This window comes from Bombina bombina, chromosome 3, assembly GCF_027579735.1.
Source record: "Bombina bombina isolate aBomBom1 chromosome 3, aBomBom1.pri, whole genome shotgun sequence".
Taxonomy (NCBI): Eukaryota; Metazoa; Chordata; class Amphibia; order Anura; family Bombinatoridae; genus Bombina; species Bombina bombina.
The window spans coordinates 480,249,021-480,321,109 of record NC_069501.1 but is presented as its reverse complement, the minus strand read 5'-3'; positions in this window follow the sequence as shown (position 1 = coordinate 480,321,109).

The window sequence follows — 72,089 nt, the reverse complement described above, 5'->3', positions numbered from 1 at the left end:
ATGTACAATCATAAATCAGCCCCCTCCTCTTTTGAACCCCCCTTAAGTAGATTTTGGGGAAATGGTAAAACATTTGTTTCTTTATTTTTCAAGGAGAATCTACATACCAATTTTCACATCTATAACATCAATGGTTTTTGAGATATAGGTTTCCTCATAAATCAGCTCCCCCTTTTGACCCCCCCCCCTAAGTAGATTCTGGGGAAATGGTAAAACAAGTGTTTTTTTTATTTTCCGTGGAGGATCTAAATACCAATTTTCACGTCTGTAACATTGCCGGTTTTTGAGATATAGGTATCCTCATAAATCAGCCCCCCCTCTTTTGACCCCTCATTAAGTGGATTTTTGAGAAATGGTAAAACATGTGTTCCTTTATTTTTCAAGGAGAATCTAAATAACAATTTTCATGTCTGTAACATTGTCGGTTTTTGAGATATATGTACAATCATAAATAAGCCCCCTCCTCTTTTGACCCCCCCTAAGTAGATTTTGGGGAAATGGTAAAACATTTGTTTCTTTATTTTTCAAGGAGAATCTAAATACCAATTTTCATATCTATAACATCAATGGTTTTTGAGATATAGGTTTCCTCATAAATCAGCCCCCCCTTTTGACCCCCCCCTTAAGTAGATTCTGGGGAAATGGTAAAACAAGTGTTTTTTTTATTTTCCATGGAGGATCTAAATACCAATTTTCACGTCTGTAACATTGCCGGTTTTTGAGATATAGGTATCCCCATAAATCAGCCCCCCTCTTTTGAACCCCCCCCTTAAGTGGATTTTGGAGAAATGATAAAACAGGTTTTTCTTTATTTTTCAATTAGAATCTAAATACCAATTTTCACATCTGTGACATCTTTGGTGTTTGAGATAAAGTTATCCTCATCAATCAGTCCCCACTTTTGACCCCCTTAAGTGGATTTCAGGAAATGGTAAAACACATGTTCCTTTAAATCTAAAGGAGAATCTAAATATGAATTTTCACATCTGTAACATTGTCGGTTTTTGAGATATATGTATTCTCATAAATCAGCCCCCCTTCTTTTGACCCCCCTCCTTAAGTGGGTTTTGGAGAAATGGTAAAACAAGTGTTTCTTTATTTTTCAAGGAGAATCTAAATACCAATTTTCACGTCTGTAACATCATCGGTTTTTGAGATATAGGTATCCTCATAAATCAGCCCCCCTTCTTTTGACCCCCTCCTTAAGTGGAATATGGAGAAATGGTAAAACAAGTGTTTCTTTATTTTTCAAGGAGAATCTAAATACCAATTTTCACGTCTGTAACATTGTCGGTTTTTGAGATATAGGTATCCTCATAAATCAGCCCCCCCTCTTTTTACCCCCCTTAAGTGGATTTCGGGCAGGGCAAATGGTAAACCGCTTGTTTCTTTATTTTTCAATGAGAATACCAATTTTGACGTCTGTAACATCATTGTTTTTGAGATATAGGTATTTTCATAAAAAAAGTTCACCCCCTTTTTCACCCCCTTAGGTAAAAAAAATTCCAAAAATCCGTCCTTAGCGGGGGCCTACGTCATAAAAACAACGTACTTTCCAAATTTTATGTTCCTAGGTTAAACGGTTTGAGCTGTGCATTGATGAGTCAATCAGTCAGTCAGTCAGTCAGGACTTCTTTTATATATATAGATAATAATCCTGACAATAACAATAGGTTGTCATGCAACTTCATAGTTTTGTCACCTAATATTAATAATAATAATCCTAATAACAATAGGTTGTCCAGCAACTTCATAGCTTTATCACCTAATAATAATCCTTACAATAACAATAAATTGTCCAGCAACTTCATAGCTTTGTCACCTGATAATAATAATCCTGACAGTAACAATAGGTTGTTCAGCAACTTTATAGCTTTTCCACTTTATAATAATAATAATAATGCTGTCAATAATAATAAGTTGTCCAGAAACTTTGTAGCTTTGTCACCTAATAATAAAAATAATAATAATAATAATAATCCTGACAATAAATAATAATTCGTATATTTCTTAGCCACCTAAAAAAAAGAAAAACATCTGGGATTAGCTGTAAAAATTCTTTGTTCAGATGAACCTGCATCCTGGGTTGGCACCATCACAAAGGGTGGGCTATTAAGCATTTCATTGAAGGGTTGGCCCCTCAGCTGAGCCATAGCTCCAGTAGGTTGGGAAGGATCTCTGGGTGGCTCCCCTGAAAGCTCAGTGCCCTCTGCAAGGGCTGGATCATCATGTTTCCTTCCCATATGCTGCCTTCACCCAGGACAAGTTCATGCTCACTGACTTCCAGGACTTGAGAGTGAGGGATGGTGCATGGCCCCTGGGGCTGAGCCAGAGTTCCACAAGCCAAGCATACTTAGCAATCAACTCCCTGGAGAAGGGGGGGGGCCCAGCCCCCTTCAAGACATCCTTGAGGGACCCTTGAGGAGATTTTCAGCGACAGGGATTTCAGAACTGTAGAGCATTCTCTGATGGCTGTGAGAGACTTCCATGTCGAGTCAGTGTGCCTCCCCAGTCTCCCCTCTGTATTGAAGGGTTATTATTCTTGGGCTCTCCTGGTTCCCTTCGTTGGTAAATAAGTCCATTACCATTGCAACGTCAGAAGGGTTCCCTCCTGAGATTCAGCAAAAGTTTTGTCTTCTTTGTATGCTTCCCTCGTCTCTGTGACTATCCTCCCTTCAATGCAAATGACTGTCCTCCAGATTGCAGGGCCCTGAGACCACCTTAACCTCTTCTGGTGAGAAACAGCTGGAGTGGAGGCCCTCCTGGGGGAGGTGGTGCGGTCCACTGCTGCCTTCCCTGTGGCCCTCTGCTAACCACGGTGGGGTAGCTACCCTGTTGATCCTTCCAGTAGCATATGCTTGTCTCAAAGATTAAGCCATACATGTGTAAGTATGCATGGCCGTTCCCAGTTCAGCACTTCTCTTTGAATTTCAGTCTTTCTAAGGGTAATGGGGTAAGCATATGTGGACCCCTTGCTCACTGTACCTAGAAGAATATAACTACACCTCCATTAAAGATGCCTAAATAGGCGGAAACGTATGTCTGGGGTTTGCTGTACTAATCCTTTGTTGAGATGAGAATTGCCTGGTATTTTGGGCTGAACTGTCCTTTGGGATGGGTCAGACTGATTTACTATAGGAAAGATCTCTTCTGCTAAAAGCACAGATTAAGCAGAAAGAGGATTACACACTGGGTGGGTACCATCCCAAAGTGTGGGCTATAAAGTTTCATCCATTCCCAGTTAAGCATTTATTTTGTATGTTAGTTGCCCCTAAGGGTAATAAGTCCAACCAGACGGGGACCTCTTGCTCACTGTGCTTAGTATATGGCTGCACCTCCACTGATGAGGCCCACATAGGCCGAAACGTACGTTTGGGGTTTGCTGTACAAATCCTTGGTTCAGATTAAAATATCTTGGTATTCTAGAGTTGGACAGTTTTTTTAGATGAGTTCAGACTGATATACTACAAGAAAGTTCTATTTTGTAAAGAGGACCGAATGGGCAGAAAGAAATAACACCCCGGGTGGGTAACCATACTCAGTTCAGCACTTTTTTTTAATTTCAGTCTCTCTAAGGGTAATAGGGTAAGCATATGTGGACCCCTGGCTCACTGTGCCTTGAAGAATATAGCTGCACCTCCATTAATGAGGTCCAAATAGGAAGAAACGTACGTCTGGGGTTTGCTGTACAACTCCTTTGTTGAAATGAGAATTGCCTGGTATTTTGGGCTGAACTGTCCCTTGGGATGGGTCAGACTGATTTACAATAGGAAATATCTCTTCTGTTAAAAGCATAGATTAGGCCGAAAGAGGATTCACAATGGGTGGGTACCATCCCAAAGGGTGGGCTATAAAGCTTCATCCATTCCCAGTTGAGCATTTATATTTGTTTTTTAGTTTACCCTAAGGGTAATGAGTCCAACCAGACGTGGTCCTCTTGCTCACTGTGCTTAGTACATGGCTGCACCTCCACTGATGAGGCCCACATAGGCCGAAACGTACGTTTGGGGTTTGCTGTACAAATCCTTTGTTCAGATGAAAATTTCTTGGTATTCTTAGGCTGGACTGTCTTTTTGGATGGGATCAGACTGATATACTACAGGAAAGTTCTCTTCTGTGAATAGCACCGAATAGACAGATGGGGTAAGCATATGTGGACCCCTTGCTCGCTGTGCCTAGAAGAATATAGCTGCACCTCAATTAACGAGGCCCAAATAGGCGGAAACGTACGTCTGGGGTTTGCTGTACAAATCCTTTGTTGAGATGAGAATTGCCTGGTATTTTGGGCTGAACTGTCCTTTGGGATGGGTCAGACTGATTTACCATAGGAAAGATCTCTTCTGTTAAAAGCACAGATTAAGCAGAAAGAGGATTACACACTGGGTGGGTACCATTCCAAAGGGTGGGCTATAAAGTTTCATCCATTCCCAGTTAAGCATTTATCTTGTATGTTAGTTTCCCCTAGGGGTAATAAGTCCAACCAGATGGGGACCTCTTGCTCACTGTGCTTAGTATATGGCTGCACCTCCACTGATGAGGCCCACATAGGCCGAAACGTACGTTTGGGGTTTGCTGTACAAATCCTTTGTTCAGATTAAAATATCTTGGTATTCTAAAGTTGGACAGTTTTTTTTAGATGAGTTCAGACTGATATACTACAAGAAAGTTCTATTTTGTAAAGAGGACCGAATGGGCAGAAGGAAATAACACCCCGGGTGGGTAACCATACCCATTTCAGCACTTTTTTTTAATTTCAGTCTCTCTAAGGGTAATAGGGTAAGCATATGTGGACCCCTGGCTCACTGTGCCTTGAAGAATATAGCTGCACCTCCATTAATGAGGCCCAAATAGGAAGAAACGTACGTCTGGGGTTTGCTATACAACTCCTTTGTTGAGATGAGAATTGCCTGGTATTTTGGGCTGAACTGTCCCTTGGGATGGGTCAGACTGATTTACAATAGGACATATCTCTTCTGTTAAAAGCATAGATTAGGCAGAAAGAGGATTCACAATGGGTGGGTACCATCCCAAAGGGTGGGCTATAAAGCTTCATCCATTCCCAGTTGAGCATTTATATTTGTATTATAGTTTCCCCTAAGGGTAATGAGTCCAAACAGACGTGGACCTCTTGCTCACTGTGCTTAGTACATGGCTGCACCTCCACTGATGAGGCCCACATAGGCCGAAACGTACGTTTGGGGTTTGCTGTACAAATCCTTTGTTGAGATGAGAATTGCCTGGTATTTTGGGCTGAACTGTCCCTTGGGATGGGTCAGACTGATTTACAATAGGAAATATCTCTTCTGTTAAAAGCATAGATTAGGCAGAAAGAGGATTCACAATGGGTTGGTACCATCCCAAAGGGTGGGCTATAAAGTTTCATCCATTCCCAGTTAAGCATTTATTTTGTATGTTAGTTGCCCCTAAGGGTAATAAGTCCAACCAGACGGGGACCTCTTGCTCACTGTGCTTAGTATATGGCTGCACCTCCACTGATGAGGCCCACATAGGCCGAAACATACGTTTGGGGTTTGCTGTACAAATCCTTGGTTCAGATTAAAATTTCTTGGTATTCTAAAGTTAGACTGTCTTTTTAGATGAGTTCAGACTGATATACTACAAGAAAGTTCTATTTTGTAAAGAGGACCGAATGGGCAGAAAGAAATAACACCCCGGGTGGGTAACCATCCCCAGTTCAGCACTTTTTTTTTATTTCAGTCTCTCTAAGGGTAATAGGGTAAGCATATGTGGACCCCTGGCTCACTGTGCCTTGAAGAATATAGCTGCACCTCCATTAATGAGGCCCAAATAGGAAGAAACGTATGTCTGGGGTTTGCTGTACAACTCCTTTGTTGAGATGAGAATTGCCTGGTATTTTGGGCTGAACTGTCCCTTGGGATGGGTCAGACTGATTTACAATAGGAAATATCTCTTCTGTTAAAAGCATAGATTAGGCCAAAAGAGGATTCACAATGGGTGGGTACCATCCCAAAGGGTGGGCTATAAAGCTTCATCCATTCCCAGTTGAGCATTTATATTTGTATTTTAGTTTCCCCTAAGGGTAACGAGTCCAACCAGACGTGGTCCTCTTGCTCACTGTGCTTAGTACATGGCTGCACCTCCACTGATGAGGCCCACATAGGCCGAAACGTACGTTTGGGGTTTGCTGTACAAATCCTTTGTTCAGATGAAAATTTCTTGGTATTCTTAGGCTGGACTGTCTTTTTGGATGGGATCAGACTGATATACTACAGGAAAGTTCTCTTCTGGGAATAGCACCGAATAGACAGATGGGGTAAGCATATGTGGACCCCTTGCTCACTGTGCCTAGAAGAATATAGCTGCACCTCAATTAACGAGGCCCAAATAGGCGGAAACGTACGTCTGGGGTTTGCTGTACAAATCCTTTGTTGAGATGAGAATTGCCTGGTATTTTGGGCTGAACTGTCCTTTGGGATGGGTCAGACTGATTTACCATAGGAAAGATCTCTTCTGTTAAAAGCACAGATTAAGCAGAAAGAGGATTACACACTGTGTGGGTACCATCCCAAAGGGTGGGCTATAAAGTTTCATCCATTCCCAGTTAAGCATTTATCTTGTATGTTAGTTTCCCCTAAGGGTAATAAGTCCAACCAGACGGGAACCTCTTGCTCACTGTGCTTAGAATATGGCTGCACCTCCACTGATGAGGCCCACATAAGCCGAAACGTACGTTTGGGGTTTGCTGTACAAATCCTTTGTTCAGATTAAAATATCTTGGCATTCTAAAGTTGGACTGTCTTTTTAGATGAGTTCAGACTGATATACTACAAGAAAGTTCTATTTTGTAAAGAGGACCGAATGGGCAGAAAGAAATAACACTCCGGGTGGGTAACCATCCCTAGTTCAGCACTTTTTTTTAATTTCAGTCTCTCTAAGGGTAATAGGTTAAGCATATGTGGACCCCTGGCTCACTGTGCCTTGAAGAATATAGCTGCACCTCCATTAATGAGGCCCAAATAGGAAGAAACGTACGTCTGGGGTTTGCTGTACAACTCCTTTGTTGAGATGAGAATTGCCTGGTATTTTGGGCTGAACTGTCCCTTGGGGTGGGTCAGACTGATTTACAATAGGAAATATCTCTTCTGTTAAAAGCATAGATTAGGCAGAAAGAGGATTCACAATGGGTGGGTACCATCCCAAAGGGTGGGCTATAAAGTTTCATCCATTCCCAGTTAAGCATTTATCTTGTATGTTAGTTTCCCCTAAGGGTAATAAGTCCAACCAGACGGGGACCTCTTGCTCACTTTGCTTAGAATATGGCTGCACCTCCACTGATGAGGCCCACATAGGCCGAAACGTACGTTTGGGGTTTGCTGTACAAATCCTTTGTTCAGATTAAAATATCTTGGTATTCTAAAGTTGGACAGTTTTTTTAGATGAGTTCAGACTGATATACTACAAGAAAGTTCTATTTTGTAAAGAGGACTGAATGGGCAGAAAGAAATAACACCCCGGGTGGGTAACCATCCCCAGTTCAGCACTTTTTTTTAATTTCAGTCTCTCTAAGGGTAATAGGGTAAGCATATGTGGACCCCTGGCTCACTGTGCCTTGAAGAATATAGCTGCACCTCCATTAATGAGGCCCAAATAGGAAGAAACGTACGTCTGGGGTTTGCTGTACAACTCCTTTGTTGAGATGAGAATTGCCTGTTATTTTGGGCTGAACTGTCCTTTGGGATGGGTCAGACTGATTTAGCATAGGAAATATCTCTTCTGTTAAAATCACAGATTAAGCAGAAAGAGGATTACACACTGGGTGGGTACCATCCCAAAGGGATGGGCTATGAAGTTTCATCCATTCCCAGTTAAGCATTTATCTTGTATGTTAGTTGCCCCTAAGGGTAATATGTCCAACCAGACGGGGACCTCTTGCTCACTGTGCTTAGAATATGGCTGCACCTCCACTGATGAGGCCCACATAGGCCGAAACGTACGTTTGGGGTTTGCTGTACAAATCCTTTGTTCAGATTAAAATATCTTGAGGTTGACTGTCTTTTTAGATGAGTTCAGACTGATATACTACAAGAAAGTTCTATTTTGTAAAGAGGACCGAATGGGCAGAAAGAAATAACACCCTGGGTGGGTAACCATCCCCAGTTCAGCACTTTTTTTTAATTTCAGTCTCTCTAAGGGTAATAGGGTAAGCATATGTGGACCCCTGGCTCACTGTGCCTTGAAGAATATAGCTGCACCTCCATTAATGAGGCCCAAATAGGAAGAAACGTACGTCTGGGGTTTGCTGTACAACTCCTTTGTTGAGATGAGAATTGCCTGGTATTTTGGGCTGAACTGTCCCTTGGGATGGGTCAGACTGATTTACAATAGGAAATACCTCTTCTGTTAAAAGCATAGATTAGGCCGAAAGAGGATTCACAATGGGTGGGTACCATCCCAAAGGGTGGGCTATAAAGCTTCATCCATTCCCAGTTGAGCATTTATATTTGTATTTTAGTTTCCCCTAAGGGTAATGAGTCCAACCAGACGTGGTCCTCTTTCTCACTGTGCTTAGTACATGGCTGCACCTCCACTGATGAGGCCCACATAGGCCGAAACGTACGTTTGGGGTTTGCTGTACAAATCCTTTGTTCAGATCAAAATTTATTGGTATTCTTCGGCTGGACTGTCTTTTTGGATGGGATCAGACTGATATACTACAGGAAAGTTCTCTTCTGTGAATAGTACCGAATAGACAGATGGGGTAAGCATATGTGGACCCCTTGCTCACTGTGCCTAGAAGAATATAGCTGCACCTCAATTAACGAGGCCCAAATAGGCGGAAACGTACGTCTGGGGTTTGCTGTACAAATCCTTTGTTGAGATGAGAATTGCCTGGTATTTTGGGCTGAACTGTCCTTTGGGATGGGTCAGACTGATTTACCATAGGAAAGATCTCTTCTGTTAAAAGCACAGATTAAGCAGAAAGAGGATTACACACTGGGTGGGTACCATCCCAAAGGGTGGGCTATAAAGTTTCATCCATTCCCAGTTAAGCATTTATCTTGTATGTTAGTTTCCCCTAAGGGTAATAAGTCCAACCAGACGGGAACCTCTTGCTCATTGTGCTTAGAATATGGCTGCACCTCCACTGATGAGGCCCACATAGGCCGAAACGTACGTTTGGGGTTTGCTGTACAAATCCTTTGTTCAGTTTAAAATATCTTGGTATTCTAAAGTTGGACTGTCTTTTTAGATGAGTTCAGACTGATATACTACAAGAAAGTTCTATTTTGTAAAGAGGACCGAATGGGCAGAAAGAAATAACACCCCGGGTGGGTAACCATCCCCAGTTCAGCACTTTTTTTTAATTTCAGTCTCTCTAAGGGTAATAGGGTAAGCATATGTGGACCCCTGGCTCACTGTGCCTTGAAGAATATAGCTGCACCTCCATTAATGAGGCCCAAATAGGAAGAAACGTACGTCTGGGGTTTGCTGTACAACTCCTTTGTTGAGATGAGAATTGCCTGGTATTTTGGGCTGAACTGTCCCTTGGGGTTGGTCAGACTGATTTACAATAGGAAATATCTCTTCTGTTAAAAGCATAGATTAGGCCGAAAGAGGATTCACAATGGGTGGGTACCATCCCAAAGGGTGGGCTATAAAGCTTCATCCATTCCCAGTTGAGCATTTATATTTGTATTTTAGTTTCCCCTAAGGGTAATGAGTCCAACCAGACGTGGTCCTCTTGCTCACTGTGCTTAGTACATGGCTGCACCTCCACTGATGAGGCCCACATAGGCCGAAACGTACGTTTGGGGTTTGCTGTACAAATCCTTTGTTCAGTTGAAAATTTCTTGGTATTCTTAGGCTGGACTGTCTTTTTGGATGGGATCAGACTGATATACTACAGGAAAGTTCTCTTCTGTGAATAGCACCGAATAGACAGATGGGGTAAGCATATGTGGACCCCTTGCTCACTGTGCCTAGAAGAATATAGCTGCACCTCAATTAACGAGGCCCAAATAGGCGGAAACGTACGTCTGGGGTTTGCTGTACAAATCCTTTGTTGAGATGAGTATTGCCTGGTATTTTGGGCTGAACTGTCCTTTGGGATGGGTCAGACTGATTTACCATAGGAAAGATCTCTTCTGTTAAAAGCACAGATTAAGCAGAAAGAGGATTACACACTGGGTGGGTACCATCCCAAAGGGTGGGCTATAAAGTTTCATCCATTCCCAGTTAAGCATTTATCTTGTATGTTAGTTTCCCCTAAGGGTAATAAGTCCAACCAGACGGGAACCTCTTGCTCACTGTGCTTAGAATATGGCTGCACCTCCACTGATGAGGCCCACATAGGCCGAAATGTACGTTTGGGGTTTGCTGTACAAATCCTTTGTTCAGATTAAAATATCTTGGTATTCTAAAGTTGGACTGTCTTTTTAGATGAGTTCAGACTGATATACTACAAGAAAGTTCTATTTTGTAAAGAGGACCGAATGGGCAGAAAGAAATAACACCCCGGGTGGGTAACCATCCCCAGTTCAGCACTTTTTTTTAATTTCAGTCTCTCTAAGGGTAATAGGGTAAGCATATGTGGACCCCTGGCTCACTGTGCCTTGAAGAATATAGCTGCACCTCCATTAATGAGGCCCAAATAGGAAGAAACGTACGTCTGGGGTTTGCTGTACAACTCCTTTGTTGAGATGAGAATTGCCTGGTATTTTGGGCTGAACTGTCCCTTGGGGTGGGTCAGACTGATTTACAATAGGAAATACCTCTTCTGTTAAAAGCATAGATTAGGCCGAAAGAGGATTCACAATGGGTGGGTACCATCCCAAAGGGTGGGCTATAAAGCTTCATCCATTCCCAGTTGAGCATTTATATTTGTATTTTAGTTTCCCCTAAGGGTAACGAGTCCAACCAGACGTGGTCCTCTTGCTCACTGTGCTTAGTACATGGCTGCACCTCCACTGATGAGGCCCACATAGGCCGAAACGTACGTTTGGGGTTTGCTGTACAAATCCTTTGTTCAGATGAAAATTTCTTGGTATTCTTAGGCTGGACTGTCTTTTTGGATGGGATCAGACTGATATACTACAGGAAAGTTCTCTTCTGGGAATAGCACCGAATAGACAGATGGGGTAAGCATATGTGGACCCCTTGCTCACTGTGCCTAGAAGAATATAGCTGCACCTCAATTAACGAGGCCCAAATAGGCGGAAACGTACGTCTGGGGTTTGCTGTACAAATCCTTTGTTGAGATGAGAATTGCCTGGTATTTTGGGCTGAACTGTCCTTTGGGATGGGTCAGACTGATTTACCATAGGAAAGATCTCTTCTGTTAAAAGCACAGATTAAGCAGAAAGAGGATTACACACTGTGTGGGTACCATCCCAAAGGGTGGGCTATAAAGTTTCATCCATTCCCAGTTAAGCATTTATCTTGTATGTTAGTTTCCCCTAAGGGTAATAAGTCCAACCAGACGGGAACCTCTTGCTCACTGTGCTTAGAATATGGCTGCACCTCCACTGATGAGGCCCACATAAGCCGAAACGTACGTTTGGGGTTTGCTGTACAAATCCTTTGTTCAGATTAAAATATCTTGGCATTCTAAAGTTGGACTGTCTTTTTAGATGAGTTCAGACTGATATACTACAAGAAAGTTCTATTTTGTAAAGAGGACCGAATGGGCAGAAAGAAATAACACTCCGGGTGGGTAACCATCCCTAGTTCAGCACTTTTTTTTAATTTCAGTCTCTCTAAGGGTAATAGGTTAAGCATATGTGGACCCCTGGCTCACTGTGCCTTGAAGAATATAGCTGCACCTCCATTAATGAGGCCCAAATAGGAAGAAACGTACGTCTGGGGTTTGCTGTACAACTCCTTTGTTGAGATGAGAATTGCCTGGTATTTTGGGCTGAACTGTCCCTTGGGGTGGGTCAGACTGATTTACAATAGGAAATATCTCTTCTGTTAAAAGCATAGATTAGGCAGAAAGAGGATTCACAATGGGTGGGTACCATCCCAAAGGGTGGGCTATAAAGTTTCATCCATTCCCAGTTAAGCATTTATCTTGTATGTTAGTTTCCCCTAAGGGTAATAAGTCCAACCAGACGGGGACCTCTTGCTCACTTTGCTTAGAATATGGCTGCACCTCCACTGATGAGGCCCACATAGGCCGAAACGTACGTTTGGGGTTTGCTGTACAAATCCTTTGTTCAGATTAAAATATCTTGGTATTCTAAAGTTGGACAGTTTTTTTAGATGAGTTCAGACTGATATACTACAAGAAAGTTCTATTTTGTAAAGAGGACTGAATGGGCAGAAAGAAATAACACCCCGGGTGGGTAACCATCCCCAGTTCAGCACTTTTTTTTAATTTCAGTCTCTCTAAGGGTAATAGGGTAAGCATATGTGGACCCCTGGCTCACTGTGCCTTGAAGAATATAGCTGCACCTCCATTAATGAGGCCCAAATAGGAAGAAACGTACGTCTGGGGTTTGCTGTACAACTCCTTTGTTGAGATGAGAATTGCCTGTTATTTTGGGCTGAACTGTCCTTTGGGATGGGTCAGACTGATTTAGCATAGGAAATATCTCTTCTGTTAAAATCACAGATTAAGCAGAAAGAGGATTACACACTGGGTGGGTACCATCCCAAAGGGATGGGCTATGAAGTTTCATCCATTCCCAGTTAAGCATTTATCTTGTATGTTAGTTGCCCCTAAGGGTAATATGTCCAACCAGACGGGGACCTCTTGCTCACTGTGCTTAGAATATGGCTGCACCTCCACTGATGAGGCCCACATAGGCCGAAACGTACGTTTGGGGTTTGCTGTACAAATCCTTTGTTCAGATTAAAATATCTTGAGGTTGACTGTCTTTTTAGATGAGTTCAGACTGATATACTACAAGAAAGTTCTATTTTGTAAAGAGGACCGAATGGGCAGAAAGAAATAACACCCTGGGTGGGTAACCATCCCCAGTTCAGCACTTTTTTTTAATTTCAGTCTCTCTAAGGGTAATAGGGTAAGCATATGTGGACCCCTGGCTCACTGTGCCTTGAAGAATATAGCTGCACCTCCATTAATGAGGCCCAAATAGGAAGAAACGTACGTCTGGGGTTTGCTGTACAACTCCTTTGTTGAGATGAGAATTGCCTGGTATTTTGGGCTGAACTGTCCCTTGGGATGGGTCAGACTGATTTACAATAGGAAATACCTCTTCTGTTAAAAGCATAGATTAGGCCGAAAGAGGATTCACAATGGGTGGGTACCATCCCAAAGGGTGGGCTATAAAGCTTCATCCATTCCCAGTTGAGCATTTATATTTGTATTTTAGTTTCCCCTAAGGGTAATGAGTCCAACCAGACGTGGTCCTCTTTCTCACTGTGCTTAGTACATGGCTGCACCTCCACTGATGAGGCCCACATAGGCCGAAACGTACGTTTGGGGTTTGCTGTACAAATCCTTTGTTCAGATCAAAATTTATTGGTATTCTTCGGCTGGACTGTCTTTTTGGATGGGATCAGACTGATATACTACAGGAAAGTTCTCTTCTGTGAATAGTACCGAATAGACAGATGGGGTAAGCATATGTGGACCCCTTGCTCACTGTGCCTAGAAGAATATAGCTGCACCTCAATTAACGAGGCCCAAATAGGCGGAAACGTACGTCTGGGGTTTGCTGTACAAATCCTTTGTTGAGATGAGAATTGCCTGGTATTTTGGGCTGAACTGTCCTTTGGGATGGGTCAGACTGATTTACCATAGGAAAGATCTCTTCTGTTAAAAGCACAGATTAAGCAGAAAGAGGATTACACACTGGGTGGGTACCATCCCAAAGGGTGGGCTATAAAGTTTCATCCATTCCCAGTTAAGCATTTATCTTGTATGTTAGTTTCCCCTAAGGGTAATAAGTCCAACCAGACGGGAACCTCTTGCTCATTGTGCTTAGAATATGGCTGCACCTCCACTGATGAGGCCCACATAGGCCGAAACGTACGTTTGGGGTTTGCTGTACAAATCCTTTGTTCAGTTTAAAATATCTTGGTATTCTAAAGTTGGACTGTCTTTTTAGATGAGTTCAGACTGATATACTACAAGAAAGTTCTATTTTGTAAAGAGGACCGAATGGGCAGAAAGAAATAACACCCCGGGTGGGTAACCATCCCCAGTTCAGCACTTTTTTTTAATTTCAGTCTCTCTAAGGGTAATAGGGTAAGCATATGTGGACCCCTGGCTCACTGTGCCTTGAAGAATATAGCTGCACCTCCATTAATGAGGCCCAAATAGGAAGAAACGTACGTCTGGGGTTTGCTGTACAACTCCTTTGTTGAGATGAGAATTGCCTGGTATTTTGGGCTGAACTGTCCCTTGGGGTTGGTCAGACTGATTTACAATAGGAAATATCTCTTCTGTTAAAAGCATAGATTAGGCCGAAAGAGGATTCACAATGGGTGGGTACCATCCCAAAGGGTGGGCTATAAAGCTTCATCCATTCCCAGTTGAGCATTTATATTTGTATTTTAGTTTCCCCTAAGGGTAATGAGTCCAACCAGACGTGGTCCTCTTGCTCACTGTGCTTAGTACATGGCTGCACCTCCACTGATGAGGCCCACATAGGCCGAAACGTACGTTTGGGGTTTGCTGTACAAATCCTTTGTTCAGTTGAAAATTTCTTGGTATTCTTAGGCTGGACTGTCTTTTTGGATGGGATCAGACTGATATACTACAGGAAAGTTCTCTTCTGTGAATAGCACCGAATAGACAGATGGGGTAAGCATATGTGGACCCCTTGCTCACTGTGCCTAGAAGAATATAGCTGCACCTCAATTAACGAGGCCCAAATAGGCGGAAACGTACGTCTGGGGTTTGCTGTACAAATCCTTTGTTGAGATGAGTATTGCCTGGTATTTTGGGCTGAACTGTCCTTTGGGATGGGTCAGACTGATTTACCATAGGAAAGATCTCTTCTGTTAAAAGCACAGATTAAGCAGAAAGAGGATTACACACTGGGTGGGTACCATCCCAAAGGGTGGGCTATAAAGTTTCATCCATTCCCAGTTAAGCATTTATCTTGTATGTTAGTTTCCCCTAAGGGTAATAAGTCCAACCAGACGGGAACCTCTTGCTCACTGTGCTTAGAATATGGCTGCACCTCCACTGATGAGGCCCACATAGGCCGAAATGTACGTTTGGGGTTTGCTGTACAAATCCTTTGTTCAGATTAAAATATCTTGGTATTCTAAAGTTGGACTGTCTTTTTAGATGAGTTCAGACTGATATACTACAAGAAAGTTCTATTTTGTAAAGAGGACCGAATGGGCAGAAAGAAATAACACCCCGGGTGGGTAACCATCCCCAGTTCAGCACTTTTTTTTAATTTCAGTCTCTCTAAGGGTAATAGGGTAAGCATATGTGGACCCCTGGCTCACTGTGCCTTGAAGAATATAGCTGCACCTCCATTAATGAGGCCCAAATAGGAAGAAACGTACGTCTGGGGTTTGCTGTACAACTCCTTTGTTGAGATGAGAATTGCCTGGTATTTTGGGCTGAACTGTCCCTTGGGGTGGGTCAGACTGATTTACAATAGGAAATACCTCTTCTGTTAAAAGCATAGATTAGGCCGAAAGAGGATTCACAATGGGTGGGTACCATCCCAAAGGGTGGGCTATAAAGCTTCATCCATTCCCAGTTGAGCATTTATATTTGTATTTTAGTTTCCCCTAAGGGTAATGAGTCCAACCAGACGTGGTCCTCTTGCTCACTGTGCTTAGTACATGGCTGCACCTCCACTGATGAGGCCCACATAGGCCGAAACGTACGTTTGGGGTTTGCTGTACAAATCCTTTGTTCAGATGAAAATTTCTTGGTATTCTTAGGCTGGACTGTCTTTTTGGATGGGATCAGACTGATATACTACAGGAAAGTTCTCTTCTGTGAATAGCACCGAATAGACAGATGGGGTAAGCATATGTGGACCCCTTGCTCACTGTGCCTAGAAGAATATAGCTGCACCTCAATTAACGAGGCCCAAATAGGCGGAAACGTACGTCTGGGGTTTGCTGTACAAATCCTTTGTTGAGATGAGAATTGCCTGGTATTTTGGGCTGAACTGTCCTTTGGCATGGGTCAGACTGATTTACCATAGGAAAGATCTCTTCTGTTAAAAGCACAGATTAAGCAGAAAGAGGATTACACACTGGGTGGGTACCATCCCAAAGGGTGGGCTATAAAGTTTCATCCATTCCCAGTTAAGCATTTATCTTGTATGTTAGTTTCCCCTAAGGGTAATAAGTCCAACCAGACGGGAACCTCTTGCTCACTGTGCTTAGAATATGGCTGCACCTCCACTGATGAGGCCCACATAGGCCGAAACGTACGTTTGGGGTTTGCTGTACAAATCCTTTGTTCAGATTAAAATATCTTGGTATTCTAAAGTTGGACTGTCTTTTTAGATGAGTTTAGACTGATATACTACAAGAAAGTTCTATTTTGTAAAGAGGACCAAATGGGCAGAAAGAAATAACACCCCGGGTGGGTAACCATCCCCAGTTCAGCACTTTTTTTTAATTTCAGTCTCTCTAAGGGTAATAGGGTAAGCATATGTGGACCCCTGGCTCACTGTGCCTTGAAGAATATAGCTGCACCTCCATTAATGAGGCCCAAATAGGAAGAAACGTACGTCTGGGGTTTGCTGTACAACTCCTTTGTTGAGATGAGAATTGCCTGGTATTTTGGGCTGAACTGTCCCTTGGGGTGGGTCAGACTGATTTACAATAGGAAATATCTCTTCTGTTAAAAGCATAGATTAGGCAGAAAGAGGATTCACAATGGGTGGGTACCATCCCAAAGGGTGGGCTATAAAGTTTCATCCATTCCCAGTTAAGCATTTATCTTGTATGTTAGTTTCCCCTAAGGGTAATAAGTCCAACCAGACGGGGACCTCTTGCTCACTTTGCTTAGAATATGGCTGCACCTCCACTGATGAGGCCCACATAGGCCGAAATGTACGTTTGGGGTTTGCTGTACAAATCCTTTGTTCAGATTAAAATATCTTGGTATTCTAAAGTTGGACTGTCTTTTTAGATGAGTTCAGACTGATATACTACAAGAAAGTTCTATTTTGTAAAGAGGACTGAATGGGCAGAAAGAAATAACACCCCGGGTGGGTAACCATCCCCAGTTCAGCACTTTTTTTTAATTTCAATCTCTCTAAGGGTAATAGGGTAAGCATATGTGGACCCCTGGCTCACTGTGCCTTGAATAATATAGCTGCACCTCCATTAATGAGGCCCAAATAGGAAGAAACGTACGTCTGGGGTTTGCTGTACAACTCCTTTGTTGAGATGAGAATTGCCTGTTATTTTGGGCTGAACTGTCCTTTGAGATGGGTCAGACTGATTTAGCATAGGAAATATCTCTTCTGTTAAAATCACAGATTAAGCAGAAAGAGGATTACACACTGGGTGGGTACCATCCCAAAGCGTGGGCTATAAAGTTTCATCCATTCCCAGTTAAGCATTTATCTTGTATGTTAGTTTCCCCTAAGGGTAATAAGTCCAACCAGACGGGGACCTCTTGCTCACTGTGCTTAGAATATGGCTGCACCTCCACTGATGAGGCCCACATAGGCCGAAACGTACGTTTGGGGTTTGCTGTACAAATCCTTTGTTCAGATTAAAATATCTTGAGTTTGACTGTCTTTTTAGATGAGTTCAGACTGATATACTACAAGAAAGTTCTATTTTGTAAAGAGGACCGAATGGGCAGAAAGAAATAACACCCTGGGTGGGTAACCATCCCCAGTTCAGCACTTTTTTTAAATTTCAGTCTCTCTAAGGGTAATAGGGTAAGCATATGTGGACCCCTGGCTCACTGTGCCTTGAAGAATATAGCTGCACCTCCATTAATGAGGCCCAAATAGGAAGAAACGTACGTCTGGGGTTTGCTGTACAACTCCTTTGTTGAGATGAGAATTGCCTGGTATTTTGGGCTGAACTGTCCCTTGGGATGGGTCAGACTGATTTACAATAGGAAATACCTCTTCTGTTAAAAGCATAGATTAGGCCGAAAAAGGATTCACAATGGGTGGGTACCATCCCAAAGGGTGGGCTATAAAGCTTCATCCATTCCCAGTTGAGCATTTATATTTGTATTTTAGTTTCCCCTAAGGGTAATGAGTCCAACCAGATGTGGTCCTCTTGCTCACTGTGCTTAGTACATGGCTGCACCTCCACTGATGAGGCCCACATAGGCCGAAACGTACGTTTGGGGTTTGCTGTACAAATCCTTTGTTCAGATGAAAATTTCTTGGTATTCTTAGGCTAGACTGTCTTTTTGGATGGGATCAGACTGATATACTACAGGAAAGTTCTCTTCTGTGAATAGCACAGAATAGACAGATGGGGTAAGCATATGTGGACCCCTTGCTCACTGTGCCTAGAAGAATATAGCTGCACCTAATTTAACGAGGCCCAAATAGGCGGAAACGTACGTCTGGGGTTTGCTGTACAAATCCTTTGTTGAGATGAGAATTGCCTGGTATTTTGGGCTGAACTGTCCCTTGGGATGGGTCGGACTGATTTACAATAGGAAATACCTCTTCTGTTAAAAGCATAGATTAGGCCGAAAAAGGATTCACAATGGGTGGGTACCATCCCAAAGGGTGGGCTATAAAGCTTCATCCATTCCCAGTTGAGCATTTATATTTGTATTTTAGTTTCCCCTAAGGGTAATGAGTCCAACCAGACGTGGTCCTCTTGCTCACTGTGCTTAGTACATGGCTGCACCTCCACTGATGAGGCCCACATAGGCCGAAACGTACGTTTGGGGTTTGCTGTACAAATCCTTTGTTCAGATGAAAATTTCTTGGTATTCTTAGGCTAGACTGTCTTTTTGGATGGGATCAGACTGATATACTACAGGAAAGTTCTCTTCTGTGAATAGCACAGAATAGACAGATGGGGTAAGCATATGTGGACCCCTTGCTCACTGTGCCTAGAAGAATATAGCTGCACCTAATTTAACGAGGCCCAAATAGGCGGAAACGTACGTCTGGGGTTTGCTGTACAAATCCTTTGTTGAGATGAGAATTGCCTGGTATTTTGGGCTGAACTGTCCCTTGGGATGGGTCAGACTGATTTACAATAGGAAATACCTCTTCTGTTAAAAGCATAGATTAGGCCGAAAAAGGATTCACAATGGGTGGGTACCATCCCAAAGGGTGGGCTATAAAGCTTCATCCATTCCCAGTTGAGCATTTATATTTGTATTTTAGTTTCCCCTAAGGGTAATGAGTCCAACCAGACGTGGTCCTCTTGCTCACTGTGCTTAGTACATGGCTGCACCTCCACTGATGAGGCCCACATAGGCCGAAACGTACGTTTGGGGTTTGCTGTACAAATCCTTTGTTCAGATGAAAATTTCTTGGTATTCTTAGGCTAGACTGTCTTTTTGGATGGGATCAGACTGATATACTACAGGAAAGTTCTCTTCTGTGAATAGCACAGAATAGACAGATGGGGTAAGCATATGTGGACCCCTTGCTCACTGTGCCTAGAAGAATATAGCTGCACCTAATTTAACGAGGCCCAAATAGGCGGAAACGTACGTCTGGGGTTTGCTGTACAAATCCTTTGTTGAGATGAGAATTGCCTGGTATTTTGGGCTGAACTGTCCCTTGGGATGGGTCGGACTGATTTACAATAGGAAATACCTCTTCTGTTAAAAGCATAGATTAGGCCGAAAAAGGATTCACAATGGGTGGGTACCATCCCAAAGGGTGGGCTATAAAGCTTCATCCATTCCCAGTTGAGCATTTATATTTGTATTTTAGTTTCCCCTAAGGGTAATGAGTCCAACCAGACGTGGTCCTCTTGCTCACTGTGCTTAGTACATGGCTGCACCTCCACTGATGAGGCCCACATAGGCCGAAACGTACGTTTGGGGTTTGCTGTACAAATCCTTTGTTCAGATGAAAATTTCTTGGTATTCTTAGGCTAGACTGTCTTTTTGGATGGGATCAGACTGATATACTACAGGAAAGTTCTCTTCTGTGAATAGCACAGAATAGACAGATGGGGTAAGCATATGTGGACCCCTTGCTCACTGTGCCTAGAAGAATATAGCTGCACCTAATTTAACGAGGCCCAAATAGGCGGAAACGTACGTCTGGGGTTTGCTGTACAAATCCTTTGTTGAGATGAGAATTGCCTGGTATTTTGGGCTGAACTGTCCCTTGGGATGGGTCAGACTGATTTACAATAGGAAATACCTCTTCTGTTAAAAGCATAGATTAGGCCGAAAAAGGATTCACAATGGGTGGGTACCATCCCAAAGGGTGGGCTATAAAGCTTCATCCATTCCCAGTTGAGCATTTATATTTGTATTTTAGTTTCCCCTAAGGGTAATGAGTCCAACCAGACGTGGTCCTCTTGCTCACTGTGCTTAGTACATGGCTGCACCTCCACTGATGAGGCCCACATAGGCCGAAACGTACGTTTGGGGTTTGCTGTACAAATCCTTTGTTCAGATGAAAATTTCTTGGTATTCTTAGGCTAGACTGTCTTTTTGGATGGGATCAGACTGATATACTACAGGAAAGTTCTCTTCTGTGAATAGCACAGAATAGACAGATGGGGTAAGCATATGTGGACCCCTTGCTCACTGTGCCTAGAAGAATATAGCTGCACCTAATTTAACGAGGCCCAAATAGGCGGAAACGTACGTCTGGGGTTTGCTGTACAAATCCTTTGTTGAGATGAGAATTGCCTGGTATTTTGGGCTGAACTGTCCCTTGAGTTGGGTCAGAATGATTTACAATAGGAAATATCTCTTCTGTTAAAAGCACAGATTAGGTAGAAAGAGAATACACACTGGGTGGGTACCATCCCAAACGGTGGGCTATAAAGCTTCATCCATTCCCAGTTGAGCATTTATCTTTGTATTTTAGTCTCCCCAAAGGGTAATGAGGCCTACAAGACATGGACCTCTTGCTTACTGTGCTTAGTATATGGCTGCACCTCCACTGATGAGGCCCACATAGGCTGAAATGTACGTTTGGGGGTTTGCTGTACAAATCCTTTTTTTAGATGAAAATGTCTTGGTATTCTGAGGTTGGACTGTCTTTTTAGATATGTTTAGACTGATATACTTCACAGCAAGTTTCACATCTGTTTTAATAAAGCAAGTTTCACATCTGTATTAACACAGCAAGTTTCACATCTGTATTAGCACACCAAGTTTCACATCTGTAATGTAAGCGGCTCCAAAGAAGATTTTCAAACGTTTGTCAAAATTAGTTACAAAAAGGAATATGGTGACCAGGGCATGTGACCTATGAGTTCAATGTTACATGAGAAGTAGAATAGGCATAATATTTTACTTCGTATGATCCGTGGAAGGTTATATTTTTCTCTTGATATGAAGAGTTTGAGAATATTTGGGGTATATGGAATACAGTGATGTAAATAATTTTGTATATAGTTAGTTTTTTTCTTGTGATTTGGGGATTGTTCAGTGTTAAGCACTTTTTGATTTTACTAAGCGCTAAATTTTTCAAGCTAGGGTGGAGAGGGGCTTACATATGCACCCCTGTCCATTCCAGTTCGCCTCTCGCAGGCAGAAATTTCCTGCCGGAATTCAGCATTGCACAATAGCGCTATTTTGCGCTCTTGTGTGCTCTTGTGCAACACCACCCCCTGCCTGTGCACAGCCAATCACAACAAGACCAGGGAGATTGAAATTCTCCACCTAAGAAGTGTAGAAGAGGTGGAGAAGAGGCTAGGAAGCAGTGAGAACCTGCAGTCGTATGTGGGCGAACGGCTTAATAATTCGAGCCCTAAATGTGTTTTTTAATATAGGGTATGTAAGGGTTCATAGGGATAGCTAAAGGGACGATATTTAGGTTTTTGGTAAGTGTTATGGTTGTGAGCTCGGTGAAGGTTAGTGTTAGGTTAATTTTGAGGAACAGTATGAAAGGATAGTAATAGGGTTTTCTTTAGTCTCTAAGTGTCAGGGTTTTTTTCTCTGAAGGAAGTTATTTTTGTCTTGTGAAATGTTATGCTTTGTTTTTTGTTTTGCCTTTATTGTGGTGATATTTTACTTTTTTTATTGTAAATATTATAAATTTTCTTAATTAAAAAAAAAAGATTTGCGCAAGCAGTTCAAGTGTTATGTTCACTGTCACACAGATCACTGTGACACTACATAAAATTCACTGTCACATTATACATAGATGACTTGCATACAATATACAGATTAAAAGGATCCTTTGCAATAGAACACTAACATCACGATAAAAAAACCCCCACTAAGAGTACAAAAAATAAATAAATGAAATTATCAAAAATAAAAGCAATTACACCTAATCTAATTACCGTATAAAAATAAAAAAAGCCCCCTAAAATAAAAACACCCCCTAGCCTACAATAAACTACCCATAGCCATTAAAAAGGCCTTTTGTAGGGCATTACCTTAAAGAAATCAGCTCTTTTACCTGTAAAAAAATACAAAGTCCCCCCAACAGTAAAACCCACCACCCAACCAACCCCCCCAAAATAAAAAACCTAACTCTAAAAAATACCTAAGCTACCCATTAAAAGGGCATTTAGCTCTTTTAAATTGCCCTTTAAAGGGCATTCAGCTCTTTTTAAAAAGCCTAAACCCTAATCTAAAACAAATCCCATCCCCAAAAAAATTAAAAAAACCTAACACTAACCCCAGAATATCTACTCATGGTTTATTGAAATCCAGACATCCAGGTGGCGAGAAGTCTTCATCCAGGCGGAAAGGTCTTCATCCAGGCAGGGAGGTCTTCATCCATCCCAGGGGCATCTTCTATCTTCATACCGGTTGCACGGAGCGGAGCTATCCTGGATTGCATCCTACGTGGAGCATTCTCTTCATACGGTCACCGATGTACACTGAAGTTGAATGCAAGGTAGCCATTTCAAAATGGCGTCCCTTGCATTCCTATTGGCTGATTTGATTCTTCAAATTCAAATCAGCCAATAGGATGAGAGCTTCTAAAAAATCCTATTGGCTGTTCAAAACATTAGATTGGATTGGCCACAATAGTTGCAAAAACAGACTAAGGAGTCTCAGACAACGTGAGACGTACTGGATCCATAAACTCCAGACTCTAAATACTGCAAGCAATTACGGTCTCAACATTGATCTAGATTTACAAGCTTTCATGTAAAAGATTTTTAGAATTTTAAAATCCAAATGAATTTGCTACTTGAACCATCCGTGTGTGTCCTCATCTGGGAAATATACATCCCATAATATAGAGTGCTCCCTGTTTACTTAACAATTGTTCCTATTTTTGGTTTTACCTTCCCAGATTTTAACATGTTCTTAACATCAGACTACTTTCTATGAGCTTTTTTAATAGAGATTTTTTTAGCTTTTCCCCTTCTAAAATAGTCAGCAATTTTTTAGTTGCTCCACTCTCCAATTGAAGTTAGATGAGAATTTCATATTAATTCTCAATATGTTTTTTTTAATTGCATTTTAATCACGTGTTTTTTAAGCATGATAAACTTCCTTTATAATATGTTATGTTATACATAAAAGAGTCTCATATGTATCTTATCTATGTGTATTTTATTTAGAATCTTTCATGTAAAGGACGCTTTTGATACAAAGTATACGCTAGTCTTGCCATAGCGTCATTGATGACTCACAGCCAATCATGTTGCTTCTTTGAGAGGCGCGTCTTACCCGGGCTGTTTAAAAGACTACAGTGACTCAATCCAACATATCCTCTTGAAAAAGTCAGGTCATAGCCTGTGGAAACGCGTCGAGGTGGTATTAGCACCTTCTCCCAGACATTAAATCACCGGTGCTTCACACGGAGTATCCCTCAGCAGTGGCGAATTCATCTGCGGCTTTCCGGAAGCTGGTCGGAGGATTGCGCCTACGAGGTGACGGGTAACATACCCCCTGCATTCGGCGAGACAAACTGGGATTTGGTGAATTGTGCTTTATATTCTTTGTCACATTGTACGTGCGATTCATGTTTTAATTATATGACTTTAATAAATGGTGTTACACTTAGAGTGGGTTGTGCTCTGTGTTCTATTTTGTCTTCAAACCAGCGTTGAAGCAGAGGAAGTGGGGCTGCTTTAACCGACACCGGAAGTGATGTTGCAGTTTGTTAAGGTGGACATCTAAGATATTAACACTTAGCCTCCTTAAGGTGGAAATGGACATGACACTATACACTACATTTATAGCATAGTTTTAGATATGGAATACTTATCTTATTCTCAACCAACCCCCCACTTTTAGGCCCCCCTCCTCCTCTTTATGCCATGGTTGTTTGGGGGATCAAAAATTCAGTTTGCCTGTGTTGACTGTAGATGATGTAATAAATGCAACCCCTTATATCTCATCTCATTACATTCTGGTTATATACATATTAAAAAATTGGGTGCTTGACCCCATGGTATAAAGTATCTGTATATCACGATAGATATTAGATCCCATGGTATAAAGTATCTGTATAAAATATAGACCCTGGAGATACCAAAGTTTAGGTATAAAACAGGTTCCTTCTCCCCCCCACAACCCTGCCCTATACCCTGTTATTTGCACAGCTTTAGCTGTGCGAGTGATCCATCACCTTCTTAGAAATATGAGTCATAATTTATGACACTGACCCTGGTGTACTACTGACAGCCTTTGCGCGCCCAGAGAGAAACACTAACAGAGAATATGCCAGTCAAGGTGCCTGTGAGTAAAGTTTGTGACTCAGTTAGCTAATGTAACACAGATGCTGTATTTGAGACAGGAGAATGTAGGAGTGATTGAGGTAAGATGAGGCTGTAAATAATGTGTTCTGCCATGCAGGACAGGACATAAAGGCTCCCAGTCCCAGTTCACAGCAGAACTCACGCTTTTTTAACCTGTTTGCTCTTTTTAGAAATGTTGTTATTTGTTATGCTTTGTGCATTGCTTAGCATGGTGTTGTATACTTTTCCTCCTCTTTTTCTCCTTAATTTTTTTTTTACTTATCTGTTTCATGGGTCAGCATCCCATGATAAATATATATATATAAATATAATATTATAATTTGTACTTGAATTAATTTACCTACAAATTTATACTGCAGTGCCTCGCCATTAACCATTTCATTTAAGTTTCCGAATTGTAAAAATCTCACTCACCCCTCACATTTCCTTCTATGGCTGTATCTATATCTATTGTTGTTTTGGTAGAATGCAAAAGTGAACAGGGATTATCTGCTGGAGCATGCCTAGAAGCTGTGAACTCAGTTGAAATACAATGCCTGTGTCTAAACACTGATGGGGGGGAGCACAGTGCTCCAGAGAGCATAGCTATATAAGTATTTTTGCATATTTTTGAAAATTATTTTAAAATACTTGCTAACAATTTTAAACAATTTATTTATGCACACTATTTTTTTAATTAATTAGCCCTTTTAGGACATGCACAGATCTCAACCTGTTTTATGGCACTTTAAGTAATGTAAAACAGCAGACAGTCTCGCCTTCTCAGGGGTAATACCCTTCCTCTCTTATATAAAACCACAAGATTTAAAGGAGTATAATCAAGCTCAAGCTTATAGCTAAAACTGGTTTAGTATTGTAAAGGAGATTCTCCAGGTTTCCTATTAGTGGTTTACTCAGTCTTATGTGCCGAGGGAGAAGGGTCATCAGCCACGGAAATCCTCAACACAGACCTGCCCAATGGTTTCTAAATAGAAAAACATTTCATAATGAAAGGTCTTGGTGCTGGCAACTAATACGCTTTTGGCTATAGAGATGAAGTGAGTCAAAAAAAATTAGTAAACCCCAATTCATGCAGATGGGTAGTTTCTCAGCATGATAGCATTAGCTAGTATATCCATCACTAAGAAACTAGGTCCTGTAGGGACAGTTGGGGTGCCTTTTTAGAAAAACCACCTTGGCACATCAAGTAGAAAGGTCTAGTAGTGAGTAGGGCGGTCAATGCCCTTATGGGGTAGCCTGATATAGAGATAACATAGGTGAAGGAAACCTCTTTCTGCAACAGAAGCTTGTTTCTACTATATATTGAGGGTACCCTCAATGTATTAAAGGATTGTTGAAAACTACTTTGGAGTGTAAGTGATGCCCACTTTAAACTGCTGCATCAATCACTAGCTGGAAAATGTAAAATATACTTGAGGGGCAGAGCCTAGCAGCCCAGGATAATTTCCGCACACTAAAATGGCTCCAAAGTCCTAAGTGTTGCAGAGACAACATTAATGGCCATAGAAATGTCCTAAAGCCAACAAGCAATGGGGATAGCTCTACTGGACTAAACAGCTGTGGACATTAACTTCCAACCCTCTCTATGTTGAGAAAATTAAGCTGCAATGTACCTGACACAGAGGTGCACCTACATCACCAGCAGAGCACACAAGGTTGGACTGCTGCCTTGTCTGTTAATGAATCGATAAAGGGTAAACATGGATTGCACACACAGCACCTAGCACAGGTGAACAGACCTCCTGAAATACCGAAACAGGATTGATAACTATCCGGGCGGGAGCGGAACAACTACCGGAACTGGGTGGAATCACTGTACTCAGGAGATGTTGTTGAACACATATTGAGGTGTTCTTTGGCAGTAACTCTTAAAGTTCTCAGTACATGTATTCTTAAATTGTTTTTTTGTGTCAAAAAATCAAACTTTGGCATAGATTGGTGGTAAAATGGTTGCATGAAAGAGTCAAAATACCCCAAGATTAATACCTTAGGTTGTCTTCTTTTAAAAAATATATACATGTGAAGGGCTATTCAGGGATTCCTGACAGATATCAGTGTTACAATGTAACTTTCACTAATTTTGAAAAAAATGGTTTGGAAATAGCAAAGTGCTACTTGTACTTATTGCCCTATAACTTGCAAAAAAAGCAAAGAACATGTAAACATTGGATATTTCTAAACTCAGGACAAAATTTATAAACTATTTAGCATGGGTTGGGGGTTGAAGATGTGCAACAGATTTTGGAGGTGAAATTTAGAAAATAATAGTTTTTTTTAAATTTTTCATCATATTTTATATATTTTTTATAGTAAATATATGATATGATGAAAATAATGTTATCTTTAAAAAGTCTTTTTAATGGCGAGAACAATTGTATATAATATGTGTGGGTACAGTAAATGAGTAAGAGGAAATTTACAGCTAAACACAAACACCGCCAAAATGTAAAAACAGGCCTGGTCCTTAACGGTAAGAAAATTGAAAAATGGTCTGGTCTCTAAGGAGTTAGAATTGCATGCTCTGGCCCCAAGTTATCAAAGTCTGGCGGACCTGATCCGACAGTGTTCGCCGTATTTAGCATTGCACCAGCAGCTCACAAGAGCTGCTGGTGCAACACCGCCCCCTGCAGACTCGCGGCCAATAGGATGGTGTGTCTGCCTGCTTAGAGCAGGCGGACAGGTTATGGAGCAGTGGTCTTTGTGACCGCTGCTTCATAACTGCTGTTTCTGGTGAGCCTGCAGGTTCGCCATAAACACGGGACATCAATCTCCATTCGGAGCTTGATAAATATGCCCCAGTATCTGAATCATGAAAGTTTAATTTTGACTAGACTATCCCTTTAAATATTGAATATTTATGTGTAGGGTCTTTACTTCTACAGTTAGTTTTAGCTTATGACAGTTTAGGGGTCAATGTTTAAATGATATAATGATATACATAGTCATGTACTATGCAAATTGTTTAAAGCATTGTATATATCTATAGACTAAAAGGTATTTCTATTATTGTAAACATAAACATGTATTTTAAAATATATATTTATGTTTAAAATAATATCATGCAACCATTAAATCCCTTTTAAGATATCTACAATACTTTAAATAATCTACATTGTACATTGCAAAATATATTTTGTCAAGGAGATGTGGTAAATGTAGGAGGGCCGGAAAAACCTCGCCAGGCTCCTGGAACTCAGCGCCAGATCGGAATTGAGCCCCTGTCTGCCGCTTCTTAAAAGAGGTGCCGATCGAGTAGGGTGCAGGTGATTAAGTCACACTTTTAGTCTGCTGTCCGCAAATTGATTAGGCACCTAGGGATATCAGTTCTTTGGGGGTTCTACATTCTGGGAGGAATGGGGGACCATAATTGAAGGGTCCTCCATTCCTCCCAGAGGGTAGCACCCCCAAACAAGGGGTGTCCCTTTTCAGTAGAATTCTTAGGATTAGGACACAAACAAGGTACAATAATTTCCTTATTAATGTTATTAGAATTAACAACCTTAGATAAAAAATTAAATTGCATTTTTTCAACCTTAATTCCGATTGGCTGATAGAATTCTATCAGCCAATTGGAATCTAAGAGACGCCATTTTGGATGATGTCACTTAAAGAAACATTCATTCCAGAAGAAGCCATCAATTGAAGAGGATGCTCTGCACCGGATGTCTTGAAGATGGAGCCACTCCGCGTCAGAAGGATGAAGATAGAAGATGCCATCTGGATGAAGACTTCTGCCCGTCTGGAGGACCAGTTCTGCCGGTTTCGTTGAGGACATCTTGCCGCTTGGATGAAGACTTATCCCGGTAAGTGGATCTTTGGGGGTTAGTGTTAGGATTTTTTAAGGGTGTATTGGGTGGGTTTTATTTTTAGGTTAGGGCTTTGGGCTGCAATGGAGCTAAATGCCCTTTTAAGGGCAATGCCCATCCAAATGCCCTTTTCAGGGCAATGGGGAGCTTAGGTTTTTTCAGTTAGGGTTTTATTTGGGGGGTTGGTTGTGTGGGTGGTGGGTTTTAATGTTAGTGAGGTTGTTTGTATTTTTTTTTACAGGTAAAAGAGCTGATTTATTTGGGGCAATGCCCCGCAAAAGGCCCTTTTAAGGGCTATTGGTAGTTTAGTTTAGGCTAGGGTTTTTTTTTATTATGGGTGTTTTTTTTTATTTTTATAGGGCTATTAGATTAAAAAGTGAGAAGAAAAAACAGAAGCGCCACATGGCCCAATATTGTTTGTTCAGAGATGAATAAATCTTAAGGTGATGAGTAAACTCACATTTAGTAGAGCACCTCAATTAGTGCTAGATATACGGTCTGGGATCTATAGGGTCACCCAGAAGACCAACCTCCTGCACAGGAATTGATGTCTATATAGGCGAGAGGAAGACACAGGTGCCAATATGGCCTAGTATTGCTGATGCAAAGGTTACAATACAAGCAAAGAGAGGAATAATACTCACAAAGTGTGAAGCACCTCTTGTGGTGCTATAGAGGCATGAAGGGGTCAATTCAGTCACCCAACAGACTTCTAGCCAGAGATACAAATGGATCCAAAGGTACAAAGGATCCCACAGCTGGTCCAGATAAGCGAATATTCCTCCAGAGAGGGATAAAAGATATATGTCCCAAAGAAAAATGCAGCAAGTGTTCAAAATATTAAAAGTTGATTTTAATAAAAATTAAAAATAATAACAGGCAACGCGTTTCTCAGCAGATAGCTGTTTCATCAGGCTTCATAAAATGTTTACTGAACACTTGCTAGATATACCCTAAACCTAAACTGGTTGATATTAAACAGGTGATGGTGGGAGGGATCCACTTAATTAGTAATCTGGTCTTAACCAATCGGTTGTTGCCATATAGGTCCCACATTAAAAACATCAACATAAACATAGACAGTTTATAATATAATATACACTGCATAAAACAGATTTCATATATTCCTAATTGTCCTACAGTTTGTTTGATCAAACATATTTGGAAGTACTTCAAGACAACTTTTAGAAATTATTAAACCTTATTTTTGAGAGTGATAATAATGAGGCACACATTAAAGTATAAACCTTAAATCAACTTATAACCAGTGGGGGAGGCAGTGATTAGTAGTAATTTTAATGTATATATTTTTCTTATTAGTGTCACATTTAATATTGATCTAAACTTATGATAGTCATACCTTGTTATGATTGGGATGTTGTCTGATGACAAATTAGTTTCAGATAATATGCATGATGAGAGCGGACAGAGCGCAGCAACTCCAATACTACTGAATGTTAAGTTATTTTAAAGACATAAATAATTGTCTCAGTCAGCTGTTAAGTGGTAGTTTCTAGTTTGGTTGTAATTTGAATACGCCGCTGACTAAGTCGGCGTCTACAGGCGCTCAATGCGCATGACGAGCCAAAGTCGGATATGGCCCAATCACTGCGTGCGCTCGATCATAGGCGTTAACAGTAACCACATACCTCCTCTGTGCTGAGTGCGCATGCCCGGCCCCAATGCGCTAAATGCGCATGCCCGGCTACAGTGAGTGTGTCCAATGAGGATCATATGATAGCGATCCTAATACAAATATGTGGCACTGACTGATAGGTGTATGATGATAAGGGGCGTGAGGTATATTATAACCACGGTGCATCTTTTTAATCTGTAATAAATAAAAACATCATTGTACTCGTGAGGGGTCGAAATGTGGGGATTGACTAGAGTGACCACTAGAAATATCTAGTGTAAAGAGAACTTGTGTTGCGCCAATGAAGGGCCAATAAAGAGAGAACGTTCTCTAGGCGAACACTAAATTTATCTGATAGAAAAATAAGCATTACTGTCATATAGATTACAACGTTGAGGCATAGATCTACAGTGAATACTACAGCTACAGTGGTTACTGACACTAATAGGAGATATATCAGATAAAAAACAGTGTTTATGACTGGTGAGCACTCCCATAGGATAGTCAGTGTGGTTTCAAGAGGGCCACTCATGTCCCGGATATATCTAGAGACATAAAATATTTGGATCCGGTAAAGTACATAGGGTAATATATTGTTTTTCAATATACATACCAATGATAACTAAAACGTGTGTAATGTGCATAATAGTCATATAGAACTACCATTAGATCTAATCCCAAATATATATTTATTGAGTACATATAAATGGAAAACATGCAATATACCACTTCAAGATAAGAAATATTAAGAGATATCCATAAATGGTCAAAACTGTATATCAGAAATTCAAGTGACAGACATGATAGCAATCTCTATATCATCAAATCCAATCAAAATAGTACACTAATCTATAATAGGTTGAATAATATTGCCTCTAATATCTAATTGTGATGGATTGCTATAATTGTTCAATCTATGAACAACTTATGTAAGATTGGGGAATATCTCTCCAATCTATAAAGGACATCTCTAGTGTGACATAATCTTCACAACACAGGCCACACATCAGAGGCCACTATACTAACTAGATAGTGGTATTATTCTATCAGATGAGTGATCAGAGTGAAAAACCCAATGACGATCTCTCAAGGGATTATCTAGTAAGACTAAGTGTCCACAAAATATGTGGACACATGATGATAAGTGGCTAGTTATATAAATCAAACAGGGCCTATAGCAACAAATATCTGGTGGATTCATAGGATTTGTGGATTTATTACGTCCACAAATGTGTGCACCTATAATATATGCACACACACCTACCCGCATAACCATATATGCGCAAGAAGGTTAGAGATGTATATATGGTCGGAGGACAAATATGTCAATTTCAAAGAGTGTAGCCAGTTCTTATATCTAGAAAGATGGACTTTTATTCATAAATCAAATGCTGCCAAATCCACACATTCATTAAGGCCTTCAGGGGCCAATGTGTGTAATTTGTGGATCCAGTAAGTTTCTCTACGTCGTAGAGTGAGCATAGCATTATGGCTGTTTCTGGAAATTTGTTCTATAGGGAGTATGGAAAGTGTTTTAGCACTACCTTTGTGTGCATAAGCACAATGCCTGGAGAGGCTATGTTTCAAAAATTTCCTTTTGATGTTGTAAGTGTGTTCGCCCCATCGTTTTTTGATGGTGCGTCCGGTACGTCCTACGTATTGGACCCCACACATACAACTGACCAGATAGACAACGTAGGTGGACTCACATGACATCCTCTTTGTGATTTTGAATTGTTCTCCTGTTTGATTGGAAGAAAAAGTGTTTGTTCCACTTCGCACGACTTTACACATGTTACACCTCGATTTAAGGCATTTGAATATTCCATGTCTTGGTAAAAAATTGCCCAAAAAGGTCCTATTGGTTCCTATGTTGTGGTTGTGAACGCCCACCTTATCCCTCACCACTTTGCTGGGGGCTAGTTTGTTCTTGAGTGTGGGAGCCCTTCTAAATACTACCCTCGGTTTTCTGGAAATATATTCCTTAAGATATGGGTCGTTACAAATAATGGGCCAATGTTTGTGGATTATTTGCTTGATTTGTCTAAATTGGTTACTATACCCGGTAATGAATAATGGTGTTTCTAGCATCTCTTTAGACTGTTGTGTGGTGACAGATTTTTTGTTATTTGTCTTTTGGTTTCCTGCTAAATATTTGTCTCTATCATCTTCTAAAGCTCTAAGATAGCCCTTAAGTATCAGATCCAAGGGATAACCCTTCTCTAGGAACCTATCCTTTAATACTTGAGATTGTATTATATAGCTTTCAATTGTACTGCAGTTCCGCCTGATGCGTCGGAACTGTCCGTATGGTACATTCTTTTTCCAACTATGGTAATGGTTGCTATTATAATTCAGAAAGCTATTACAATCTACCTTTTTAAAAAAGGTTTCAGATATAATGGTTCCAGCTTCTGAGAAAGATAGTAAGAGGTCCAGATACTCTATCTTGGAGGGCTGGATGTTACTAGTAAAAGTTAGACCAAAATCGTTTTCATTCAAAGATGATGAATATACTAGAGCCTCTTCGTATGAGCCCTTGAAAATGAAAATCAAATCGTCAATGTACCGGCCATAGAACACCAGACCCGCACCCATAGGAGACCCATAGACATGAGTCTCCTCAAATTTGCCCATATATAGATTGGCAAAACTGGGTGCGAATCTGGTGCCCATGGCCGTACCCTTGACTTGAAGATGGTATTTACCTTGATAGATAAAATAATTGTGGTACAATATAAAACGGATAATTTCTAGAATAAACAGCTGTTGTTTTGGGGGCATATAGATGTCAGTTTTCAAATATGCTTCAACAGCTGACAATCCTTTGTCGTGAGGAATGTTGGAGTACAAAGAACTCACGTCACTTGTAATCCACCAGATATTGGATTCAGTTGTTACATTATCCAGACTTATCAATTTGTTAAGTAGGTCGGTAGAGTCTCTAATGAAAGAGGGGAGCGCTACTACGTATTTTTGTAGAAATGAATCTACGTACGCAGATAAGTGATCGGTGAGGCTGTCGATGCCAGCCACTATAGGGCGTCCGGGAGGATTAGACGCATCTTTGTGTATTTTCGGAAGATGGTAGTAGAAAGCTACACTCGGATTTTTGGGGTACAAATAGTCTCTCTCTTTTTTGGTCAAGATTCCTTCTTCAAAACCCTCCAATAGGAGGGAGAATAGCTGTTTCTGAAAAACAGAGGTAGGGTCTCCCGGTAAGACCCTATAGTAGGTTACATCAGTAAGAATCTTATCAGCCTCTTGGAGATAATCTCCAATATTCTGGATCACGGTCCCCCCCCCCTTTGTCCGCTTGGCGGATCACCAGTTGTTTATTGGTGCTAAGAGAATCGAGGGCCTTGCGTTCCCCAGGACTGAGGTTGTTTTTATATCTCAATTTTTTGGGGAGTTTTTCTAGATCTTTAAGAACCATAGACTGATAGATGCTGATATGTGAGTTTTTAGTCCTAGGAGGATTAAAATTCGATCTAGGTCTAAAATCAGTATGTATATACTTCTCAGTCAATTGTTCCAGAAGAGTGTCTGGTTCGTATGTTATCATGCCGTCTGTAAGACGTTCATTCATACTATCAGTAATAATAGGCATATTTGATGTGCTTTTTAATCGTTTCTCGGCAAAATATTTCTGAAGAGAGAGTTTTCTAGTGAAGTTGTTAACATCTACGAATAGCTGAAACATGTTGGAATTGTTCGAGGGACAAAAAGATAGCCCCTTACCTAGAACTCTAATCTCATCATTTGTTAGGTGATGATCTGATAAATTAAAGATACCCTTCTTATATTTCAATAGCTTCTCTTTTTTAGAGTTTGAGGATCTTCCTCTGCTTCCCCGTTTGCGTAAGCTCTTTTTTGTCTTGGTGGTCTCGGAGGCAATGACCATTGGTCTTGGGGATGGTTGGGGCCTATCTCTAAAAAAGGAGTACGACAATGATTTTCCTCATATGAAGTAGAGGCTAAATTGTTGGATTGTGGTTCCTCTATATGAAGTGGTAAATATCTATTGGTAGACTCAAAGGATATATGATTGCTCCTAGTTTGATCTTGAGGTCTGCACTGGTTAGATCTCTCTTGATTACTTGGTCTCTCCATGGAGCCAGAGATCATTGTATGTTTGTTCTGGTTGGCTAACCTTTGGGTATGATGGTTATTAGAGTATGTGTTATGTTGGTTAGGAGTGTGCTGGTTAGATCTATTTGTATGATTCTGTTCTCCCAATCCGTTCCCCTTATTAGTATGTTCCCAGTCATAATATCCATTCCTATTGTTATATGGTCTATCACAATCAGATTGTATATATTGATTGGATTGTTGTCGTCTATTGTTGTGATAATCCTTCATGTGAGGAGAGTTGTAATAGTTGGGTCTGTTAGGTGAGTTGTAATAATTGGGTCTATTATAGGAATGGGGTCTGTTATTCCTATGTGTGTGATAAACTGGCTGGGAGTATCCAGGTAGGTATGTATTGGCAGTATGATGATTAGCAAACTTGCGATCATTCATATATCTATTATTAGAGTTGCTGTCGATCCGTCTCTCATGCATAAATTCCGTTGGTTTATTTCTGGTGTTATCATATGTGTAATGAATATTTGACCTCCTATTGTTGTTACGGTTAAAGGTATATACCTCGCCCCTGGAGTAATCACCCTCGTCCCTAGTCAATTTTTTATTTTTATTTTTAATGATTTCGTTTTGATAGTCTTCTGCACGATCATATGCTAGCTTCCTATCTTTTTCAAAGTCATGATGGGTAGTAAATTTCTCAAGTTCTTTTTGAGTCTTATCTATCTCAATGCCAGCTTCATTGTACAATTTCTGTCTGTGTTTCATTAATATATCTATGAAGGTAAGACCACAGACATTAAGGGCCTCTTCCCATTCTTTTTGTACTACAGGGTCTTCCTTGAATGAGCAGTTTTTCAATACTCTAAGCCCTCTGGGGATTTGGTTTTTAGTTTTATATTTAGAGAGTGTCTCATAGTCCCACCAATGTCTGTGTTCTATCTTCAATAAATTTTCAAGTCTATTAAACAATGTTTGCATGGAAGGGTCTGAGTCATTAGCTTCTATACTAGGCCCAGTTAGTTCTAGACCACTGTTGGTTTTTCTCCTATTTGAAATCTCTATAGCAGATAACATATCTAATATAAGGTCGACTACCCCTAGTGGCCAAAACAGAAACACTACCAGTGATTCTTGTGATCCAAAAAAAGAGATAGATAGGGGGCGCCCTAAGTGTAAAAGAGGGAATGTAACCAAATAAATCTATACTTATATGTCTATATATTAAGTACCTGTGTTATAAATATAGTGCTAACAAATCTAAGTATACTAATGGGATATCAATATAATATACTGTGTGTACCAATATCAATGCGAATAAGGAGTGGTAAATAATAAAAAATGTGCAATATTATGCATAAAAAATTAGTGACAATGTAATACAAAGTGAAACAAATGTTATACAATCATACAAACACAATGGTAATAAAGTGAAAAGTCTCTATTGGGATGGGAGGCAGCTATCTGTGATGATCCAGGCCAGGATCCAGGAGCGGCAATCTATGAGAAGAAAAAACAGAAGCGCCACGTGGCCCAATATTGTTTGTTCAGAGATGAATAAATCTTAAGGTGATGAGTAAACTCACATTTAGTAGAGCACCTCAATTAGTGCTAGATATACGGTCTGGGATCTATAGGGTCACCCAGAAGACCAACCTCCTGCACAGGAATTGATGTCTATATAGGCGAGAGGAAGACACAGGTGCCAATATGGCCTAGTATTGCTGATGCAAAGGTTACAATACAAGCAAAGAGAGGAATAATACTCACAAAGTGTGAAGCACCTCTTGTGGTGCTATAGAGGCATGAAGGGGTCAATTCAGTCACCCAACAGAATTCTAGCCAGAGATACAAATGGATCCAAAGGTACAAAGGATCCCACAGCTGGTCCAGATAAGCGAATATTCCTCCAGAGAGGGATAAAAGATATATGTCCCAAAGAAAAATGCAGCAAGTGTTCAAAATATTAAAAGTTGATTTTAATAAAAATTAAAAATAATAACAGGCAACGCGTTTCTCAGCAGATAGCTGTTTCATCAGGCTTCATAAAATGTTTACTGAACACTTGCTAGATATACCCTAAACCTAAACTGGTTGATATTAAACAGGTGATGGTGGGAGGGATCCACTTAATTAGTAATCTGGTCTTAACCAATCGGTTGTTGCCATATAGGTCCCACATTAAAAACATCAACATAAACATAGACAGTTTATAATATAATATACACTGCATAAAACAGATTTCATATATTCCTAATTGTCCTACAGTTTGTTTGATCAAACATATTTGGAAGTACTTCAAGACAACTTTTAGAAATTATTAAACCTTATTTTTGAGAGTGATAATAATGAGGCACACATTAAAGTATAAACCTTAAATCAACTTATAACCAGTGGGGGAGGCAGTGATTAGTAGTAATTTTAATGTATATATTTTTCTTATTAGTGTCACATTTAATATTGATCTAAACTTATGATAGTCATACCTTGTTATGATTGGGATGTTGTCTGATGACAAATTAGTTTCAGATAATATGCATGATGAGAGCGGACAGAGCGCAGCAACTCCAATACTACTGAATGTTAAGTTATTTTAAAGACATAAATAATTGTCTCAGTCAGCTGTTAAGTGGTAGTTTCTAGTTTGGTTGTAATTTGAATACGCCGCTGACTAAGTCGGCGTCTACAGGCGCTCAATGCGCATGACGAGCCAAAGTCGGATATGGCCCAATCACTGCGTGCGCTCGATCATAGGCGTTAACAGTAACCACATACCTCCTCTGTGCTGAGTGCGCATGCCCGGCCCCAATGCGCTAAATGCGCATGCCCGGCTACAGTGAGTGTGTCCAATGAGGATCATATGATAGCGATCCTAATACAAATATGTGGCACTGACTGATAGGTGTATGATGATAAGGGGCGTGAGGTATATTCAAAATCACAAAGAGGATGTCATGTGAGTCCACCTACGTTGTCTATCTGGTCAGTTGTATGTGTGGGGTCCAATACGTAGGACGTACCGGACGCACCATCAAAAAACGATGGGGCGAACACACTTACAACATCAAAAGGAAATTTTTGAAACATAGCCTCTCCAGGCATTGTGCTTATGCACACAAAGGTAGTGCTAAAACACTTTCCATACTCCCTATAGAACAAATTTCCAGAAACAGCCATAATGCTATGCTTACTCTACGACGTAGAGAAACTTACTGGATCCACAAATTACACACATTGGCCCCTGAAGGCCTTAATGAATGTGTGGATTTGGCAGCATTTGATTTATGAATAAAAGTCCATCTTTCTAGATATAAGAACTGGCTACACTCTTTGAAATTGACATATTTGTCCTCCGACCATATATACATCTCTAACCTTCTTGCGCATATATGGTTATGCGGGTAGGTGTGTGTGCATATATTATAGGTGCACACATTTGTGGACGTAATAAATCCACAAATCCTATGAATCCACCAGATATTTGTTGCTATAGGCCCTGTTTGATTTATATAACTAGCCACTTATCATCATGTGTCCACATATTTTGTGGACACTTAGTCTTACTAGATAATCCCTTGAGAGATCGTCATTGGGTTTTTCACTCTGATCACTCATCTGATAGAATAATACCACTATCTAGTTAGTATAGTGGCCTCTGATGTGTGGCCTGTGTTGTGAAGATTATGTCACACTAGAGATGTCCTTTATAGATTGGAGAGATATTCCCCAATCTTACATAAGTTGTTCATAGATTGAACAATTATAGCAATCCATCACAATTAGATATTAGAGGCAATATTATTCAACCTATTATAGATTAGTGTACTATTTTGATTGGATTTGATGATATAGAGATTGCTATCATGTCTGTCACTTGAATTTCTGATATACAGTTTTGACCATTTATGGATATCTCTTAATATTTCTTATCTTGAAGTGGTATATTGCATGTTTTCCATTTATATGTACTCAATAAATATATATTTGGGATTAGATCTAATGGTAGTTCTATATGACTATTATGCACATTACACACGTTTTAGTTATCATTGGTATGTATATTGAAAAACAATATATTACCCTATGTACTTTACCGGATCCAAATATTTTATGTCTCTAGATATATCCGGGACATGAGTGGCCCTCTTGAAACCACACTGACTATCCTATGGGAGTGCTCACCAGTCATAAACACTGTTTTTTATCTGATATATCTCCTATTAGTGTCAGTAACCACTGTAGCTGTAGTATTCACTGTAGATCTATGCCTCAACGTTGTAATCTATATGACAGTAATGCTTATTTTTCTATCAGATAAATTTAGTGTTCGCCTAGAGAACGTTCTCTCTTTATTGGCCCTTCATTGGCGCAACACAAGTTCTCTTTACACTAGATATTTCTAGTGGTCACTCTAGTCAATCCCCACATTTCGACCCCTCACGAGTACAATGATGTTTTTATTTATTACAGATTAAAAAGATGCACCGTGGTTATAATATACCTCACGCCCCTTATCATCATACACCTATCAGTCAGTGCCACATATTTGTATTAGGATCGCTATCATATGATCCTCATTGGACACACTCACTGTAGCCGGGCATGCGCATTTAGCGCATTGGGGCCGGGCATGCGCACTCAGCACAGAGGAGGTATGTGGTTACTGTTAACGCCTATGATCGAGCGCACGCAGTGATTGGGCCATATCCGACTTTGGCTCGTCATGCGCATTGAGCGCCTGTAGACGCCGACTTAGTCAGCGGCGTATTCAAATTACAACCAAACTAGAAACTACCACTTAACAGCTGACTGAGACAATTATTTATGTCTTTAAAATAACTTAACATTCAGTAGTATTGGAGTTGCTGCGCTCTGTCCGCTCTCATCATGCATATTATCTGAAACTAATTTGTCATCAGACAACATCCCAATCATAACAAGGTATGACTATCATAAGTTTAGATCAATATTAAATGTGACACTAATAAGAAAAATATATACATTAAAATTACTACTAATCACTGCCTCCCCCACTGGTTATAAGTTGATTTAAGGTTTATACTTTAATGTGTGCCTCATTATTATCACTCTCAAAAATAAGGTTTAATAATTTCTAAAAGTTGTCTTGAAGTACTTCCAAATATGTTTGATCAAACAAACTGTAGGACAATTAGGAATATATGAAATCTGTTTTATGCAGTGTATATTATATTATAAACTGTCTATGTTTATGTTGATGTTTTTAATGTGGGACCTATATGGCAACAACCGATTGGTTAAGACCAGATTACTAATTAAGTGGATCCCTCCCACCATCACCTGTTTAATATCAACCAGTTTAGGTTTAGGGTATATCTAGCAAGTGTTCAGTAAACATTTTATGAAGCCTGATGAAACAGCTATCTGCTGAGAAACGCGTTGCCTGTTATTATTTTTAATTTTTATTAAAATCAACTTTTAATATTTTGAACACTTGCTGCATTTTTCTTTGGGACATATATCTTTTATCCCTCTCTGGAGGAATATTCGCTTATCTGGACCAGCTGTGGGATCCTTTGTACCTTTGGATCCATTTGTATCTCTGGCTAGAAGTCTGTTGGGTGACTGAATTGACCCCTTCATGCCTCTATAGCACCACAAGAGGTGCTTCACACTTTGTGAGTATTATTCCTCTCTTTGCTTGTATTGTAACCTTTGCATCAGCAATACTAGGCCATATTGGCACCTGTGTCTTCCTCTCGCCTATATAGACATCAATTCCTGTGCAGGAGGTTGGTCTTCTGGGTGACCCTATAGATCCCAGACCGTATATCTAGCACTAATTGAGGTGCTCTACTAAATGTGAGTTTACTCATCACCTTAAGATTTATTCATCTCTGAACAAACAATATTGGGCCATGTGGCGCTTCTGTTTTTTCTTCTCATAGATTGCCGCTCCTGGATCCTGGCCTGGATCATCACAGATAGCTGCCTCCCATCCCAATAGAGACTTTTCACTTTATTACCATTGTGTTTGTATGATTGTATAACATTTGTTTCACTTTGTATTACATTGTCACTAATTTTTTATGCATAATATTGCACATTTTTTATTATTTACCACTCCTTATTCGCATTGATATTGGTACACACAGTATATTATATCCCATTAGTATACTTAGATTTGTTAGCACTATATTTATAACACAGGTACTTAATATATAGACATATAAGTATAGATTTATTTGGTTACATTCCCTCTTTTACACTTAGGGCGCCCCCTATCTATCTCTTTTTTTGGATCACAAGAATCACTGGTAGTGTTTCTGTTTTGGCCACTAGGGGTAGTCGACCTTATATTAGATATGTTATCTGCTATAGAGAGATCAAATAGGAGAAAAACCAACAGTGGTCTAGAACTAACTGGGCCTAGTATAGAAGCTAATGACTCAGACCCTTCCATGCAAACATTGTTTAATAGACTTGAAAATTTATTGAAGATAGAACACAGACATTGGTGGGACTATGAGACACTCTCTAAATATAAAACTAAAAACCAAATCCCCAGAGGGCTTAGAGTATTGAAAAACTGCTCATTCAAGGAAGACCCTGTAGTACAAAAAGAATGGGAAGAGGCCCTTAATGTCTGTGGTCTTACCTTCATAGATATATTAATGAAACACAGACAGAAATTGTACAATGAAGCTGGCATTGAGATAGATAAGACTCAAAAAGAACTTGAGAAATTTACTACCCATCATGACTTTGAAAAAGATAGGAAGCTAGCATATGATCGTGCAGAAGACTATCAAAACGAAATCATTAAAAATAAAAATAAAAAATTGACTAGGGACGAGGGTGATTACTCCAGGGGCGAGGTATATACCTTTAACCGTAACAACAATAGGAGGTCAAATATTCATTACACATATGATAACACCAGAAATAAACCAACGGAATTTATGCATGAGAGACGGATCGACAGCAACTCTAATAATAGATATATGAATGATCGCAAGTTTGCTAATCATCATACTGCCAATACATACCTACCTGGATACTCCCAGCCAGTTTATCACACACATAGGAATAACAGACCCCATTCCTATAATAGACCCAATTATTACAACTCACCTAACAGACCCAACTATTACAACTCTCCTCACATGAAGGATTATCACAACAATAGACGACAACAATCCAATCAATATATACAATCTGATTGTGATAGACCATATAACAATAGGAATGGATATTATGACTGGGAACATACTAATAAGGGGAACGGATTGGGAGAACAGAATCATACAAATAGATCTAACAAGCACACTCCTAACCAACATAACACATACTCTAATAACCATCATACCCAAAGGTTAGCCAACCAGAACAAACATACAATGATCTCTGGCTCCATGGAGAGACCAAGTAATCAAGAGAGATCTAACCAGTGCAGACCTCAAGATCAAACTAGGAGCAATCATATATCCTTTGAGTCTACCAATAGATATTTACCACTTCATATAGAGGAACCACAATCCAACAATTTAGCCTCTACTTCATATGAGGAAAATCATTGTCGTACTCCTTTTTTAGAGATAGGCCCCAACCATCCCCAAGACCAATGGTCATTGCCTCCGAGACCACCAAGACAAAAAAGAGCTTACGCAAACGGGGAAGCAGAGGAAGATCCTCAAACTCTAAAAAAGAGAAGCTATTGAAATATAAGAAGGGTATCTTTAATTTATCAGATCATCACCTAACAAATGATGAGATTAGAGTTCTAGGTAAGGGGCTATCTTTTTGTCCCTCGAACAATTCCAACATGTTTCAGCTATTCGTAGATGTTAACAACTTCACTAGAAAACTCTCTCTTCAGAAATATTTTGCCGAGAAACGATTAAAAAGCACATCAAATATGCCTATTATTACTGATAGTATGAATGAACGTCTTACAGACGGCATGATAACATACGAACCAGACACTCTTCTGGAACAATTGACTGAGAAGTATATACATACTGATTTTAGACCTAGATCGAATTTTAATCCTCCTAGGACTAAAAACTCACATATCAGCATCTATCAGTCTATGGTTCTTAAAGATCTAGAAAAACTCCCCAAAAAATTGAGATATAAAAACAACCTCAGTCCTGGGGAACGCAAGGCCCTCGATTCTCTTAGCACCAATAAACAACTGGTGATCCGCCAAGCGGACAAAGGGGGGGGGACCGTGATCCAGAATATTGGAGATTATCTCCAAGAGGCTGATAAGATTCTTACTGATGTAACCTACTATAGGGTCTTACCGGGAGACCCTACCTCTGTTTTTCAGAAACAGCTATTCTCCCTCCTATTGGAGGGTTTTGAAGAAGGAATCTTGACCAAAAAAGAGAGAGACTATTTGTACCCCAAAAATCCGAGTGTAGCTTTCTACTACCATCTTCCGAAAATACACAAAGATGCGTCTAATCCTCCCGGACGCCCTATAGTGGCTGGCATCGACAGCCTCACCGATCACTTATCTGCGTACGTAGATTCATTTCTACAAAAATACGTAGTAGCGCTCCCCTCTTTCATTAGAGACTCTACCGACCTACTTAACAAATTGATAAGTCTGGATAATGTAACAACTGAATCCAATATCTGGTGGATTACAAGTGACGTGAGTTCTTTGTACTCCAACATTCCTCACGACAAAGGATTGTCAGCTGTTGAAGCATATTTGAAAACTGACATCTATATGCCCCCAAAACAACAGCTGTTTATTCTAGAAATTATCCGTTTTATATTGTACCACAATTATTTTATCTATCAAGGTAAATACCATCTTCAAGTCAAGGGTACGGCCATGGGCACCAGATTCGCACCCAGTTTTGCCAATCTATATATGGGCAAATTTGAGGAGACTCATGTCTATGGGTCTCCTATGGGTGCGGGTCTGGTGTTCTATGGCCGGTACATTGACGATTTGATTTTCATTTTCAAGGGCTCATACGAAGAGGCTCTAGTATATTCATCATCTTTGAATGAAAACGATTTTGGTCTAACTTTTACTAGTAACATCCAGCCCTCCAAGATAGAGTATCTGGACCTCTTACTATCTTTCTCAGAAGCTGGAACCATTATATCTGAAACCTTTTTTAAAAAGGTAGATTGTAATAGCTTTCTGAATTATAATAGCAACCATTACCATAGTTGGAAAAAGAATGTACCATACGGACAGTTCCGACGCATCAGGCGGAACTGCAGTACAATTGAAAGCTATATAATACAATCTCAAGTATTAAAGGATAGGTTCCTAGAGAAGGGTTATCCCTTGGATCTGATACTTAAGGGCTATCTTAGAGCTTTAGAAGATGATAGAGACAAATATTTAGCAGGAAACCAAAAGACAAATAACAAAAAATCTGTCACCACACAACAGTCTAAAGAGATGCTAGAAACACCATTATTCATTATATATTATAGTAACCAATTTAGACAAATCAAGCAAATAATCCACAAACATTGGCCCATTATTTGTAACGACCCATATCTTAAGGAATATATTTCCAGAAAACCGAGGGTAGTATTTAGAAGGGCTCCCACACTCAAGAACAAACTAGCCCCCAGCAAAGTGGTGAGGGATAAGGTGGGCGTTCACAACCACAACATAGGAACCAATAGGACCTTTTTGGGCAATTTTTTACCAAGACATGGAATATTCAAATGCCTTAAATCGAGGTGTAACATGTGTAAAGTCGTGCGAAGTGGAACAAACACTTTTTCTTCCAATCAAACAGGAGAACAATTCAAAATCACAAAGAGGATGTCATGTGAGTCCACCTACGTTGTCTATCTGGTCAGTTGTATGTGTGGGGTCCAATACGTAGGACGTACCGGACGCACCATCAAAAAACGATGGGGCGAACACACTTACAACATCAAAAGGAAATTTTTGAAACATAGCCTCTCCAGGCATTGTGCTTATGCACACAAAGGTAGTGCTAAAACACTTTCCATACTCCCTATAGAACAAATTTCCAGAAACAGCCATAATGCTATGCTCACTCTACGACGTAGAGAAACTTACTGGATCCACAAATTACACACATTGGCCCCTGAAGGCCTTAATGAATGTGTGGATTTGGCAGCATTTGATTTATGAATAAAAGTCCATCTTTCTAGATATAAGAACTGGCTACACTCTTTGAAATTGACATATTTGTCCTCCGACCATATATACATCTCTAACCTTCTTGCGCATATATGGTTATGCGGGTAGGTGTGTGTGCATATATTATAGGTGCACACATTTGTGGACGTAATAAATCCACAAATCCTATGAATCCACCAGATATTTGTTGCTATAGGCCCTGTTTGATTTATATAACTAGCCACTTATCATCATGTGTCCACATATTTTGTGGACACTTAGTCTTACTAGATAATCCCTTGAGAGATCGTCATTGGGTTTTTCACTCTGATCACTCATCTGATAGAATAATACCACTATCTAGTTAGTATAGTGGCCTCTGATGTGTGGCCTGTGTTGTGAAGATTATGTCACACTAGAGATGTCCTTTATAGATTGGAGAGATATTCCCCAATCTTACATAAGTTGTTCATAGATTGAACAATTATAGCAATCCATCACAATTAGATATTAGAGGCAATATTATTCAACCTATTATAGATTAGTGTACTATTTTGATTGGATTTGATGATATAGAGATTGCTATCATGTCTGTCACTTGAATTTCTGATATACAGTTTTGACCATTTATGGATATCTCTTAATATTTCTTATCTTGAAGTGGTATATTGCATGTTTTCCATTTATATGTACTCAATAAATATATATTTGGGATTAGATCTAATGGTAGTTCTATATGACTATTATGCACATTACACACGTTTTAGTTATCATTGGTATGTATATTGAAAAACAATATATTACCCTATGTACTTTACCGGATCCAAATATTTTATGTCTCTAGATATATCCGGGACATGAGTGGCCCTCTTGAAACCACACTGACTATCCTATGGGAGTGCTCACCAGTCATAAACACTGTTTTTTATCTGATATATCTCCTATTAGTGTCAGTAACCACTGTAGCTGTAGTATTCACTGTAGATCTATGCCTCAACGTTGTAATCTATATGACAGTAATGCTTATTTTTCTATCAGATAAATTTAGTGTTCGCCTAGAGAACGTTCTCTCTTTATTGGCCCTTCATTGGCGCAACACAAGTTCTCTTTACACTAGATATTTCTAGTGGTCACTCTAGTCAATCCCCACATTTCGACCCCTCACGAGTACAATGATGTTTTTATTTATTACAGATTAAAAAGATGCACCGTGGTTATAATATACCTCACGCCCCTTATCATCATACACCTATCAGTCAGTGCCACATATTTGTATTAGGATCGCTATCATATGATCCTCATTGGACACACTCACTGTAGCCGGGCATGCGCATTTAGCGCATTGGGGCCGGGCATGCGCACTCAGCACAGAGGAGGTATGTGGTTACTGTTAACGCCTATGATCGAGCGCACGCAGTGATTGGGCCATATCCGACTTTGGCTCGTCATGCGCATTGAGCGCCTGTAGACGCCGACTTAGTCAGCGGCGTATTCAAATTACAACCAAACTAGAAACTACCACTTAACAGCTGACTGAGACAATTATTTATGTCTTTAAAATAACTTAACATTCAGTAGTATTGGAGTTGCTGCGCTCTGTCCGCTCTCATCATGCATATTATCTGAAACTAATTTGTCATCAGACAACATCCCAATCATAACAAGGTATGACTATCATAAGTTTAGATCAATATTAAATGTGACACTAATAAGAAAAATATATACATTAAAATTACTACTAATCACTGCCTCCCCCACTGGTTATAAGTTGATTTAAGGTTTATACTTTAATGTGTGCCTCATTATTATCACTCTCAAAAATAAGGTTTAATAATTTCTAAAAGTTGTCTTGAAGTACTTCCAAATATGTTTGATCAAACAAACTGTAGGACAATTAGGAATATATGAAATCTGTTTTATGCAGTGTATATTATATTATAAACTGTCTATGTTTATGTTGATGTTTTTAATGTGGGACCTATATGGCAACAACCGATTGGTTAAGACCAGATTACTAATTAAGTGGATCCCTCCCACCATCACCTGTTTAATATCAACCAGTTTAGGTTTAGGGTATATCTAGCAAGTGTTCAGTAAACATTTTATGAAGCCTGATGAAACAGCTATCTGCTGAGAAACGCGTTGCCTGTTATTATTTTTAATTTTTATTAAAATCAACTTTTAATATTTTGAACACTTGCTGCATTTTTCTTTGGGACATATATCTTTTATCCCTCTCTGGAGGAATATTCGCTTATCTGGACCAGCTGTGGGATCCTTTGTACCTTTGGATCCATTTGTATCTCTGGCTAGAATTCTGTTGGGTGACTGAATTGACCCCTTCATGCCTCTATAGCACCACAAGAGGTGCTTCACACTTTGTGAGTATTATTCCTCTCTTTGCTTGTATTGTAACCTTTGCATCAGCAATACTAGGCCATATTGGCACCTGTGTCTTCCTCTCGCCTATATAGACATCAATTCCTGTGCAGGAGGTTGGTCTTCTGGGTGACCCTATAGATCCCAGACCGTATATCTAGCACTAATTGAGGTGCTCTACTAAATGTGAGTTTACTCATCACCTTAAGATTTATTCATCTCTGAACAAACAATATTGGGCCATGTGGCGCTTCTGTTTTTTCTTCTCATAGATTGCCGCTCCTGGATCCTGGCCTGGATCATCACAGATAGCTGCCTCCCATCCCAATAGAGACTTTTCACTTTATTACCATTGTGTTTGTATGATTGTATAACATTTGTTTCACTTTGTATTACATTGTCACTAATTTTTTATGCATAATATTGCACATTTTTTATTATTTACCACTCCTTATTCGCATTGATATTGGTACACACAGTATATTATATTGATATCCCATTAGTATACTTAGATTTGTTAGCACTATATTTATAACACAGGTACTTAATATATAGACATATAAGTATAGATTTATTTGGTTACATTCCCTCTTTTACACTTAGGGCGCCCCCTATCTATCTCTTTTTTTGGGCTATTAGATTATGTGTAATTAGTTTAAAGATCTTGTAATTTGTTTTTTATTGTCTGTAATTTAGTGGGTTTTTTTGTAATTTAGCTAATTGTTTTGAATTTAGTTAATTGTATTTAATTTAAGGAATTTATTTAATTGTAGGGTTAGGTTAGGTGTTAGTGTGAGACAGGTTAGGTTTTATTTTACAGGTAAATTTGTATTTATTTTAGCTAGGTAGTTAGTAAATAGTTAATAACTATTTAGTAACTATTCTACCTAGTTAAAATAAATACAAACTTTCCTGTAAAATAAAAATAAACCCTAAGCTAGCTACAATGTAACTATTAGTTATATTGTAGCTAACTTAGGGTTTATTTTAAAGGTAAGTATTTAGTTTTAAATAGGTATTATTTAGGTAATGATAGTAATTTTTATTTATATTTATTTTAATTATATTTAACTTAGGGGGTGTTAGGGTTAGACTTAGATTTAGTGGTTAATAATTTAATATAGTGGCAGCGACGTTAGGGGTTGCAAATTAGGGGTTAATAAATGTAGGTAGGTGACGGCGATGTTAGGGACAGCAGATTAGGGGTTAATAATATTTAACTAATGTTTGCGAGGTGAGAGTGTGGCGGTTTAGGGGTTAATATGTTTATTATAGTGGCAGTGATGTCTGGAGCGGCAGATTAGGGGTTAATAATTTTAGTTTAGTGTTTGCGATGCGGGAGGGCCTCGGTTTAGAGGTTAATAAGTAGTGTATGGGTGTTAGTGTACTTTTTAGCACTTTAGTTATGAGTTTTATGCTACAGCGTTGTAGTGTAAAACTCATAACTACTGACTTTAAAATGCGGTACGAATCTTGACAGGATAGGGTGTACCGCTCACTTTTTGTCCTCCCAGGACAAGCTGGTAATACCGGCGCTATGGAAGTCCCATAGAAAAGAGACTATACGCAAATTGCATAAGTTGATTTGCGGTAAGGCCAAAAAAGTGTGCGGTGCCCCTAAATCTGCAAGACTCGTAATAGCAGCGGTAGTAAAAAGCAGCGTTATGAGGCTTAACGCTGCTTTTTTACTCATAACGCAAGACTCGTAACCTAGCCGAGAGAGAGCAGAGATTTGTCCTTTCAAAGTATTGGCAGACAAACCTTTATATAAATCATCTTGAAGAAACTGAAGAATCCTAGGAAATTGAAAAGAATGCCAGGAGTAATCATGAGAAGAACACCATCAGATATACATTTTTCCAACTTTATGGTAGATCTTCCTTGAAACAGGCTTGTGGGCCTGAATCATAGTGTTAATCACAGAGACAGAGAAACCTCTATGACTGAGAACTAAATGTTCAATTTCCATGCCACTAAGTCTAGAGACTTTAAGTCTGGATGGAAGAAAGGACCTTGAAGGCGAGAATAAAAACCCATGCTGCCCGTAAATTCACCACACATCGGGTGAATCACATATACAGTGCCGGCAGATAATATACTGCTGTAAGTCGAATAAACCGGCAACATTCAGAAATGTGCGGAAATAGTCATTTCTGGAGTCGCCAGTGACTTACGGCCAGTGGCGGCTGGTGAATTTTTAGGATGGGTGTGCACAAGACCCTGCCCCTATTAGAAAGCCACGCCCCTTTGAAAAAACATGCCCCTTTTTAAAAACCACGCCCCTTGTAACAAGCCACACCCATTTTTAAAAGCCACACCCCTTTGCGACAGTCACGCCCCTCAAATGGCCCCACCCATTTGAACCAGCAGTGTTTTTGGTCATCGTCTTCTTGAAATATCCGGCCCCGGCCTGGGGTAACTTCAACTGAAGTTTGTGACTGATTCCTCAACATTATTCTCAAGTATCTGCTGATATTGAGTGGAATCCATGAGACCCTCAACAATATTCCCAGTAGTACAGGTCTTTGGAGGTGGTCTGTTTTTGACCGTTCTCACCATCCTTTGCCTCTGGCCCTCTCCGTTATTTTACTTGGCCTGCCACTTCTGGCCTTAACAAGAACTGTGCCTGTGGTCTTCCATATCCTCACCATGCATTGCTCACTATGTTCCTCACAGTGGACACAGACATCTTAAATCTATGCAATTGCAATAGCTTTTTGTAGCCTTCCTATGTCTAAACCATGATGTTGAACAATCTTTGTTTTTAGGTCATTTGAGAGTTGTTTTGAGGCCCCCCATGTTGCCACTCTTCAGAGGAGAGTCATAGAGAACAACTTGTAATTGGCCACCTTCAAACCTTTTCTCATGATTGGATACACCTGTCTATGAAGTTTAAGGCTTAACGGACTCACCAAACCAATTTTGTCTTCCAATTAATCAGTGCTAGGTAGTTACAGGTATTCAAATCAACAAAATAACAAGGGTGCCCAAATGTATGCACCTGTCAAATTTTGTTTTGATGCATATTGCACATTTTCTGTTAATCCAATAAACCTCATTGCACTACTGAATTTTTACTGTGTCCTTCATTTATTTGATAGATGAAAAAATTTATTTGATAGATGAAAAAATGAAATTACTGATCCAAACAGCTATTTATTTATAACTGAAAATCATGGAAATTGTCAGGGGTGCCTAAACGTTTGCATACAACTGTATATGATTTCATGCACTCAAACTGTATTAAAGTCATGTAATCAGATATGAAATATATTTTTATGAAATGTAACATCAATTATATATAAATACTATGCTCCAATACAGCTCCCAGGCAGGATATCTAAAAAATATACAAAGGGAACATTTGTTAAAGTTTAATCTTGAAAAGATTCTTTACTTCATCGCTTAATGAGATTAGATCTCTACAAACAAGATAACCATGTTACCTCTCTGGGGTGACAGAGAAACAATTCTGTACTTTAGTTCAGATATGCTCAGATTTGAATCTTCAGGAAAGTAAGTAATTATCACTTGTATGATATACAAATGATGGGACTAACAATACTTTTGAAGGTCTGAATCCACAGGAAAGGTTTTCTAGCAAGCATATAGAAGACAAAATTTCATATGAAATGACTTGTAACTAATTTTCATATAGTTTTATATACTCCTATACTTTATTAAGGAATGACTTCAAATATGGAATATATTTATATTAAAGTGGGATAATAAGGAAATATAAATATCGTTACAATAAATTAATCACTACTGAATTCTAATCAAATGCAATGTAATATCAGAATATGAAATGATTAATCAATTGAATTCAAATAGTTAATAGTATAGCTGATTATTAGTATCATACTAACTAAGTATTAAATTACAATTCCTTGACGTTTCCCAATATTTAATGAATCATCGCATTCATCATGTCCTCTAAGTGAAAGCTCTAATGCGCCGGAAAATAGAATACAATTCATAATTTTGGAAAGAACATAACGATTTGTGGTTACTTGATCATTGTGTTTTTTAACATTCATATACATATATCTATACCTATATATATATATATATATATATATATATATATATATATATATATATATATATATATATATATATATTTATAATATTTAATATTATGACAAGGTCTAATATTTAAATTAATATACATGAATCCATATTCTTCAGTATACCCATGCTCATGTGCAACAGTGCACAAATGGAGGAGCCTACACTACCTGCCCATGTCTAGTCTTAAAATATACATGCTCAGTTAAATTATATAATAACATATATATTAACCAAATTATTAATTAAAGCTGCAAAATAATAAGTATATTGAATGTACATTTATGAAAACATATATATTCCTGGATTTAAAGAACCTTCCACTTTCTAGAGAAATAAAACCACATTTCAATTACTGTTGCCCCAGCCCCCAGTGTTCGATGTTAGGCAATGCAGCCAAAGGCCGTGGCAACATTAAGATAAACACACCAACATTTTACTTTCTAGTACAAAAGAAGATTATTTCTATTACACTAGTGCTTAATAATTTACTTCAAAGGTAAACATTAAAACAATGTTGATAACTCAAGTACAAGTTTTGTAAATCAAGTCAATCCGCCTGTCTTTTTTTGAAGCAAATAAATCAATAACATTTTCGTTGAATTTAGGAATGTCATTTATCAATTGTTTTTCAATTGTCAGCATGGCTAGAGCGGTCAGTCTTTCCTCAGTCATGGTGCTCCTTAGAAATGTCTTAACTCGTTTTAAAGTTGAGAAACATCTCTCAGCCTCAGCAGTTGTCACGGGAATAGTTGAAATAATTTGCAACAGTTTGTAGGTCTCCGAGAAAGTACTGTCCAAGTTATTTTCTATTACAAACTGTAGAAGACTAATGGCACCATTCATATTTCTGAAATCTGGTCTTCTGTAAATTACTCCTAGTTCAGTTTTCAGGCGACCTTTCTGTAATGTGTGATAAACAGCTGATGTTTGGTCAAGAAGCTGATTTAGAAAAATTTTCTCGTAATCCGCAAATTTTTCCGCTTGGAGGAGAGAAACAGCCGAGTAGTGAGTTATTAAAGAAAATCTATCTTTTACTTGATTCATGATAGCATCGCATATCTCTTTAGCTGCCACAGTCTGAGCAATGTGAATATTTTCTCTCTTCCTTTTCCTAGATGTTTCCTCTGTTTCTGATATCGTCATGGTCACTGTGTCCATTCTATTCCTTTCGTTTTCCATTGTCTGCTGGAAAGTGTTAATATGTTTTCGAATAAGTGCCGCATCTGTTAGTGTTTTCTGAAGTTGGTTGTATAACACATCTACATGTGGCATAATATTGTGAAAAACTGTAAGCCAAAACACAAATACCGAGTTTTGTAACATACGCCGAATAGCCCCTGCTTGATTTATAGATATTTCTTTTTTCGATGTTGACTCTATTTTTTCCATGCATTTAATTAACTGTTCCCTGTTTTCAAAAACTGTATTGACGGTTCGACTCTTGAAATTCCACCTGGTGGCTGAACCATGAGGTATCCTTCTTCTAACAGTTTCATCTAGAATAGCTATCCTTTGTGGCGAGTTACTAAAAAGGTTAGTAATGTCACTTTGGTTTGAAAACAATACTCGAACTTGTTGATTTTGACTGCTTGCTTGGCTGACAATTAAATTGAGCTGATGTGCGTAGCAATGCACAAAATGTGCATTCTTGTAGGTACGTTTAATTATAGCCTGAACACCTGCATGCTGACCACTCATCACGCTTGCACCGTCATAACTCTGCGATATCAGTTTCTCTGGGTTGTCTAGAACTTTTTCCAAAGTAGCTTGAATACACGTTGCTATAGATTCTGCATCATGTCCAGCTGGATTAGTGAATTCCCAGAATCTCTCAACCGGTTGTCTGTTACCTATAATGTATCTAAAAACAACAACCAATTGGAAGGCAGATGAAACATCAGTAGTTTCATCTGCTATCACTGCTACAAAACTTGCATTTGAGATTTCCTTCTTTATTTGGTTCTGGCAAACAGTAAGCATACAGTCTAATAAATCGTTTTGAATTTCTTTTGACGTTCCTTTAAAAACAGTGGCATTAGCGAGATGTTCTTTTAGAGATGCATCAAGCTCTGCTGAGAAGTTTATAAGACCTCTGAAAATGCCTGGATTTAATGAATCATCGCGTTCGTCATGTCCTCGAAGTGCAAGCTCAAATGCGCCGCAAAAATAAAATACAATTAATTATTTTGGAAAGAACATATCGATTTTTCGTTACTTGCTCATTATGTCTTTTAATATTCAAACGATATGCACTGTCAAGTTGTTGCCGAATATCAACCCTTCCTAGCAAATTAAACTCTAATGTGGAGTTTAAATGTGATTGGGAGCAATTATGTTTATTTGTCTTTTGACTTAAATGTGATAAATCGGCGACACCATAACTCACCCAGCTTGAATCCCCACTTTGTTTTGCAAACAGGAGACAATAAAAACAAAAGAGCCTGTAAGATAATTCACAGCCACAAATCCATGGATATTTATCATATACCTCGGGTTTGAATTCTCTTTTGTAATCTCTAGTTTTACATTTTGTCACCTGGGTAAGGTTAAGCATAGGTGTTGGCCTGAGCATTTTAATTTCAATTTTTCTTTCAATGGGCAACGTTGAAAAATGTAATTGCTTTAGCTCAGACACACTAATGTTACTAAGTGCCATCTTAACTGTTAGTTTACACACCAAGAACAGTCCTTTGCTCTTATCTAATATATAACTTGTAGGTAGGTAGCTCTGCAGCTGTTAGAAAATATACAACTTAATAGTTTAATAGTTTTGCGGTTGTTATGTAATATATAACTTGTAGGTAGGTAGCTCTGCAGCTGTTAGAAAATATACAACTTAATAGTTTAATAGTTTTGCGGTTGTTATGTAATATATAACTTGTAGGTAGGTAGCTCTGCTGCTCTGCAGCTGTTAGAAAATATACAACTCAACTTGAAGTAATAGTTTAATACAGGTAGCCCTCAGTTTACGCCGGGGTTAGGTTCCAGAAGGAATGGTTGTAAATAAAAACCGTTGTAAATTGAAACCCAGTTTATAATGTAAGTCAATGGGAAGTGAGGGAGTTAGGTTCCAGGCCCCTCTCAAAATTGACATAAGTAACACCTAATACATTATTTTTAAAGCTTTGAAATGAAGACTTTAAATGGTAAACAGCATTATAAACCTAAAAATATACTGTAGTTTGTATCATCATCAAACAAAGTTTAGAAAACAAAAACATTTGCTAAGCCGCACGTAATAAAATTATCACACAAACGGACTGTATCATCATCATCAATCTAAGTTTAATGAACAAAAACAAAATAATCACAGTATCACACAACAGACTGTATCATCATCAAACTAAGTTTAATGTAGAAAAACGTTTTTTACTTGCATTTTTCTGCAGCTAAGGGAAGTGGCTGCTAGATCTTGTTCCTTTAAAAACGGCTCCATTGCTCAGGTCTGGTAATACACTGATTAATTTCAGCCTGCCTGTGTTTAATCACACAACAGATTGTATCATCATCAAACTAAGTTTAATGAACAAAAACGTTTTTTACTTGCCTTTTTCTGCAAACAATTCTCTGCATTGAGTCTGCAGCTAAGGGAAGTGGCTGCTAGATCGTGTTCCTTTGAAAGCTGATCCATTAATCATGTCTGGCTTGCTTTTCTTTGCATGTGTTTGCTGCAACACAAGCGGACAGCTCCACCTACTGGCTATTTTAATGTATGCATGTGCTAATGCTTTCAATAGCAGTCAATGCTTTTCAATAGCAAAAAAAAGGGCGTTATTCTGAAACAGCGCAAATTGAACCGTTGTAAACCGAGGGCCACCTGTAGTTTGGCGGTTGTTATCTAATATATAACTTGTTGGTAGGTAGCTCTGCATCTGTTAGAAAATATACAACTCAACTTGAAGTAATAGTTTAATAGTTTGGCGGTTGTTATGTAATATATAACTTGTAGGTAGGTAGCTCTGCTGCTCTGCAGCTGTTAGAAAACATACAACTCAACTTGAAGTAATAGTTTAATAGTTTGGCGGTTGTTATCTAATATATAACTTGTAGGTAGGTAGCTCTGCAGCTGTTAGAAAATATACAACTCAACTTGAAGTACTAGTTTAATAGTTTGGCGGTTGTTATGTAATATATGACTTGTAGGTAGATAGCTCTGCTGCTCTGCAGCTGTTAGAAAATATACAACTCAACTTGAAGTAATAGTTTAATAGTTTGGTGGTTGTTATCTAATATATAACTTGTAGGTAGCAGGTAGGTAGCTCTGCAGCTGTTAGAAAATATACAACTCAACTTGAAGTAATAGTTTAATAGTTTGGCGGTTGTTATGTAATATATAACTTGTAGGTAGCAGGTAGGTAGCTCTGCAGCTGTTAGAAAATATACAACTCAACTTGAAGTAATAGTTTAATAGTTTGGCGTTTTTTATCTAATATATAACTTGTAGGTAGGTAGCTCTGCAGCTGTTAGAAAATATACAACTTAAAAGTTTAATAGTTTTGCGGTTCTTCTGTAATATATAACTTGTAGGTAGGTAGCTCTGCTGCTCTGCAGCTGTTAGAAAATATAAAACTCAACTTGAAGTAATAGTTTAATAGTTTGGTGGTTGTTATCTAATATATAACTTGTAAGTAGGTAGCTCTGCAGCTGTTAGAAAATATGCAACTCAACTTGAAGTAATAGTTTAATAGTTTGGCGGTTGTTATCTAATATATAACTTGTAGGTAGGTAGCTCTGCAGCTGTTAGAAAATATACAACTTAATAGTTTAATAGTTTGGCGGTTGTTATCTAATATATAACTTGTAGGTAGGTAGCTCTGCAGCTGTTAGAAAATATACAACTTAATAGTTTAATAGTTTGGCGGTTGTTATCTAATATATAACTTGTAGGTAGGTAGCTCTGCAGCTGTTAGAAAATATACAACTCAACTTGAAGTAATAGTTTAATAGTTTGGCGGTTGTTATCTAATATATAACTTGTAGGTAGGTAGCTCTGCAGCTGTTAGAAAATATACAACTCAACTTGAAGTAATAGTTTAATAGTTTGGCGGTTGTTATGTAATATATAACTTGTAAGTAGGTAGCTCTGCTGCTCTGCAGCTGTTAGAAAATATACAACTCAACTTGAAGTAATAGTTTAATAGTTTGGCAGTTGTTATCTAATATATAACGTGTAGGTAGGTAGCTCGGCAGCTGTTAGAAAATATACAACTCAACTAGTAGTAATAGTTTAATAGTTTGGCGGTTGTTATGTAATATATAACTTGTAGGTAGGTAGCTCTGCTGCTCTGCAGCTGTTAGATAATATACAACTCAACTTGAAGTAATAGTTTAATAGTTTGGCAGTTGTTATCTAATATATAACTTGTAGGTAGCAGGTAGGTAGCTCTGCAGCTGTTAGAAAATATACAACTCAACTTGAAGTAATAGTTTAATAGTTTGGCGGTTGTTATGTAATATATAATTTGTAGGTAGCAGGTAGATAGCTCTGCAGCTGTTAGAAAATATACAACTCAACTTGAAGTAATATTTTAATAGTTTGGCGGTTTTTATCTAATATATAACTTGTAGGTAGGTAGCTCTGCAGCTGTTAGAAAATATACAACTTAAAAGTTTAATAGTTTTGCGGTTGTTATGTAATATATAACTTGTAGGTAGGTAGCTCTGCTGCTCTGCAGCTGTTAGAAAATATACAACTCAACTTGAAGTAATAGTTTAATAGTTTGGCGGTTGTTATCTAATCTATAACTTGTAGGTAGGTAGCTTTGCAGCTGTTAGAAAATATACAACTCAACTTGAAGTAATAGTTTAATAGTTTGGCCTTTGTTATCTAATATATAACTTGTAGGTAGGTAGCTCTGCAGCTGTTAGAAAATATACAACTTAATAGTTTAATAGTTTTGCGGTTGTTATGTAATATATAACTTGTAGGTAGGTAGCTCTGCTGCTCTGCAGCTGTTAGAAAATATACAACTCAACTAGAAGTACTAGTTTAATAGTTTGGCGGTTGTTATCTAATATATAACTTGTAGGTAGGTAGCTCTGCATCTGTTAGAAAATATACAACTTTATTGTTTAATAGTTTGGCGGTTGTTATCTAATATATAACTTGTAGGTAGGTAGCTCTGCAGCTGTTAGAAAATATACAACTCAGCTACAAGTAATAGTTTAATAGTTTGGCGATTGTTATCTAATATATAACTTGTAGGTAGGTAGCTCTTCAGCTGTTAGAAAATATACAACTTTATTGAACTAGCATAGGCAATTAGTTTTGCGGTGCCGGTTGTTATAAAATAGATTGCAGCTATTAGAAAATATCAACTAGAACTAAATTGTTAAAGAACTCCCTAAAAGTCCAGTATACTCCTAAGCTAATGTCAGACTCAGACTGTATCTGTTGTTTAAATTACAAGTAGAAAAATAAATTTATTTTTTATTTTTTAAACACTACTAGTAGTTCAAGTTCATCAAGACTCAACTCAAGTTATTCTATATAAAAAGCAATCTCAGACTCAGACTGTATCTGTTGTTTAAATTACAAGTAGAAAAATAAAAATGTTTTTTTTTTTAAACACTAGTAGTTCAAGTTCAAGGCCTCTATTTATCAAGGTCTGTCGGACCTGATCCGACAGTGCGGATCATGTCCGACAGACCTCGCTGAATACAGCAAAGCAATACGCTCGCCATATTCAGCATTGCACCAGCAACTCACACGAGCTGCTGGTGCAACGCCGCCCCCTGCAGACTCCAGCAGGGGGGTTGTTAATCAACCCGATCGTACTCGATCGGGTTGATCTCCGGCGATGTCTGTCCGCCTGCTCAGAGCAGGTGGACAGGTTATGGAGCAGCGGCCTTTGTGACCGCTGCTTCATAACTGTGGTTTCTGGCGAGCCTGCAGGCTCGCCAGAAACACGGGGCATCAAGCTCCATACGGAGCTTGATAAATATGCCCCCAAGACTCAACTCAAGTTACTCTATATAAAAAGCAATCTCAGACTCAGAATGTATCTGTTGTTTAAATTACAAGTAGAAAAATAAAAATGTTTTTTTTTTAAACACTAGTAGTTCAAGTTCAAGACTTGCAGCAAAAATAATTAAAATATCTGCCCACAAACTGTCAAACAACTGAACTAATATAATATATTAGTATCTTCTATAGATAGATAATAGAATACTAGTGAATCTAAAGTTCTAAACTATATTGCTAAGCTAAGCCTAATAAAGTAATAATGCTATTTTCACACTGCAGTCTGAGTCTACTCTGCAGCAGCAAATATTGACTGTTGATGTTGTCAGTCTGTCTCAGAGAGTCTCTGATATACAGCAGCAGCCAGCAGGCAGCAAACTAAGTCGTTTTTAGAAGTTTTCTGAAGTTTGAAACAATTTTTGCACAGAGCTCTATTCAAAAGCCTCCTCTCAGCTCAACGGCTATCTCCACAAAGACTTTTGCGCCGTTGAGCCGGGAGGAGCCTCGTGGGGGCCATCACGTGACACGTGTGCAGCCAGGGAGCCTATCACACAACGGATCAAGAGGCTGGGGGAGGAGACAGAGCACAGGCTGAAACGACCGCACAGTTCAGACTGTGTGATTATGCCTCTATATAGGCATGAGGCTGGGGAGGAGCTATGCCTGCACAGTGAATACATTGAGATCACTGTGCAGGCATATAGGGCTCCTTACCGCACGTGCGAGTGGGGGGTGGAGACTGGAGTCAATTGACAGACTCAGCCTTTCAGGCAGCAGCAGGGAGTGCGATGAGCGCCGTGGTGGTGTGGTGTGACGTCACGGACGTCAGCACACTGAGTCGTCCACCCGGTCCTAGCTCCTGCCTGCTCCTGCCTGTATCATACTGTAATCAAATCAATCAGTATTCAGTAGTTGTAAATTGTAATACATGACACAGACAGCAGGACAGCACACAACTTGGGGGAAATAATAAATTATTAATAATATAAAATAATATAAATAAAAAATATAAATAACATTTTTAATAAAAAAAAATTTCTCTTTTTTTATTTTTGGCTCATTTTTTTCCCTCCTCTGCCCTCTGGGGGTTCACCTGCGACAGTGCACAAATGGAGGAGCCTCCACTGCTTACGGCTAATGATGGCTCTGAGCCATCACAGAGTTTCCCACTCTGGTGCTAATGACGGCTCAAGCCTTCACTAGCACTCTCCCACCTTGAGGGAGATCTGGGGGCTCCCAACCGCTCATACCCCAGAGATCGGGCCTGCATAGTGACAGGCATCGCCGGGGCTTCACGTTATGCACGGTGACATCAAGCGCAATGACGTGATGACGTCACCGCACTACTTTATTTAACATTAACAATGTTAAATATAGGAGCAAGGGGCATGCTGCTTAGAAGCCTGTATCTCAGGCATCTAAGCAGCTACAGACCCCCAAGACCCATCATTGGAAAGGTAATCGCCTAACCTTTCCAACAGTTGGTGATCTGAAATAAAAAAAAGTTAAATATTTTTTTTTTAAATATCAAATAAAAACCCTTTAAAAAACCTTAGCACCCAGGTGGGAAAGTGCTTAGCAGTCAAAGGGTTAATGAACTGCCAGAGCCTAAGAAAAAAAAGTTTAATTGCCTGTAAAAGTCTTACCCGCCTCCACAAAATGATCCCGACACCTCAAACCTCCTATATCTGCCACCACCCCCCCACATCGCAATAAATAATAAAATATATTAACCTCTAAACAGCCACCCCCCCAATCAATGCAATCTACCTATGTAAACTATTAATCCCTAATATGCTAACCTCCACATTGCAAACTAGCTAATAAATGTATTAACCCCTAATCCAAGAGAGAAGAAACTAAATTGCTGGCACTGTGAACAGTATTCGAGGTAAAGACCTAGTAATACCTAGGACTGGGGCTGCCCTTGAAATAGTACAATTAAACAAATAACCTGACAATAGAAAATAGAAATATGGGGCACAAGAAAGAGTTTGTAGCACTCTACCTCTAAAATTAAATGTCATAAAATAAAAATTAACTTTTATTATATATTAATAAAATGTACAGGAAACCCTGTGACGATCCCAACCACCACACTAAAAACACTGCTCTGTCGGTTATACACCTAACTGTTTCCTGGCTGATAACAGCATACGTTGGCTTCAGGTGCCAGAGGTGTACAAACCGTGAAAATAAACGCGTTTCGGCCTGTGAAAGGCCTTTCTCAATGTTGCAAACTTTAACAAAGTATGGACTAACCGAGCGGGTATCGGACATCCCTTAAATACCTCCTGGAAAGTAAAACCGCCAATCATGACGCTTTACGTCTTTAAAACTCCTCCCCCAATCTCCATATAGAAATTCTTATTGGATAGAATAGGGGCGTGAGTGCTGGTTTGGTACTTGATTGGGTTCACTAATATTAGGTTAATTATTAATATGAAGGAAGAGAATCAGTACAAGACTGATATTGTTGTACACTTGTGTAGCACTCACATTCCTCTAAGGCTGTTAAATTAGAGAGCAATTATAAGATAATGGTCTGTAGAGATATGCAAAATTAAAATATAACCTTTATTGGAATGTTTTAAAATGAAATGTTCAACTCACACACATGCAACTTAAAAATGCTGAGGAGTGGGTCAGTTTGTAAATATTTTAATGCTCAAGAGAGGTAGGAAGCAGCGTTTCAACTTCTATATCATTCCCAACCTAGGATTTCGATGTTAATCTATAGTTGGGCAACATACAGGATATGGAATACTGCTATGTTGGGTTATATTGATTCAAATCAGCCAATAGAATGAGAGCTGCTTAAATCCTATTGGCTGATTTGAACAGCCAATAGGATTTTAGCAGCTCTAATTCCCATTGGCTGATTCAAATTTTTCAGCCAATATGAAGGCAAGGGACACCATTTTGCAATGGCTCCCTTGCATTGAAGATTCAGTGTACGGCGGTGACCGTATGAAGAGGATGCTCCGCGCCAGATGTCTTCAGGATGGACCAGCTCCGCAATGCCGGGATCAAGATAGAAGATGCCGCCTGGGTGAAGATAGAATAGGCTGCCTGGATGAAGACTTCTCGCCGCCTGAATGAGGACTTTGTCGCCTGGATGAAGATAGAAGAGGCTGCCTGGATGAAGACTTCTCGCCACCTGGATGAAGATCGTTCAAGCGAACTTCAAAAACTGTAAGTGGATCGTTGGGGGTTATTGTTAGGTTTTATTAAAGTTTTTGTGTGTGTGTTTTTTGTAGATTAGGGTTTGGGCTATTCCTAAACAAGCTAAATGCCCTTTTAAGGGCAATGCCCATACAAATGCCCTTTTCAGGGCATTAGGTATCTTGGATTTTTGTTAGGTTTTTTATTTTGGGGGGTTGGTTGGGTGGTGGGTTTTACTGTTGGGGGGGTCTTTGTATTTATTTTACAAGTAAAAGAGCTATTTAATGTAGGGCAATGCCCTACAAAAGGTCCTTTTAAGGGCTATTGGTAGTTTATTGTAGGCTAGGTTTTTTTTATTTTGGGTGGGCTTTTGTATTTTGATAAGGCTATTAGATTAGGTGAAATTCTTTTTTATTTTTGATAATTTCATTTGTTATTTTTTGTAATTTAGTGTTTGTTATTTTTTGTAATTTAGCGTTCGGATTTTTTTAATGTGTAGTTTAGTTTTTTTTTGTTTTTTTTTTAGATTTCAAAATTTTTATTGATAAATAATATTCTCAATTACAAAGATAAAATAGTGAATGTTTTTGGAGCACGCAGGCTCCTTCAGGATATATAAACAGGAAATTAAAACAATATCAACATTTCAGGTTGGGATGTATTCATAAAATGGAAAATGAGCGTGATATAGCTCTTATCAGAGGGGGTAGGTTAGTTGGGGTGGGGGTGTGGGCTGGGGAGGAGAGGAAAGGTGGTAGTGGTGTTAAAGGTAAAGATATAGGTCTTATACATAGGGTATATAGCAAAGGTCATCTAGTGCGTGTTTGTTCCAATGTTTGGGGACCAAGCTGTAGTATGGCAAGTTTGCCAGTCTGCCCACACTAGTTCAAACAGGTCCGAATTATTTAGGGAGTAGAAGATAGGTTTCTCCATATTGTAGATATATGCCATATAGTTTAAGATGCATGGCCATTTTGGAGGCGTCTCGGTTTTCCATGCCTTGGCTATAGTCGCTTTAGTAGCTGTTAGTAAATAGATTGCTAGGTATGCTTGATGCTTAGGTAATTTAGCAGTGTCTATGTGTAAAAGGGCATTGGGAGGGGTTACGGGAAGTGTTATACCAAGTCTCGCTAGTGTACGGAAACAGGTACTCTATAAGGGTCTCAGCTTAGGGCATTCCCACCATATGTGTAAGGAATCTCCTTTTTTACCGCAATTACGCCAGCATAGGGGAGATGCAGAGTCAAACATTTTGTTTAGCTTCGCAGGAGTGAGATACCAATGCGTTAAGAGTTTATAATAAGTTTCGAAGAGTGTAACACAGTGTAGTGCTTTTTTGGTGAGGGAGATTACGTGTTGCCATGTCTGTGGGGGTACGGTCAAATTCAGAACCGACTCCCATTTGAGTAAGTGAGAGAGCTTGTTCTCGGAGTCTGAGTTTCCTATTAAAGTGTAGTGTATTGATAGGGGCCTATGCAGTTTGTTACCTTGTTGCCAAGTCATTTCCCAGAGTATTCGGGGTCGGTGCAATTCAGGTTGGAAACCCCAGCTAAGAAGAAAGCTCTTTAATCTTGTATATTCAAATGTCATATGCCTGGGTAGGTTGAAGCCAGCCTGTATTTCTGAGAGTGTCATGAAACGCGGGGTTGGTGAAGTGACCCAAATGTCAGCTACTGTCTGTATTCCGATTCGCGTCCAGCTATGAGGGTGAGAGTCAGGTAGGCCTCGTAGGAGACCCGTCATGGGAGTGATAGGTGAAGGGTGTGGGGCGATATGTGGATAGTGTCTCAGCTTATCCCACATAGCGAGGCATTCTCGTATTATGGTGTTACTAATGTCTGTGGTCCGTCGTAAGTGGGCTGGAATCCAAATCAAGTCCGGTAAGAATATGTGGTTTGGGAGAGAGGCTTGTTCTATGGTTTTCCATTTACTAGGGGAGTCCTTCGCACCCCATTGCGAGATGTGAGTGAGCATGGCTCCTTCATAATATCTTGTTATCGAAGGGGAGGTTATGCCTCCTCTACTAAGGGGGCTTTGGAGAATTTTATGCGCTACTCTAGGGGGTTTATGCTGCCATATATATTTTGTAAATTCACTCTGGAATTGGTGGAGGAGATACCCCTAAGTCTTGACTCCTAAGTGGGAGATAAAGTTGTTGGCGCAGTGTACTCTATATTGGGTCTTTAGGGTGTCAGCTGTGTCTTGGGGGAAACCCCATGGGAAAATTTCTGTCTTATCTAAGTTTAATTTGTAAAGGGACATGTATCCAAAGGAATCTAAGATTTCCATCAGTCTCGGGAGTGAAGATAGAGGGTCTGAGGAGAATATCGTGATGTCGTCAGAGAAGAGCGCTATTTTATGAATAGTGCCATGTAGACGAACGCAATCAATTTTTTTATCTTGTCTGATTTGCTCTGCTAATGGCTTGATTGCCAGGGCAAAGAGAAGAGGTGAGAGTGGACACCCTTGTCTGGTGCCATTGGAGATTGAGAAGGGGGGCAAGACAAAGCCTAGTCCTCTAACTACTGCCGAGGGAGTAGAGTAAAGAGCTTGTATCGCTTTGATAATTTGATCTGGGAAACCAAAGGTTTTGAGGACTTCCCATAAGTAGGACCACCGAACGCGGTCAAAAGCCTTCTCTGCATCTAAAGAGATTACAGAGAATGGCCTATTAAGTCTAGTGGATTCAGTGCAGATGTTTAAAAGACGCCTAGTGTTGTCAGGTCCTTCGCGATGGGGAATAAATCCTACTTGGTCTAAGTTTATAAGTTGCGGGAGTAATTTAGAGATGCGTGTAGCAAATAATTTGTCATAAATTTTAACGTCTAAATTAATCAGGGAAATTGGTCTGTAATTGGAGCATAAGGATGGGTCTTTTTGTGGTTTAGGAATAGTTATCACCGCGGCCTCCAAGAATTCCTTACTGAAACTTCCCTGTTCTCTAGCGTGATTAAAGAATCTTAGAAGTAGCGGGGTGAGCTCATTTGTGTAAGTTTTGTAGAAGGCTGCTGAGTAACCATCTGGGCCTGGGGCTTTAAACGATTTTAAATGTGTTATTACGTGTTTAATTTCCCTAGGGGTAAAGGGGGATGAAATCATTTCTTGATCATCAGGCGACAATGAGGGGAGATTTAAGTTGCGAAGGAAAGAGCAAATGTTGCCAGCAGGAGTTAGTTTGTGGCTTGCTTTTTTTTCTAAATTGTATAGATTTGAGTAGAATTTCTCAAAGCATGCGCCAATGTCTGAAGGTTTACGGTAGGTCTGGTTTCCAAAATGGATCTGGTGGATTCTTGAGGTACTCGCTCTGTTTTTGAGTTTATTAGTTAGTAATGTGTCTGCTTTGTTACTCTTGTGGTAAGTAATCTGTTTCAGTTTGAATAAATTAGCTTGGGTGCGTTTTAGTTCTAGCTGGTTGATATGATTTTTGATCTTTATAATTTGAGCTATGGCGCTGTCTGAGGGTGTGTGTCTGTTGAGGAGTTCTAGTCGGCGTAGTTCGATATGAGATTTAGAGAGGGGTAGGCCAGATAGTTTTTTAAGGTATGCTTGTCTCTTGAGTATATCTCTAACCTGATTATTATCATTAGTTTGGCAGTAAAATGTGATGTCTTTTCTAAGAGTTTCTTTGAATGCAGCATCCTGCAAGATATCATGTGGGAGGCGCCATGAAGGCCTCGCATTGTGTCGTTCCGTTGAGCGGAGAGTTACTGAGACTAGGTCATGATCAGACCATGGGCACAGGGAGATGTTAGAGTGTTTGACTTGGTCAAGGGTTTCTGCTGAGCAGAAGACATAGTCGAGTCTGGAGTACGTTTTATGGGGGAATGAGAAGTGAGTGTAGTCTCTGTCTCTAGTGTGGAGTGACCGCCAAATATCATAGTAGCAGAAATGGGTAATAAGTTGTCTGAACTTTTGGGAAAGTTGAGCAGAAGGGGTAGCGTGTTTTGTGTGTGTGATTCTTTTCCTGTCTAACACTGGGTCCCAAGTCATGTTAAAGTCCCCCGCTAGCAAGACTCTGCCTATTTTTATCCGGTCAACTGTGTGTAGGATCCGTTTGAGGTATCTGTGTTGGTGTGAGTTAGGGAGATAGATAGAGACTAAAGTGTGATCAGTATGGTCCAGCTTGCATGTTAGGATAAGAAATCTAGATTGCGGGTCTTTTAGAACTTGGATTGGTTCATAGGCTATTCTTCTGTGAATCAAGATTGCTGTGCCTCTGGCTTTCTTTGAGAAGGAGGTGTATTCAAGAACAGTATAGTCTTTAGATATCGTGTAAGGAGGATTATCTAGCGACCAATGTGTCTCCTGAAGGAAGGCTACATCAGGGTTATGGAATTTGAGCGATCTAGCTAAAAGGCTACGTTTGTGTGGAGAGTTTAGGCCTCTTACATTATGAGTTAGTATTTTAAGGGGGGGCATAGGGATATATAGGGAGTAGAGCAGGTCTTTTAATAAGAGTTAGTTTAGATGGGGTGGGTGGGGGGAGGGGGATAGGCAATAGGTAAAGGGGAATAGAATTAGCGAAAATAGTTCGCTGTGGTGGAGCCCTAGCGTGGGCTACCTGTGGGGGGGGGGGAGAGAAGCAAACAAAAGCAGGGGTCAGTAGGGTGAGCCCTGCTCCGCAGTAATCACTATAATCTAAATTACAATTACAGGTGTGTAATTCTTAACTTGATAAACCAACATTGAAATAGTGAGCAAACATATAACTTAATTGTACCAGTTATTAGTAAACTTTTTAAACTTTAACTGAACCTCAGTCATGATCTGTTGAAGACAGGTCGAACTTCCAGGTTTAGTGGAGTCCAGGTAAGTTCCAATAGAGGCCACCAGACACGTTTTTATGGTGGATTAGTTTTAGGTTTCTTAGCTCTTTGTTCTTTGATAGACCATTCAGGAGCCGAAGCTCTCAGCTTTGGGTAAGTAGGTTGTAATGGTGGAGGTTGTTCCGGGTGTAGGCCCCATGTGGCTAGGAGGGTCATACCTTGAGGTATGGAGGTGATTGTGTGGCTCTGGTTATTTCTGGTGACCACTAGGTTTGTAGGATGACCCCACCTGTACTTAATATTAGCTTTCCTTAGAGTTAAAGTAATTTGTTGGAAGGTTTTGCGGTACTGCAGTGTATGAGTTGAAAGGTCAGGCAGAAGCTGAATGTCTCTAAATTTTTCTGGCATAGGCGGCCTTTTGAAAGCTGCTTGCATGAGTTTATCTTTATATACGTAGCTATGGAAGCAGACGATTACATCTCTTCGCTTGTCGGCAGGAGCAGATCGTGATCTTAAGGCTCTGTGGGCTCCTTCCATTGTATCAGTGAACCCTTCTGGGGTACCCACGAGTACTGCAAACAGCTCCCTTAGAAAAGATTGAAGGTGAGTATTCTCTACAGTTTCTGGGATGCCCAGAAACCGGATATTATTCCTGCGAGATCTGTCTTCGATGTCTGCCATTTTAAATTCAAGTTGAATCATCTGGTCTGCTAGGGTTTCAGAGTAGGTGAGAAGGTTTGTCTGATCTACCGCTAGATCATCCTGTTTCCGCTCAAGTGCTTCAACCCTCTCACCAATCTCCGAAATTTCTTTTTTCAATTCCGCTGAGGATCGTTGAATTTCCTGAGTGATGGAGGGTGTCTGGCTGGCCAGCATATGTTGTAGGGTAGCCTTAGTAATGTAGTGATGCGATGGCGCTTCTGAGCGCACACTGGAATGAGATTCAGCATCCAGCGACTCAGGATCGCTTAACTCCTCGTTAGTGACAAGGTTAGGTTCTTTGCCCGATTGTGTAAAGTGGTCATAAACAGTCTTCTGAGTGCCGGTGGGGGTTTTCCCCTGTCGTCTGGACCCATGAGGCATTGTGATGAGACTGTTTGGTATATCTGTAAATGAAAGATTAGTACCAACCTTCAATTGCAAAGTACTCCTGGGGTAATCTTAAGAGAATAAAGTACCGTATAGCAAAGTTTACTAGCTCTGATATGTATTACTAGACTGCAGAGCAGGAATCAGCAGCACCCTTTATATTTATGACATTTTGTTACAACATCACATAATAGATAGGAATTGAACCTCACGGGCCCAACATACAAGTTCAAGTAAATAAGTCTCTGGCACCTCGGGGGATAATGGGATACGACTGTGTAGAAGGGAAAAAGGAGAAGGGAAGTGACCAGCCCAGACTAACTGGACCGGAAAGGGAGAGGTGCCAGGGTACGTTAACAATCAGTGCGGGTCAACAGGATACTGAATGGAGGTTAATAAAATACCTTCCTATTATCTCGTAAGACTGTTAGGTCAGGGGTATAGGTGAAGATGGTGTTCTTCAGGATACAATGTTTCAGAAGATGTGCTTCAATTATGAAAGTGCGTTGTGGGGTGACCAGATTATGTGTGGTGATTGTGCGAGCTATTGCGTTTTAATGTGTGTAAGGCTAAGGGAGCGTGTCAATATATGTATCTATGTGTATGGACCGTGGGAAGTAGGTGTTAGTTTCACTGTTTACTGTTGTGTTGTGTCACTACAAGATCTCAGCTGTGCAAGTACTTTTGAAGGAAGAGTCTGGATGGTAATGTAGTGAGTTTACTTATCCCCCAATAATTTTTATGGGCTCTGGGGGGAAATGTGCAGGTAAATATAATAGCTTTGGGTAGATATGTGGGCTAGTCTGAGACTCAAAGACCTTTAATAAGAGAGCAGTACTTTTTGGCTAAGCTGTTGGTGTGTCACATACATGAAAAGTTGCACTAATCCTTTATATTATAATATACTGAGAAGCCTGTGGGGAAAAAAGGCGTATGGTTAAGGCAGCAATGTGAAAACACACTCCACCTCAGGTTATGAGCCTGAGGACAATAAGCTGTCGCAGCAGCTGGTATGAATAAAGAAAGACTAATATGAAAATGTCCAAACAGCAGGTGCTGTGTAAGATCCCACCACACAGTAAAGCAAAACGGCTGTGTGAAATATCAAAGGGTGCATTGTAGGTACTTTGTTTCAGGATGTGGCTGCAGAGCCAGTTCTCAGGCCTTATAGGTATAGGTATATCACGACCACTCGGGCCTCAGTGAGTAAGGTGAAGCAAGGGTAGATTACACTCTCAAGTGCTGGGGGTAAGCGGCCTATTCTACACAGCCACTGCAGGATTTATTGTAGGTCTCAGGCAGAAAGGGGTCAGTGATCAATCATAGAAAGCTGAGGCTGCTTCTGCAGATGGGGTATGGCTGATATGTACAGTTAGAGCTATTTAGGAAGTTCCGTGTTGCAGGCTTCCTATTGCAGTTTGTTCCTGCTAGGCTTGATCACTTACAGCTGGCCCTAGGGGACCAACCGTTACTAAGGTCCGCAGCTATGTTTCAGTGGTATGTCTAATTTCACCTCTAGTATTCAGTTGAGCAGTTAAGCAAGGGAGTAAAGGGGTTTTATCTGTAAGGGCCCTGGTACCAGACTATACAGGGATCGAAAGTTAGCGGTGTGCTGTCTATTCCCCCGGGTCTGAGAGAACTGTATAGAAAGTCAGGTATACTGACAGGCTCTTACCCGGTTCTTGAAGCTGGAGCTCTAGTGGAACTGTCTTCCAGCTGAATGTCAACTCGGGTCCGGTGTAGGAGGAAGAGGCCTCAAGATGGCGGGTGTTCGTGCCCTTTTTCTTCCCTATGCTGCGCCTATCACTGCACCGCTGGGTCCCCGCAAGTCCGACACTCTCCTTGTGCCAGGCTGAAATCTGCCGTGTGCTGAGGGGTAGCTATCTCACCTCCGAGATCTCTAAGGTCACTACAGGCTGTCGGGCAGGGATCCCCTACAAGATCCGATGGCGGCTGGTCACTCCGGAGCGGGTCCCCGGCCCTCCGGAGCGAAGTTAGTTGGTGGCGACAGGGATCAGGTATCCGATAGTGCAAGAGGTGGCAGGTACTCCGGAGCGGAGCCCCGACCCTCCGGAGTAAGGAAACAGCTGTGGTCGCAAATGAGGGGCTGTTATGGGGTCCACTGGCTTCAGGTGATATCCTCTTGGGTGGCGGTGTTAGCAGAGAGGTTAGATGAGGGTGACCCGGTAGGCTCGGATGATAATTGTGAAGCCTATAGGGAAACACCAACACACACTGGGTACAGTTAGTTTTTTGGCCTGCACTCTCCGCATCAAAAAGCAGATCCGCACGCCACACTGTAGGTGTCCCACTCTGAGCTGTCTATTAACGTTGGCGGAGTAGGTGGAAAAGGGCACCCTGCAGTGAGATAATGTTCACCTGCTAAAGCCGACAGCTTAAACATGTAATATAAGTCAAAATCCACACTTTATGTGCCTCTTTCAAGTGTTTAGTTTATGGAGCTCAATGTGCACACGTCTAGTCAGGTCAGTGGCTAGCTCCGCCCCCCTGTGTAGTTTAGTTTTATTTAATTGGTAGTTAGTTTAATGTTAGTTAAATAGTTATATTAGTTTAATTGTTAGTTTAAACTTAGTTCTTTTAATTTGGCAGGTATGTTTTAATTTAATTTAAGATAGGGAACTTGTAATTTTAATATAAAGTTAGGGAGGTGTTAGGTGTAGGGTTTTACTAGTTTAATTTAGTTTATTGTGATGTGGGGGGCTTTCGGTTTAGGGGTTAATAGGTTTATTATAGTGGCAGCGGTGTAGGGCTTAATAACTTTAGTTCAGTGGGGGGATGTGGGCGGATGGCAGACTAGGGGTTAATAATATGTAATTAGTGTTTGTGATGCGGGAGGGCGGTGGTTTAGGGGTTAATAAATTTAGTATCATAGTGACAATATCGGGGAGCAGCCGAATAGGGTTTAAAAATTATTTTTAGTGGCGGCGATGTCGGGAGTGGCAGATTAGGGGTTAATAAGTTTAATATAGTATTTGCGATGCTGGAGGGCCTCGTTTTAGGGGTTAATAGGTAGTTTATGGGTGTTTAGTGTACTTTGTAGCAGTTTAGTTCTGAGTTTTATGTTACAGTTTTGTAGCGTCAAAAGGGATCTTGTCAGTATAGGCTGCAACGCAAGCTTTTTAGCCTGACCGCAAAACTTGTAATGGCAGCGATATGAAGGCCCATGAAAAAAATAAAGGTTTATCCGTGACCAACATCTTCAGATGATCATCTGCCTTTATGACATGGCAATGTCTATTGAAAATCTCTAAGATCTTACCACTTTCAGGGTAATAGGTAGAGACAAATCTAATAGGATTAGATTTTTTTACGTTCTCTTGGTCTCAACAAATCTTTTCTGTCTCTGATTAAGGCCTTATGATAATCTCTTTCCAACGATTTGCGAGAATAACCTCTATCTAATAGTCTTTGACTCAAATCAGATGCTGCAACTTTAAAGGACTCATATGTGGAACAGTTCCTTCTCATTCTAAGGTACTCTCCCACTAGTAACCCTCTGATACTTGAGGGGTGATGACTACTCCCAGCACATAATATATTATTAGTTGCTGTAGGTTTCCTGAAAGTGTCTGTTTCTAACTTTTCATTTGCATTCTTAATAACTAGATCCTAAAATTCCAAAAAATATTAGCTGTATATGTAAGGTATAGGCCGAAAGGGTTCTGGTTAAGAACTTCAAAGAAATCCTGTAGCTCCCCTTCTGGTCCGTTCCAGATAAAGAAATGTACCTGGACCAGTGGGATATATATTTTGTGTACTCGCTGAGAGAGTCATGATTGACAACTGTTTCCTCCCAAAAAACAAAACGGGCTGTTTTCGGTATATTAATTTAATGATAGATGGGTAGTTGACTATGCTTTGATCTTGACAAAATGTGTGAAAGCTAGACACTTCTCCTGACCTTTGTTTATCAGGTTTAAAACTCCTAAGTGATTTAATGTTTCAATATACCGGTATTACATTGGTGTATGATGTCTGATAATTGGTCCCGTTTAGAAGGAGGTCTTAAGGAATAGAATTATTCAGTCTCTTTATCTGCAAGTGTTAGCGGTACGCTCCGAATAAGGGATGAGATGTCAGTAAATGGCATAATACAATTGAGAGCGATGCTGTTATTAAATGACATATGACTGTCAATACAGTAACAACAGGCACATATTAATAATGAACCTAGTATTAGTGAACCCAATCAAGTACCGAACCGGTACTCATGCCCCTATTCTAGCCAATAAGAATTTATATATGGAGATCGGGGGAGGAGTTTTGATGACGTAAAGCATAATGCTTGGCGGTTTTACTTTCCAGGAGATATTTAAGAGATGTCCAATACCTGCTCGGTTTGTCCATACTTCGTTAAAGTTTGTAACATTGAGTAACTTTGAATGAGAAGGAACCGTTCCACAAATGAACCCTTTAAAGTTGCAGCATCTGATTTGAGACAAAGACTATTAGATAGTAGTGATGTCGCGAACAGTTCACCAGAGAACAGTTCCCGGCGAACATAGCTTATTCGCGTTCACAGCGGCGGGTGAACATATGCGATGTTCGATCCGCCCCCTATTCATCATCATTGAGTAAACTTTGACCCTGTATCTCACAGTCTGCAGACACATTACAGCCAATCAGCAGCAGACACTCCCTCCCAGACCCTCCCAGCTCCTGGGCAGCAGCCATTTTAGATTCATTCTGATCCTGCATTGTTAGTGAGAGGAGGGACAGTGTAGCTGCTGCTAATTTAATAGGGAAATCGATAGCTAGGCTAGTGTATTCAGTGTCCACTACAGTCCTGAAGGACTCATCTGATCTCTGCTGTAAGGACAGCACCCCATAAAGCCCTTTTTAGGGCTACATCAGTCGTTTTTTTTTCTCTTTGTACTCTAATAGCAGTTGCCTGCCTGTCACTGCCAGCCTGTGTGTCAGGCTCACAGCATATACTGTGCCTACTTGCTCAGTGCCACCACTCATATCTGGTGTAACATTAGTGTAAATTTAAAAAAAAAACTTTTACATCAGTCTGCTAGTGTAATCTAATTTCAGTAGCCAGGCCAGCCTGCCACTGCCAGCCTGTGTGTCAGGCTCACAGCATATACTGTGCCTACTTGCTCAGTGCCACCAGTCATATCTGGTGTAACATTAGTGTAAATTAAAAAAACAAAAACTTTTACATCAGTCTGCTAGTGTAATCTAATTTCAGTTGCCAGGCCAGCCTGCCACTGCCAGCCTGTGTGTCAGTTTCACAGCATAT